At 51.4% G+C, this 70,224-nt stretch overlaps 1 protein-coding gene and 1 non-coding gene across 2 annotated transcripts; both read left to right on the top strand.

Annotated features, from left to right (window-relative positions):
• Nucleotides 1-20,661: 20,661 nt before the first annotated feature.
• On the top strand, nt 20,662-60,288 carry RPS6KA1 (ribosomal protein S6 kinase A1). The gene is made up of 22 exons (XM_004603474.2): nt 20,662-20,901; nt 28,690-28,734; nt 35,929-36,045; nt 36,303-36,384; nt 37,392-37,472; nt 37,830-37,909; nt 39,918-40,024; nt 40,979-41,016; nt 41,378-41,520; nt 42,074-42,144; nt 42,457-42,545; nt 43,435-43,499; nt 43,624-43,726; nt 45,123-45,253; nt 46,300-46,425; nt 47,103-47,192; nt 47,574-47,732; nt 57,387-57,548; nt 57,729-57,805; nt 57,963-58,080; nt 58,701-58,838; nt 59,300-60,288. The coding sequence occupies exons 1-22, from the start codon at nt 20,839-20,841 to the stop codon at nt 59,420-59,422; spliced, it is 2,208 nt and encodes a 735-aa protein (XP_004603531.1). The 5' UTR covers nt 20,662-20,838; the 3' UTR covers nt 59,423-60,288.
• On the top strand, nt 49,172-49,310 carry LOC129405404 (small nucleolar RNA SNORA29). The gene has a single exon (XR_008630556.1). It is a non-coding gene; the product is annotated as a small nucleolar RNA SNORA29 (small nucleolar RNA).
• Nucleotides 60,289-70,224: the final 9,936 nt, after the last annotated feature.

The raw sequence follows: 70,224 nt of genomic DNA, 5'->3' as shown, positions 1-70,224 counted from the left end.
GTAACAAGTCTCACAATGGAGACGTTGCTGGTGCCCGCTCGAGCAAATCAATGAATAATGGGAGGACAGTTCTACTATATATATCCCTCTGATTTTTTTTTTCCTTTTTGGGACACACCTGGCGATGCACAGGGGTTACTCCTGGCTCTGCACTCAGGAATGACTCCTGGCGGTGCTCAGGGGACCATATGGGATGCTGGGAATCGAACCCGGGTCGGCCGCGTGCAAGGCAAACGCCCTACCCGCTGTGCTATTGCTCCAGCCCCTATATCCCTCTGATTTTATGGAAAATGGGTAGGGAGTGTCTTATGATATGTTGCGCAGCACTATTTTCAACAAAAACTAGGCATAGGAAAATCAGTCAGAAAAGAGAATGGTGTGTACATTAAAAATCAAGTTTTACAAGTGGCATGAATGCAAAAAATCTGTGTCTTTTGGAATCAAGAGTTCAAATTAGGGGCTGGAGGGTAGAGCGTTTGCCTTGCACGCGGCTGACCCGGGTTCAATTCCCAGCATCCCATATGGTCCCCTGAGCACCGCCAGGAGTCATTCCTGAGTGCAGAACCAGGAGTAACCCCTGTGCAATGACAGGTGTGACCAAAAAAAAAAAAAAAGTTCAAATTATACAACCAAGGATTGGAAAAAATTGGGCCAACAACTTCCTTTTACAGTTGAGAGAATTAAAACGCAGAGACGTGAAGGCACCTGTCAGCAGGCATAAAGCTAGTTACCAGAAGAGCCAGGATCAGAACTCAGATCTAGTTCTCAGATCCCTGTTCTTTATGCCGAACCATCCTGAGCTTTAGACTCACTGGTTTTGTAGCCGGGCCTACCTGGAATAACTCAGCTGTAGGTGTCTCTCCCAGATTGTTAGGAAGCTCAGCTGTTTTTAACGCTCTTTTAATGCTTCTTGAAAAACTGGTTTCAAGGCTAATAATTCCCTCAACTGTTGTGTGTCCATGAAGCTCGGTATCATTCCTTCAAATCTGAATGAAATCTAGCTATACTGTATAGAGTATTCTTGGTGAGGTATTTATTTTGCTGTTTTTGTACTATGTCCTTCCATACTCTTCTGGCTCATAGAGTCTTATTTGATAGATCTGCTCTATGTCTGCTGGGCTTTCCTTTGTATCTAAGTTCCTTTTTTGATCTTGCTACGTTCAATATTCTTTCTCTGGATTCTTGTCATTTTGGTATTATGTGTCTTGAAGTTTTCCTACTTAGATCTATTTTTACTGGGACCCTTCAGGCATCTTGGATCTTGGTGCCTTGTAATCCTCAACTCTGGTATTTATTTATTGATAATTTCTTTAATATCTTCATCACATTTGCCTTCAGGGACACCAATGATTCTTATATTGTTCTTCTTCAACTCATCCCATAGTTCTCTGGTATACTTTTCTTTTCAGGCAATTTTCTTCTACTATTTCCTAGTGGTTTCTTTCTTTTCATCTTGGAGCTTGCTTTTTTTCTTCTTTCTCAGTTTCTGTTATTCTGCTGTTCAGAGTGTCTATTGACTTTTTTTTTAAATGTAGGAGTACTGCTATTTATTCAGCCACTGATTAAGCTGACTGAAGCAGGCATGAACTCCACACACTACTTTAAAAAAAATTTTTTTTAATTGAATATCCATGAGATAGACTATTACAAAGCTGTTCATGGTCAGATTTCAGTCATACAAAGATCCAACACCCATCCCTCCACCAGTGTACATTTCCCATCACCAATGTCCCCTCTTTCCCTCCCATAATTTCCCAAATACCCTACCTCCCACTCCCAGCCTCCTTCTATGGGAGGCACTTTTCTCCTTTTCCTTTTGTGCATTATGGCTTGCAATACAGGTACAAAGAGGTCATTATGTTTGTTCAGATCGTTCAGTAATTTTTTTTCTTTTTGGGTCACATCCAGAGATGCTCCGGGGTTGCTCCTGGCTCTGTACTTTGGAATTACTACCGGAGGTTCCTGGGGGACCGTATGGGATGCTGGAGATTGAACCCAGGTCAGCTGCATGCAAGGCAAACACCCTACCTGCTGTACTATCTCTCCAGCTCCCAATGTTCAGTATTTTTTATTGAGATAGTAAGGCTGGAGTAGCTTTTTAATAGGGTGGCAGCTTTGGAATGTGGATATGACTGAAAAAGCTATGAACATAGAATGAACATTATTTTCTCTGTAAAAAAATGAGGAATACCTCATTTTAAATTTTTTAAATTAAAAAATTTTTTTTTTGCTTTTTGGGTCAAACCCAGTGATACTCAGGGGTTACTCCTGGCTCTACACTCAAGAGTTACTCCTGGCGGTACTCAGGGGACCATACAGGATGCTGGGAATCGAACCCAGGTTGGACCGCGTGCAAGGCAAACGCCCTACTCGCTGTACTATCACTCAAGCCTGATACCTCATTTTTTAATGGGTTCTTAGTATTCCAGAATATGGTGCCCTTTTTAGTTCATTTAGTCCTCTACTTATAATAGTTTATGCCTATATTTGTAAGACTCTATCGGTTTTTTAAACATTTTTTTGAAGTAAAAATATCAGGTTTTATTTGGAAGTTACAAAGAAGAGAACAAGAACACAGGCTTCTCCAGAGTGGAGAGGAAGACCCAGTACACATCACAGCATTAAAATATGAAGGTATAAAAGTGCATATCTCAAGAAGGGAGACAGATGTACTTGGGCACCACTGTGCATTCTGCAGCAACAGATGGGCACAGGGAGCACATTGGTTCAGGCAGTATATGCACCGGTATTTTAATTTTATTTAATTTGTTTTGCCTTTTGGGTCACACCTAGCAATGCTCAGGGTTACTCCTGGGTCTACACTCAGGAATCACTCCTGGTGGTGCTCTGGCACAATATGGGATGCTGGGGATGGAAATTGGGTCGCCTGTGTGCAAGACAACTGCCCAACCTGCTGTATCATTGCTTCGGTCCCTTTTTAATTTAATGTATTTTTAATTTAATGTTATAAACAGTATGTGTATTTTGTTTAGTTTTGTGGCCACATGAAGCAGTGCTCAGGGCAGACTTCTGACTTTTATACCCAGGGATCACTCCTGGTATGTCTTGGGGGACCTTATGTGGTGCTGGGGATCGAAACTGGGTCAGCTGCATGCAAGTGCCCTGCCCACTGTACTGTTGGTCTGCCTCAAGTGGTACGTGTTTATTGTTAAAATTTTAAAAATAAGATATTGACCAAGGCAAAATAAAGTTTCTGTTTGGGATTGGAGAGAGAATTCAAAGGGCTGAGCTCTGTTTTTTTATGCTAGAGGACTGGATTCAAACTTTGGCACTGCATGGAGTGACCCCAGAGCATGACAGGTGTGGCTCAAACCCTTGGACAAAAAAAAAAAAAATTAACTTTATTCATACTACTAGCTAAAGATTGCACCTTTATTTTATAAACTATGTTTCATGGAATGCGTAATGTATGTCATATATTATGCTAAGTAATTCAAAGAACAGCAATCTGAGGTTTGTAGAAATCTTTTCAGTAAGGTTTTCCCAAGGTTACACAGCTCAAAAGCTGCAGGACCAGGACCTAGTCTTTCTCTGATGCCAAGGGCTCTGCTGGCCTCTTACTGTTAACATTAGAGAGTATTTTCTTCCAGTCTTTTTTTTTTTTTTCCTATGCAACAGGACAAAAACTCCCATGTGAATTTTTATGGGCATGCCTCCACCCCACACTTGATTCTAAGGAGTCTTTGTATTGAGGGTAGAGGGAAGGAAATCGATCTAAGTAAATGTGTGGTGGGACCCAGAGGAAATTCCTCCCAGGCCCACTCAGAAAAGCTACCCCTAGGGAGAGGGAGAGGCGTGAGCTAACAGATTGATTTGGGGTGGTGAGGAATTTTGGGAAAAAAGAGAAAGAAGCCAGGGATGTGGCTCCGTGGTGAAATATATGCCTCACATGTGTGAGATCCTTGGTTCAATGCCTGCATCACAAAGTGAGAAAGAGAGGGAGAGAGGTTTGGGGAGTTTTGAGGAAGAGAAAATTTAGGAGAATTTTGGTATAATGTTCTGCAACCATGAGGTGAGCTGTATGGACCTTTGGTAGGGGCCTCCACCAGACCTTTGGAAATACTTGTTTTGGGGGTCTGGAGAGTTAGGAAGCTGTTAAGACACTGGCATCCCAATTTGAATCCCTGGCACCACATGTGGTTCTCTAGCACCTCCAGAAAGGACCTCTGAACACAAAACCAGAAGTAAGTCCTGAGCACAACCGGGTATAAGCCCCAAACAAAAACAAAAAAGGCTTGTTTCCTATCAGTGCATTTTGAAGCTGAATCAATTCTTTTGGATGTGTAGGATTGTTAAAAAAAAAAAAAAAGACCAGCTTGTTTTAGGTTCGTATAATTTTTAAAATATTTGTATCAGAATCATATAATAATAGTTTTTCTTCTGGGAGAATAGAATCATTCTCTGCCCAACTCACTAGGTTCTCCTCCATCTTGAATACATTTTCCCACTTTCTTCATGCCCCCATCTCTGAGTTCCACCACTTCTTTTGGCCCCTACTCTTGGCTAGAGCTAGATTAGAGCCCAGATCAGAACAGGGGACCTAGTAGGCCATATTTCAATTTGATTTTTTTTTCTTTTTGGGTCACACCCGGCAATGCACAGGGGTCACTCCTGGCTCTGCACTCAGGAATTACCCCTGGTGGCGCTCAGAGGACCATATGGGATGCTGGGAATTGAACCCGGGTCAGCCGCGTGCAAGGCAAATGCCCTATCCTCTGTGTTATCGCTCCAGCCCCTCAATTTGAATTTTGTACTCCAAGAATCTATTTGATTCAAGAAACTGCAGGTTTGTTGGTTTTATAAATCTCTTGGAGTCAGAGCACTGTGCACTAGTGATCAATCCCAAAGGAGGGGAGAAGCATGCACCAATTACTGGACCCAGGGGAAGACATGAAATCCTTCTCCCCACTGCAGAATCTGAGTCACCCAGGAAAATATTGTAAACCCAACAATGTTTAGCTCGTATACCAAAGACCTAGCAGATCAGTATCAGTTATCGGTAGAGGTCTCTGGGCATGACCCCATAATTCTCTTAGTGACTGCCTTAGGGCCTTTCTACTCTGCTTACTCTCCTTGTGTACCAGTGGAAAGACCCCATTTCCTCTGGGAGCCAGCAGTTGACTTGGCCGGAGGCCATATGACACACACTTTCTGCAGAGACAAAAGAGGCCTCTTTGGACTTGAAACAAGGGAAGCATTGGCAGACAAGGTGACCAGCCCAGACCTTGGAGTTCTTTATCTCTTTATCTCTAGGTCAGGAAGTGGTACAGGCCTGGGGCCACTCTTGTTTGTTAGAAAGGGTCAGACACAGGCTTGAGACTGCCGTCTTAAATACTTAGATACATAACTGTTGTTGTTTGGGGGCTAAACTGGGTGGTAGGTAGTGCTGGCCTTCCCCAGCTCTGTGCTGAGTGGTCACTCCTAGATGCTCTCAGGAGACGAAGCAGTTCTGGGAATCCAACCAGAGTTGGTCTCAAAGCAAGTACCCTGTCCTCTGTCTTATTTTTCCGGCCCCAGCTCTCATAACTTATATCCCTCTTTTCTTTGCTAAGAAACTTAGACCTTCCTATTTTTTGAACTATTTCCTCCTTGTTTCAATTTTCTAAATTTCCCAGCTGCATAATTTTGGTTTTAAAATTCTCATGGGGCCAAAGAGAGAGAGTACAGACGCTTGTCTTATATTCTGCCCACCCAAATTTGATCCTCTACACCACATATAGTCCTCCAACACTGCCAGGAGTGATCCCTGAGCACTGCTGGGTTTGATCTACAAACCAAACAGATAACTTTATATTATGGGAAATTTCAAACATACCTAAGAATAAAGACAATGTAATAAATTGCTTGAGAATTGTCAACATATGCCAGTCTTGTTTCATTTACCTCCCCACTTTCTCTCTTTGAAACAGAGGTTCACAAACTTATTTAGCTTATTTCCCCCTATTCAGAAAAAAAAATCACTCAGCATTCCTTGAAAATCTACCTTCTCCTCCTCCTCCTCTTCTTTTTTTTTTAGCTTTTGGACTAGATCCCATGAGAAATTCCTGCGTGCTCAGGACCTCCCGCAGCTGGAAGGGGTGGTCACTCTTGATGCTGCTGGGGGGTGCTGTGATCAAACCAGGGACTCCTACATGCCAAGCATGCACTCAGCCTGTGGAGCCACCTCACAGGCCTGAAATCCACCTTCTTTGTGCAAACAGAATATAAACCCTCCAATAATACTTGTGGCTAATATCACCTGCCTGGATTCCTGTCCCCCAGTGGTCAGGGCCACTCGGGAAACACTTGAAGTCTGGATGATTAGAAAGGATGTAATTTCAGCACACAACTTTTTAAAAAATGCTTTATTAAGGCACAATGATTTACAAAGTTATTCATAATAGAGTTGTTTCAGGCATACAGTTTTCCAACACCAATCCCACCACCGTCTCCCTTCCTCCACCAATGTCCCTAGCTTCTCCCCCACTTCCCAGTTTACCCCTTGGCAAGCATATAACAAATTTATTTCATATTACTTGCTCCAATAAAACTTGAAGAAATAGTAACTGGAATTATCAGAAAAATAAATCAATTAAAGTCAGTTTGTGGGGCCAGAGCAATAGCAGAGTGAATAGGGCCTTTTCCTTGCATGTGACCAACTCGGGTTCTATCTCTAGCATCTCATTTGGTTCCCTGAGCACTGCCAGGAGTAATTACTGAGTGCAGAGCCAGTGATTGATTACTAAGTGATTTAACCAATATAAACAAGATGTTAATTTATTGTTGAAAATCTACAAAATCCCTTAGCAAGCTAGTAGTAAACATAACATATCTTAATCTAGTAACAAGCAACCATATACACCATTAGAGAATGTCATACTCAGTGCCACATGTTGGGAAGCTTGTCCTGTCCTTTACAGAAGCTCTTTTTTGTGGGGGGAGGGGGCACACCCAACAGTGCTGAGGGATTACTCCTGGCTATGTATGTGCTCAAGGATCACTCCTGGTGGGCTTGGGGGACCATATGCTGTGCTGAGGATCAAACTGGTCGCTGACTGTAACGCAAGTGCCCTACCTGCTGTACAAGCTCCAATTCAGCTCATATGTTTTTGTGTTTTGCTTATGACCATTGCTAGTTCTTCTTTGAACTCACTGAACACTCTCATCACGGTGTCACTGCAAACATTATCTGAGCGTTTACAAGTACTTGTTTTGTGTCTTCGGTAATTTTGTTTTCACTCATTGAGCTTAGTGAACTTCTACATGTTTTCCCTATCGGTTTTCTAGTGTTCTTGCTGTGCTGGTGGTGAGTAATTGTTGTTAAACCCCCTGGAAGATGCTGAGGGATTAGGCTGGGGTTGTTCTCTTTCTTCTCTACCCGGCTTCACCACATGACAGGAAGAATGACTGTGAGCAGCGTGTTATCTATTGAGTAGATCTGTCATGCTGCTGCATCAGTGGTGGCCTTGTGCTTCAGGAGCTGTGGTGTGGGTTCGTTTTCATGGTGCAGGTCAGGTGTGGAGGCTACTGGGACCTAGCCAGTAGGGAGGGGCTCTGCCTTCCGTTCTAGATTAGGCCTAGTGATGTCAGCTGACGGCAGCCTCATCTGGAATGGAGGAGCAACAAGCAGAAGGAACAAGTGAAATACAGAGTTATTAGTTATTTGAAAAGGGATGTTGAACTACATCCAGCAATGCTCAGGAACTATTCCTGGTTTTGTGCTTAGGAGTGACCTTTGGTGGTGCTCAGGAAACCGTAGGTGGTGCTGAGAATTTAAACCAAGGTTGGCTGCATGCAAGGCAAGTGCCTCACTTCCAGTACTGTCTCTCCAGCCCTATTATTTATATATTTTATTCTTTTTCAAACAGAACCACAACAGTTTGTTTTTGTTTGTTTGATTTTTGGGCCATACTTGGTGTGCTCAGGGCTTACTCTTGGCTCTGTGCTCAAGGACCTCTCCTGTTGAAGCTCAGGTGACCATATGGGATAGCAGGGATCAAACCTGGATCAGCCATGTTCAAGGCAAGCTCCCTCCCTACAAGCTGTATTATCTCTCTAGTACTCAGAATCACAATTGTACCTAACACAAAATTCATGCAACTTTCCTAAAATCTAGTTCATATTTAGTTTCCTTTAATCATTAGTTTGTTTAAATCAGGATGCATGTAAGGTGACACTTTCATTTGGTTGATAGGACTCATTAATATTTAGGGGCGGGGAGCTTCTTCATGCTCTGAGGAGCCCTTAGGGACCACTTCTGGTGATACTAGGTCAATAGACCAGACAGTTCAGTTCTTAGCCCAGAGATGTGGTATTGCCTGGCCCAGCAGACTGGAGGCCACCCAGTGGTGCTCAGAGGTCTTGAGTAAGTTTATCTTGAACAGTTGCACTTTCCTTTCTTTTTTTTTTTTTTTGGTTTTTGGGTCACACCTGGCTCTGCACAGGGGTTACTCCTGGCTCTGCACTCAGGAATTACCCCTGGCGGTGCTCAGGGGACCATATGGGATGCTGGGATTCGAACTCGGGTCGGCCGCGTGCAAGGCAAAGGCCCTACCCGCTGTGCTATCGCTCCAGCCCCGCACTTTCCTTTCTTTTTCTGTTATTTATTCTAAATGAAACTATTTGTTCTATAAAATTCCTGCATCCCAGATTTGACTGTTTTTCTAGGTATGTAGCTTAACTCAGTGGCCATCAGCCATGTGTCTACATAGTGACACTGGTCCACAGGTTGAGGAAGGGTGAAAAACACTGTTCTTGGGTCAGAGCAATAATATAGTGGATAGGGCCCTTGCCTTATTCTCAGAACCCAATATGGTCCTCTGAGCACTGACAGGAGTGATCCATGAGCACAGAGCCAGGAGTAAGGCCTGAGCACATTGGGGTGGCACAAAAAACAAAGCGGAAAAAAGGGGGGGGTATGAGAGAGAGAGAGAGAGTAGTAAGAGAGAGAGAAAGAGAAAGAGAACAGGGAACACTGGTGTATGGCCTTGGTTATAACTGCTGGTCATTGTGCAGGACAGGTGACAGTCCATAGAGTAAAAAGGTTGAAGAATGGTGATTTCTCTTTCTCTCTGTTTCCAGTATCTTGAGGCTTGCTTTGAGTCAGGTTCAGCATTTTTGGAGGAATTCCTTCCTGGCAGTGGTGCTGGGTACTAATTTATAGGTCACATCTGCAGCTTATAGCATTGAGTTGTGACATTTTCATTGGTTCACCTAAGAGTTCAGGGCTCTTGGTCCTCTCTCCTCACTATAAAATTCCCTGTTGACCTTTTATCTATTGGCTTTAGCATCCACTATGATCCATTGTTTTATTAGATGTCACAAAAACAATGACTTTGTAATTCTTTCATTGTGTTTGCATTCATTAGCTGCAGTTTTTCCACATAGAACTTTTCCTCATTTGCAACTTGATTTTCCTAGAATATGGTTTACACGGGAAAGACAGGGGAAATGCTTAATTTGGCTTATATTATTGTTTTTGGTGGTCTTAGGGGTTGAACCCAGGGCTACATGCATCTGTGACATGTGCTTCTACCACCGAGTTGTGTCCCTGGTCCTCTTTAATATATTGTTTATAATTTATTCCTTCCTGGAACAAAGTCTTAAAATAAATAAAGAGGGGGCGGAGTGATAATACAGCAGATAGTGCACTTGCCTGGTACACAGCTACTTCTGGTTCAATCCCCAGCACCCATACTGTCCCCACAGCCTCACCAGGAGTGATCCCTGAGTGCAGTGCCAGGAATAAACTTTGAGCATAGTCAGGTGTGGCTCTCAAACTAAAAAAAAAAATAAATTAAAATTTTGCAGACTGAGCAGTAGAAAGCAAAGACCATTCATAGGTCTTGGACTCAGAATCCTTACTCTGCATTAGCTGTGTGATCTGGTGGGATCCTCCTGACCTTCCTTAACTGCAAACTGAGGTTACTGATGCCCAGCTTCCCCAATTTCAAGGAGTTCCTCCAATAGGAAGTTGTGGGGCATCTGAAGAATGCAGATATGTGCAAAGAAGAGAATCCAAGCCTTTTGAAAAGCACCTAATGCAAGGCTGGCATGGAGCAGGTATTTCTGACAACCTGAGCTCAGCTCTTGGGGAGCCTGAGGTCAGCATTACCCTTAATGAAAATGATTTTAGGGCTGGAGCAATAGTTCGATAAGCCAAGTGCTTACTTAGCATTCAGGGGGTCTGGGTTCCACCCCTGGCACACTGTGTAGTTCCCCAAGCACCACACGAAGTAACTTGGGATCATGAATTGGGAGTAGCATCTTTGCCTCCCCGCCCCCCTTATAACATAGATGAATTTAACCAGGGACAACTCTGGCCTCACCCCAAGCAAGTTCCAAGTAGTGAGTGAGTGAGGGGCTCTAGGGAGGAAGAAGAGCTGGCTGGACTTCTCTGCTCTCAGGTCAGGAGAGGTGAACTGAAGTTAGACACACCTGCCAAGTGAACGACATCAGTTCCCAAGCCCCAGCTTCTCAGCTGGAAGATGGAGTTCTCAAGGCTCTTGGGAGGACCATAAGAGCCAGGAACGTGGACATATCCACTGTCTGATCTATCATCAAGAGGTGTTTAGGAAGTGAGAAGGAGTTTAGGACTGTATCTGGGGACTCCCTGAATTCTTATTAGAAGTAAGGTCATGCCCAATTGTCCTTATTGGTGAGGGGATTTTTGAGGCTTGGTTTGCAACCTGGCTTTTTTACAAAGGGGCCATGTGGTTTTATTTTATTTTATTTTATTTTTTTGTGGGAGGTGGGGTGATTTGGGCCACATGCAGTAGTTCTTGGGGGTTATTCCTGACTCTGCTCAGGGATCACTCCTGGCAGGGCTCTGGGGAACCAATGAGGTGCTAAATGTCCAACCCAGGCCATCTACCTGCAAAGGGGCCCCATAGACTGGGTAAGGGTCCCTCTTTGGGACTTCAAAGTAGTCAAATGAGAGGTCCAAATGGAATGCCCTAGTGGACAGGGAGTGAGATGGGCAAGAAGTTTAATAATAGAGGATGTTGGGGACTGTGGTCAGCTCTACCACTTAATAACTACACTTAATAACTGTTCAAATAAAACATTTAGTCTCTCTGTACTTACAATTTTTTTTTCTTTTTGGATCACACCTGGCAATGCACAGGGGTTATTCCTGGCTCTGCCCTCAGGAATTACTCCTGGCAGTGCTCAGGGAACCATATGGGATGCTGGGAATCAAACCCGGGTCAGCCGTGTGCAAGGCAAACTCCCTACCCTCTGTGCTATCAGGCTCCAGCCCCTGTACTTACAAATTTTTTGAAGGGTGAGGGATTTGGACCAGACCCAGCAGTGTCCAGGGCTTATTCCTGGTTCTGTGCTAAGAAATCACTCCTGAAAAAAACACTCCTGGAGGTTCTCAGGGGAGCATATGTGGTGCTAGGGATTGAACCTGGGTCAGCTGCCTGCAAAGCAGGCACCTTTCTCACAGTACTTTCTCTCTAGTCTCTGTGCTTTATTACTAAAGTATTAAGGACTACACCCAGCAGTGCCCAGCAGTGACAGGGGATTCAGGGCTATACCAGCAAGTACTCTGGGTGCTATATGGTGCCTGGGACCAAACATAGGGTCTTATACATGGCAGGCATGTGCCCTACTGTTTGTGCTATCATTCTGATTATGTGCTTACTTTTCTTATCTGTGAAATGGGGGTAATTATTGCACTTAACTGTTGTACTTAATTATTGCAATTAACTTATAAGAGTTAAATGAGTGAGGACGGCACCAGATGTTAACAAAGGATTGTTTTCAGTGTGTAAAAGGGGCACCAAAAATCACAAGATAATTTTTTTTTTTGGTGCTGAGGATTGAACACCGAGTCTTATATATGTAAAGCAGGTGGTGATATTTTTTATGTGTAATTTCAAAAAGTTGCTAAAATATTTAGGATGAAACACAATGTCAGTAGTTTTTATTTATTAAAAATATTTATCCATTGTAGTGGGTAGGGCATTTGCCTTGCATGTGATTGATCCAGGTTTGATCCCCAGCATCCCATATGGTACCCCGAGTAAGTCAGGAGTAACTCAGTACAGAGGGAGGTGTAACCCCTGAGTATCACTAGGTATGATCCAAAAATACAAAGAAAAAATTTACCCAGTGGGCTGGAGCAATAATAAAGTGGGTAGGGTGTTGGCTTACATATGTCTGAATCAAGTTTGATTCCTAACACCCCAATGCTCACCAGGTGTGATCCCTGAGCACCACTGGGTATGACCCACAAACAAACAAAAATATTTATTCAAAAAAGATTTGGTCTTTTGAGCACTGCCAGGGGTCATTCCTGGGCACAGAGCCCCCAAACCTTTTTTTGTCTTTTTGGAATTGAACCAGGATTAGTCAAAGGGGCCTCATGTAGGGCAAGTACCCTCCCTTATCCTGGCTCTGTGCTTGGATTCTGTGGACCCGGAGGCAGGGGCTGGTCTTAATGCTCTTCTCATCTCTGTTGCTCTTTGCCTGCTTCAAGGAGCATCCCACCCTTCCCCCAGCTGGGGAAAATGACTGAGGCAGGAGCAGGGTGTGAGGACATGTGACACGCCAGCTGGCTTCTGTCCTCAGAAGCACCCTGAAGGCACCTTCCCTGCTTGTTAACCTCCCCCAAAGAGAATGTCAGCCCTCTCAAGTCAGGATTGACAAACATTTCCCCTAAAAAGCCAGCAAGCAGGGCCAGAGAAGTGGCTTAGTGGTAGAGCACATGCGCCCTACGTGTGAGGCCCAGGGTTGGATCCCCTGCACCAACAGGGAAAAAGAAAAGCAAACAGAGTCAGCTAGGAAATATTTTAGGCTTGGCGGGCCATATGGTCTCTTGTTGTACCGCCTCAATTCGGCTGTCGGAGTGCGAAAGCAGTCCTAGCTAGACCATACGTAAACGGAGTGTGGCTGTATTCCAATAAAACTTTATTTATGGATACAGAAATGTGAATCCCATATTTTCATATGTCATAAAATAGTCTTTTGAGTTTTTTCAATTAATCAAACATGAAAACCATTCTCAGCATCCCCAGAGCACAGGAGCTAATTTGTCTTACAGGCTGCAGTTCTCCTTCCTTACCCTAGAGGGCAGAATCTCTCTCTCTCTCTCTCTCTCTCTCTCTCTCTCTCTCTCTCTCTCTCTCTCTCTCTCCCTCTCTCTCTCTCTCTCTCTCTCTTTCTCTTTCTCTCTCTCTCCCCTCCTCCTCCTCCTCTCCCTCTTCCTCCTTCCCTCCCTCCCTCTCTCCTTCTCTCCTTCCCTCTCCCCTCCCTCCCTCCGTGCCTCCCTCCCTCCCCCACCCCCCTCTCTCTCTTGTCACCTGCCTGCCAGCCTCCAGGTTCATGGAAGACCCCAATTCTCTGGCATCCCATACACTGTCACCTGCACATTCCTGCTCCTCTTCTCTCAGACCACATCCTCAGAAGCCCTTGTTCTTTTCCAGCACTGGTTGGATCACATGACCACACGCAGGAGTGCTCTGGGGGCTCTGCAGGGCCAGGGATTGAACTGAGAGCCTTGAATGTGCTCTACCACTCGACAGTTGAACTATTCCCTGGACCTTCTTTGGCCTCACTCTTACAGTTTTTGTTTTGGGGTCACACCCAGTGCTGCCCAGGGGACTGTGCAGTGCTGGGGATCAAACCTGGGCCTCTGGCATGCAAAGCACCTGTCAGCTCTTTGAGCTATCTCTCCAGTTCTGGCCTCATTCTTTGCTGGCCTTGTGATCACTCTCATGGGAGTTCCTTGAAACCACAACCTCTTCACACATCTCACACCAATGGAAAGTCACCACTGACTGCTTTTCCCAGCTGTCTCCTGTCCACCCCCTCCTTGACAAGAGGAAGAGTGTGGAAGGAAGAGTTTATGATTGTTGCTGCTGATTTTACTGAACACGTATCATGTACTAAGTTTTATTGTCTGATCTCACTTAATGCTCTTTTTGTTGTTGTTTTATGCTTATTGTTTAACATTTTTTTTAATTGAATCACTGTGAGATACGCAGTTACAAAGTTGTTCATGATTGGGTTTCAGTCATATAATGTTCCAACACCCATCCCTTCACCAGTGTACATTTTCCAACACCAATGTCCCCAGTTTCCCTCTGTCCCCCCCCCATCTCCCCCCCTTTCCTTTTGGGTTGATGCTTGTTTTGTTGATTTGTTTTGGAGCCACACCCAGTGGTGCTTAGGAGCTTGAGGGTCACTCCTATCAATGTTTGGGGGACTATATGGTGCCAGGATTTGAACCCATACCTCCTGAATGAAAAGTGTGCATTCCAGGTTATTGAGCTATCTCTCTGGCCCCCCGTTTAATCCTAATCACCTCTTATTTATGGATGTGTAAACTGAGGCTCAGTGTTAACTGAAATGCTCTTCTAGAAGCAGCAGAGCTGAGAATGGAGCCCAGGCTGCTGCGTTTCCATTCACAAGCATATCTTAGGGTTCTGAAATAGGTCAGATGTGTCCATGTCTGTGTGCAGGAGCACAAAAACCTATCATGGAACTTTGTCCCAGTCAAGAAACAAATAGGGGTCAGAGCAATAGTACAGCGGTTAGAGCATTTTCCTTGCACAAGGCCAACCTGGGTTCAATCCCTGGCATCTCATATGTCTCCTGAGCACTACTAGAAGTAATTCCTGAGTGCAGAGCCAGGAATAACCCCTGAGCATCACCAGGTATAAAAAAAAATAAAAAAAGGAAAAGAAACAATAGGGGGAGAGAGAGTACAATGAGTAAGGTGCTTACCTGACATGCAGCTGATCTGAGTTCAATTCCCAGCACCCCCTAAGGTTCCCTTTGAGCCCTTCCAGGAGTGATCCCTGAGTCCAGAGTCAGGAGTAAACCCTGAGCATAGCCAGGCATAGCACCAAAACAAAACAAAAAGAGTCCATAGGTAACTGCATTGAGGGGGAACTCTTTTAGATAGGGACAGTTCTTTCCAAGAGGTGGATTTGTTTGAGCAGAGGTGTGTTGGTTGCCCTTACCCTGTTCCATACATTACCTGGAGATATATGTGCCAAGGCCCTCTCCTACTGAAAATCCAAGAAAGAATGACAGACTCTCTGGGGGCAAAGACAGTAGAGGGGTGATGTTGGACAAATTGCTTAGTCTTTTTGTGTACCCATTCTGTGCCAGGCAGGGATCAGTTTCCAGGAAGACAGTGAAGAGACAAGATCCAGCTGCTGCCTTTTCAGAGCTTACTATCTAACTAAAGAACATGTTTATTTATGTTCGTCAGTCACATAAACTGGTAAAGATAACCTTGAGAGGCGCACGGAGGTGCATATACAGTATGAGCATATATAATACGAGGTAAAGGAAAGTGTCCCGGAGGAAGTAATTATGGAGATTCGCTGACCTGAGGGAGAGGGAAGACAGACCATAGCATGTGCAAAGAAGGACCTTGGCTGAAGAACTGGAGGAAACCTGGCATGGCAGGATTTTAGAGAGAAAAGGAAAAGCCTCCCCTCCGGTAGTACTCAGTGCTTTACACTCCAGGATCACTCCTTCCAGACTCAGAGGATCATAGGTAGTACGGGGAAGACTGTGTGTAAGGTAAGAGCCCTACCTGCTGTACTATAGCTCCTGCCCAAGAAAGGGAAAAAGCTTTGAGCTGATGCTGCAGCAGCAGCAGACAGAATTTTATTTTATTTTATTTTATTTTAAGGGGGTCACACCCAGTGGTGCTCAGTGTTAACTCCTAGCTCTGCATTCAGGGTTCATTCTTGGCAGGATTTGGGGAATAATATGTGGTGCTGGGGATCAAATCACGGTCAGCTGAGTGCAAGTCAAGTGCCCTAAGTGATAGTACAATAGTACTAGTACAATAGTACTAGTACAATAGTACAATTAGTACAAATACTAATAGTACAATAGTTCAAATAGTAATAGTACAATAGTACAATAGTACTATTACTCTGACCTCTCAGAATTTTGAAGGCTGTGGTGTGTTGTCTAAATCTCTCTGTTGAATAACTGCTATCCTAGACTGACAGGCAAGCTGACCGCCCACGTCCTGTCTCCCTCCACATCCCCACCCAGTTCCTTGTACCCTTTTCTAGCATGACCCACTGCCATTCTAATGTTCCAGGGAGAGAGGATACAGGAAGTGAGGCATTCACAGGACAGCACAATCACTACTCAGTCCTTCGGTTCAGATGATGCACTTCAGAGGGAATCCTTTCCTGTCTGAGCGGAAGGAAGAGGACAAGGGGCCCTGGGAAAGGGGCAGGCTGAAGGCCAACTCACTCCTGAGTTCTCCTCACCTCCTGTGCCCCACACCCCCGCCCCTCCACTTCCCTCCTGGGTTCTTTGCTTTCATTCTCTACATTCTCTGGGTCTCAGAGTCCCTTCCTAAATCTGACTTCAGTCTGGCTTGCAGCCAGATATTTATTAATGTGTAATGTTTTTTCAGCTTGAGTGGGATTAATTAGCAAATCAAACCATAACATACCAGGGGTCAGGCCAGAGAGATAGTGCTTGCCTGTGGCTGATCCTTTCCTCTATACCACACACGGTCCCCTGAGCACCACCAGGAGTGAACACTGGACACAGAGCCAGGAGTAAGTCCTGAGCATAGGTGGGTGTGGCCTAAATGCAGCATTCCCAGTTAAATGGTGGTGTAGGGGGTGGGGGTGGGGGGCGATGCTTCTCAAGCAGTTTCAAGGGACCCCTCCAAGCCAATTCTCAGGCTAGTCAGTGTAAAGCCTCAACGATGTGCTGCTGCTCAGGCCTGGTGGTGTCAAGGATTACCCGGGCAACCTCAGCGATGCTTAATGAGCTCCATGGTCACACACAGTGATGTTTGGAAGCCTCCAGTGCTTTGCCCAGCCATTCTCAAAGGAATATGTAGTGCAGGGATTGAACTGGTGTCAGCCATATGGAAAGCATGCACGCTAACCTCTGTACTATTTTTCTGGTCCCCTAGTTATTTTGTGGATTTGGGGTGACTCCCAGGCTGGCTTAGTGGGTGCTTGTAGTACTAGGGATGAGACCCTGGCCTCATACAAAGCATGTGTTCCAGTCCATGGGCTATCGTTCTGGCTCCCCGTCACTGTATCACTGTCATCCCGTTGCTCATCAATTTGCTCGAGTGGCACCAGTAACGTCTACATTTTGAGACTTGTTGTTACTGTTTTTGGCATATCAAATACGGGTAACTTGCCAGGCTCTGCCGTGCAGGCAGGATACTCGTGGTAGCTTGCCGGGCTCTCTAAGAGGGATGGAGGAATTGAACCCAGGTTGGCCGCGTGCAAGGCAAACACCCTACTGGCTGTCCTATCGCTCCAGCCCTTATAACTGAATTTCAGAGAAAGATTTTTTTTTTCTAGTCTCTGTCCACATAAATAATAGCCCTCACCTCCATTTATGTAGACACCACAGACTGGTTCTAGGCGACTAAAGTGGGATATTCTAATGCTGATCTTAATACAGGCTGTCAATTCCATTCAAAGATGCCTTGGGTTTAGCCCTCACCAGAGAAGGGCAGATTAGATCAGGTTTTCAACATTTTTACACTGGGTTAGGTATAAAATCTGGGCCTGACTGTGAAGGTTGTCTTTCAGCTCTGCCACTTTCTAGCTGTGACCCTCAAGGAACCTAGAGAATGTGATGCTTAACTTCTCAGACCTTGGTCTCCTCATCTGTGCACTGCAGCTAACTGTACCTACATCTTCAGCTGGTATGAGGATGAAGTAAGATGATGCAGGTAACTCATTTGTGGGATATAAAACAACAACAACATATGAGAATAATACTCAGAGACAATAAAAATGAGGGCCAGGAGGATTGGCCCAAGATAGGAAGCTTGTCACAAGTGAGGGAAGAAGGGGCTGGAGCAATAGCACAGCATGTAGGACGTTTGCCTTGCACGCAGCCGACCCGGGTTCGATTCCCAGCATCCCACATGGTCCCCTGAGCACTGCTAGGAATAATTCCTGAGTGCAGAGCCAGGAGTAACCCCTGTGCATCGCCGGGTGTGATCCAAAAAGAAAAAAAAAAAAACAAGTGAGGGGAGAAGGGAGTGCAGTTGACAGAGAAGGGACCACTATGACAATGAAAGTTGAAAATGGTCATTCTGGACAAGAACTGGTTGCTGAAAGGAAGTGATATGCATGATAACCCTTCAGTAACAATATTGCAAACCACAGTGCCTAAGAGGAAAAAAAGGAGGGAGGGAAGGAGGGGGGCTGGGAGAGGGGGGGGAGAGGGGGAGAGAGAGTGAGAGAGATCACCATAGAGGCATAGAGGCTCGGGTGGGAGTAGGGGATGGGAGAGAAACTGGGGACCTTGGTGGGAAATGTACACTGGTGTTGGAACATTGTATGCTTGAAACCCAATCATGAACAACTTTGTAATTGTATGTCTTAAGGTGATTCAGTTAAAAAAAAAAAGATAATATAGGTAAAGTGCCTAGCACAGTACCTGGCCCCCAGTGTTAGGTTAGTTTTCAATCACTTAATCACATCAAACTCCACATGGGCAGGAGCTTTATTCTGTTGCTGTATTCTCTATATTTAAAGTCTGATTTATAGTACATATTTAGGAAGAGAACCTGGCATGTAATAGCTAGCCAAACTTTGTTTTTCTTTCAGCCTTTTGGGTCACACCTGGCAATGCTCAAGGGTTACTCCTGGCTCTGCATTTAGGAATTACTCCTGGCAGTGCTCAGGGAACTATATGAGATGCCGGGATTGAACTCTGGTTGGCCATGTGCAAGGCAAGCACCCTATCCACTTTACTTTCACTCCAGCCCCCTGACATTTATTGAGTTAAAATGAATTTAGTCCTTGGCATAAACCTGAGTTATCAGATTGTAATTCCTTTTGTAGGGGAATTAGAGTAGTGTGAGAGTGAGAGCTACTCCTGGCCCAGTGCTGGGCTATCCTCCTGGTGGTCCTCTGGGGTTCATGCTGTGCCAGGGATTCAAAATAGAGGCTCCTGGGAAAGATGGCTTAGTCCATTGTGCTATCTCAGATCCTGTAATTCTTTTACTGATAAGAAAACTGAGGTTTAGAGACTTTACATGAATTTCCAAATATTATGGAAGTGGCATTGCTTCTATTTCTATTTAAATCCAGATTTGCTGGCTTCACAGTCTTTACTATTCAAAGCACAATCCATTTCTTCAGCTGCAGTGCTACCCTGGAAAATCATAGAACAAGGGGATCACTTAACTTTAGGAGAATGCTCATCCACTGTTTTTCTCCCTTTGGTTTTGGCTGTGTTCAGGGCTTACTCATTGCTCTGCACTCAGGGATCACTCCTGGTGGGCTCAGGGAAGCATATGGGGTGCTGGGGATTGAACCTGGGTTGACCACATGCAAGGCAAGTGCCTTACCCAGTGTACTATCTCTCCAGCTCCGCACTGTGATTTTTAATTTTATTTATTGTTTGTATTTTTGAACCATACCGGGCAATACTCAGGGGTTACTCCTGGCTTTGCATCCAGGAATTATGCCTGGCGCTGCTCCGGGGACCATATGGGATGCTGGAGATTGAACCCTGGTCAGCCAGGTGCAAAGTAAACACCCTGCCTGCTGTACTAGCTCTCTCCAGCCCCTTAACCTTTTTTTCCTGTTTTGGCGCCACACCCTGTGCTGCTCAAGGCTAACTCCTAGCTCTGCTCTCTGGGATTACTCCTGGCAGGCTTGAAACACCTTACGTGGTTCTTGGGATTGAAACCAAGTTGCCTGTGTGCAGGGCAAACACCCGACCAGCTGTACTACCAGCCCAGTCCCTCTTGAAGCTGTTTTATGATTTGTAAACAAATTGGTGGTGATTCAGGGAAATCAGTTATTGATGGAGCAGAGACCTTGCCTTAAGAACAGCTTTGCAAATAACTGGCCATTCTTCCCCACCCATGAAACTCACAGTCCATCTTTCCCCTCCTCCATGTGTGAATAAATCTCACCACACCTGAGTCTCCTAAAGCCTCTTTAGATGGAGGCTAAATCTCAGGTAGTGGGTAGGAAGAGCCTCTCTAGTGGGCTTTTACTTCAAGTGCAGCCCAAGTTTTGGCCATCCTGGAAATCTGGCTCAGAGGGGGACGCAACCCCCAACTGAGCCTATAGCTGAGATTTCGCTTAAACGGACAGACAGCAAAAACTTGGTATTAGGACATCACTGGGGATGGGGTGCCTGGGGTAGCCCAGATCGTACCTGGGGTCTTATGATGGGATTGAGGCACTGAGATCTCCAAGGGAATCCCTGTGTTCACTCCCCTAGGGGAGATCCCTCGGTCCTGGAGAGGTGAGGGCCCAAGGAGAGTGAGGCCCAGGCTCCTTTCAAGCCTTGGATTGGGTCAGGCAGGCCCTGGGCAGCCTGTGTATGGTTGAGGGTGGATGGGGGAATGGAGGTTGGGGAGTGGATAGAGGGAACCGGGGGCTACCCTCCCACTGGCGGTAGAAGGAAGGTCTGGTCAGGATTTTCTCCCGAGTGGGAGAGAAGAGTGGTTCTGGCGTGATCCGTAGTCCGGGACCAGCACTGGGAGAAGCAGCCCAGAGGACTTCTGCGCGGAGCGAGAGGTGGGGCCAGGGTTTCGCAGCGGAGGCGGCGCCTGCGCTCCCCGCACCGCGGGGCCGGGGGTCCGCGCCGGGAATGCCGCGCCGCGGGGGCTGGGGCGGGGCCTAGGCGGGTCCGCCCCCGCGCAGGTAGCCAATGGGCGCGGCGGCGCCGGGTGACGGAGGGAGCCGGAGTGCTAGTGCCGCGGCGGCGGCGGACGGCCCAGCCCGAGCCCGAGGGTCTGGGGGCGGCGTGGGGGCGCGGCGACGCGGAGCCGGGGACCCCGGGATCTGCGAGGCGGCGCGGCCCGGGCCGCCGGAGCAGTACGGGCGGCCCGGCGGCGGCGCGATGCCTCTCGCCCAGCTCAACGAGCCCTGGCCGCTCATGGAGCTGGTGCCACTGGACCCGGAGGTGAGTGAGCGGGGCGGGGGCCGGGCGCCGGAGAGCCCGGGTGCCCACCGGCGCGGGGCGGGGCGGCCGCGGGGCTGCGGTAGCCGGGGCGGGCGCCCTCCAGGGCGCAAGTGTCCTCCGATCTCTCGCCCCGTCTCCGGCTCCACCCCCCTCTGCCCGGGTGTGTGTGCGCGAGGGACAGTTCCGCCGGGCGTCCAGAATCCCCCCGCCCTTGGCTGGCAGAGGGGGTCCCGCGGGGCGCTCAGATCTGGCCTCCTCAGCCTATCCGCCTAGGACCCTTGCCGGCGGTGGTCAGATCTTCCTCCATTAGCGCAGACGGGCAGAGCTGGGGTGCCAGCTCCTGGGACTCTACGGGAGACTGGATCCCGGGATCCTGGGATCCCACTTCTCCATGATGTCTAGCAGTGCCCAACCTCAGCAACTCTCCTCTTGCCGCGGACCCTAGAAGGACTGACCCTCTCGCCTTTTAGCAGTTGTGGAATGCGGGGTGACACCTCCCAGTCTGGATTGGAAGCTCTTGGTTTTCTTTGGCCTGAGGCTAGGGTCAGAGGAAACCTGCGTCCTTGGTTTGAAGAGCGAGTAGGGAGAAGCTCCTTGGATTTGGGGAAGAGAATTACTCCCGGGGAGGGAAGACCGGGAAGGACCTCTTTGCTGTCTCCCTTCTGTACACGGTCCCATAGGAAGGACTGGAGGCCCCTGCGGAGTTTGGCCTCTGCCAGCCTTGTGGCTCCCAGAGCAGCGCCTGACCTCCTGAGGATTTCTGTGGCGCCCAGTCCTTAGTTAGCTTACAGTAGACCAGCCCTTCTTGTGCCCTTTGATCCCCAGGGTCAAGGTCAGGTCCCAGAACCCTTAGGTTGCAAACTTTCCCTTTCAGTTCATGCTTTTAAGAAAGGAGGCAGGTAATACCCGCACAGGGGCGTGTGTGCTGCAGGGGGGAGGTATTCAGGGAGGTTATTCAGGAAGGCTCTCAGTCTGCCTGGGGGCCAGGGTGCTTTTCCCCAGACTTGGCCCCCAGCTCCTGCCTAGGTCCCCTCCTTTACCTTCTCTTACCTGGGCAGTCATCTGGGTCCTGCCTCCCAGGCCACAGGTTGAGCTATTAGAGAACCTGGGTCCCTGGCAGCCAGGTCATGCTTCCCCTTTAAAGGATTGGTCCTGGCCCGTGCTGGCTATTGGAGGGTGGGCGCGGCAGGATTAGGTAACCAACCTGAAGGCACAATTTGGAGTAAATTGCTCTGGGATCCCTGCCATGGGGTTTTTACAGGCCCTGCTCAGCTTGGAGGTTCTCTCGCTGACTCACCCTGGAGGTGAGGAACACTGCCCCCTGCAGCCCCAGCCCTCCCCCCCTCCCCAAGAATGGGGGCACTAGGCTGGAGTGAGCAAGCTAGGAGGTGGAGTTCTTGCCCTTCCACGCCCCTACCACTTCCACCTCCACTTGACTCAACCTTACCTTGGGTTGGGTTAGTGGGGAGAGCAGAGCAGACGCTTGGTGCCCAGTCCAAGGCATGCTACCGTTTCCTGCTTCCCTTTGGGCCACCCTGAGGCCAGGGCCTGTTTAACCAGAGGCTCTGGGACAGGAAAACCTCAGCTGGTTTGGTGTGCTGTGCACCTGAGCTTCGAGGGGAGAATGCTGGCTTCTCTAAGACGGGGGTGGGGGGCTGGATTTCTCTAGGCGCTTCTTCTGGGAAGCCCTGTGTGACTCTCAGTCAGCCCTCAGCCTCTCTGATTCTGTTTCTCCAGTGACCAGGACTAGGTTCTAGCTTCCTGGGCCTGGGTACTGCAGCCCATACTCCTCTTCTCCGTGAGGGTGCCAGGCGACTTGGTGTTATTGTTTGGGTAACAGGAGCCACGGGGCAGCCGGGGCGCCTGTTGGGCTGTTCTCACCGGAGAACAGGGCCTCGCTGTTCTTAGCCCAGGTGACATGTAAGTGATACAGCAGCCTGACCTGCAGGTACAGGCACTGCCGCCGGCTCCTGGTTGGGCAGGAGGCAGGCCAGAGGTTGCTAGGGACATTTGGCAGAGACCTGGGATCTGGACTGCCCTGTCCTCCCTGTGACACCCCTGAAAATGAACTGCTGGGAGGCAGGGCCCGGCCTGGCCCAGGGTGGGGCCAGGTAGAGTAAACCCGTTGGGACTGTGGGAAAGACAGGGTTCTGCAGTGGACCTTCCTTGGCACTGCTAGAGCATAATCTTGTGCCAGGCCCACCCCTCCGGGTATAGTACTTTATTCTGTGCCAGCCACCTTGCTTCACCTGTGGCACCATATCAGAATAAAATTCTCCAGTTTCTTAAAGGAGGAATCATGACCCCCATTTTTAGCGGGACAGGCTTATTTCAGAAAGAGCTGACCCATGATGTAACTCCAGGATGGGGACCAGATTACTTCCTAAGAGTCTTCCACTAAGAGAGAAGGAGGAGGCTGGGTCAGATGGGCCCTGGTGGAAGGTAGGCTCCGGATATTGGCACTCTCCTCAGCCCTCAGGGCCCCTGTCCAGCCGTTGCTGAGGGCTGGTGGTGCCAACCGACACTGGCACCTGTCCCCAGCCTCCAGCAGCGTGGCGCTGCCAATGCTGGGCTCCGAACCCAGCTCCTGGGGCTGCTTCCTGCCTTCAGGGCATGTGTCATCTTGTCCATCTGCGGCCCTTCCTGGGACAGAGCTGCTTGGGTGGGAAGGCAGGTCGCCTGTTAGAACCGAACGCTGACCTCTGAGTGACAGACACAGAGGTCCCTGTCTGGGGGCAGCGAGGGGGCTGTGGTCCTTCCATCATCATTATGTAGGAGCATCAGTGTCCTCTTTTGTTCATTCACTTCTTAGCTAACATTTATAGTGCATGTACCCTGTGGTAAGTACAGTTCCCAGCAACAGGGTGCAGCTGTGAACGAGACAGACCTTATGATACCCAGGAGAAAAACTGAGCGTCAGAGGGGATGTGGCAGACCCAGGTCTGAATGAGTGACTGAAGAGTGAAAGTGAAGTCTTTTGTCACGGCTCCACAGCTCCTGGCCTGCTGCATGTGCCCCAGGCAGGCTTGAGCAGGGCCTCTTAGACTTTTCCTACTCACCACTTTTTTTGTGCGGAAAAATTTTAATGCAATCTGAGGTATATACAATAGGTATATAGAGGCCAGAGAGATAGCACAGTAGGTAAGGTGACTGACCTGGGTTTGATCCTTGGCACCAGGTATGGTCGTCTAGTACTGCTAGGAGTGATCGCTGAGCACCACTGGGTATGGTCCAACCCCCTTCCTTCCAAAAAAGAAAAAAAAAATAGGTATACAGGTCCAGGGAGATCACTCAACAATTTGGAGCACATGATTTGATGCAAGAGCCTGGGTTTAATCCCCACACATGGCCTCCTGAGTACCACCAGGAGCAGCCCCAACACCACTAAGTGCGTAGCCCCCAAAAAGTATGCAAATTAAACTTTAACAAAATTCATACTTTTATCTCATTTTTTTGCTGCTGTTTGGGTTTTAAGCTATATCTAGGCCATACTCCTGGCTCTGTGAACTTCTGGCTGTGCCTGGGAAACCCTGTGCCAGGGATCAGGGTAATTTATTTTATTAAGAAATTAAAAATTCTGGGGCTCGAGCGATAGTACAGTGAGTAGGGCATTTGCCTTGTATGTGGCTGACCCAGGTTTGAACCCTGCCATATCCCATATGATCCCCTGAATACTGCCAGAAGTAATTCCTGAGTTCAGAACCAGGAGTAAACCCTGAGCATTGCCAGGTGTCACCCCAAAACAAAACAAAACAAAAAAACAAGCAAAAAAAGAAATGAAAAATTCTCTGGCTGGAGTGATAGTTCAGCGGGTAGGGTACTTGCCTCACATGCAGCCAACCTGGGTTCAGTCCTTGGCATCCCATATGGTTCTCCAAGCATGTCAGGAGTGATCCCTGAGCACAGCCAGGAATAAACCCTAAGCATTGCTAGGTGTGGCCCTCAAACAAAACAAGAAATTAAAAAAAATTGTTTTATTAAAAATTTTCCCGTACATTTATTTGCAAGCATATTATTTGCAACTCCCACATTCAATTATTGAACCCCATATGGGTCATGACCCCATTCTTAAAGAAGCTAGGAGCTAAAGGGCAGACAGTCCAGTCTCTCCATACTTAATTGTTCTTTTTTTGTTGTTGTTTGGCTCACATCCAGCAGTGCTCAGGGCTTACTCCTGGATCAGTGCTCAGGGCTTACTCCTGGCAGGGATTAGGGGCTGTATGTGGTGCCAGGGATTGAACCCAGATCTGCATTCAAGACAAGCGTCCTATATGTTGTGCTATTTCTCTAGCCTGTAACTCTGGAGGGGGCACTCTGCAGTGTTTGTGCATTCCAGACCTTTCTCCAGGGTTCCTCTGCACTTTAGAGACCTGCTGCATCAGTTCTTAAGAGGTGTGGGCTTCTGGGAGGATGACACCCAAGCTGGAGCCCTGGGACTGGAAGTAGCCAGACGGTCCTGTAGGGTCGCTGTGAATTATCCAGTCTCTTCCCCAGTATACGCCCCTCTCAGTGATTGCTGAGGGCAGAACAAGAGTGCTCTGCTGCTCACCTCTGCTCCTTAGGCATTTAAGCTTGAAGGCTTTTGACTTGCGGGTGATGGCACATGTCTGTCATCTGCTTACTGAGGGACCTCAGGTATCTCTTAACTCCCAGAGCCTCACCTGAACATCTGAAATGATAAGACCTCCTCTGCTCTGGCATCCCTGATCTTTGCTGGGTTGAACTTTCTTTTGCAAAACTGTCTGTAGAGCCCTGAGCTGTGTCCCAAGGACGTGATGAAGAACAAATTACGGCCTGTGGTTGGCTCAGTGCTGTGGGGACCAGGAGGAAGGAATAGACTTGAGACTGTTTGGATGAAGGAGGGAACATTTGGGATTGGGTCCTGCAAGAAGACTGAGAGTTTGCCAGAGGACCAAGGCCAAAAGGTCTTTCTGGATTTAAAGACAATGCACATGTCTGGGAATAGGAACAAGTCTCTGTTCAGGGTCTCTGTAGGAACTCAAGAATAGGACCTGAGGACCAGAGAGATAGTATTGTAGGCATATAGGGGGATCCTAGTTAGATCCCCAGTTCTGCATATGGCTCCCTGAGTAACTCCAGGGTACTATATAGTGCAGGAATAGGCCTTGAGCACTCTTCCTCCCAGAAGAATAGAAACAATAATGACCATTGTTTGTGGATCAGTTATGTGTGGGGCAGAGCTTTGTAACTGTGTTTCTCACGGTGATTCAATTTAAAAAACTTAAGTGCAGGTATCAATTTTTATTTTTTTCTTTTGGGGTCACACCTGGTGGTGCACAGGGGTTACTCCTGGCTCTGCACTCAGGAATTAGTCCTGGCGGTGCTCGGGGGACCATATGGGATGCTGGGATCGAACCTGGGTTGGCTGCGTGCAAGGCAAACACCCTACCCGCTGTGCTATCGCTCCAGCCCCTCAATTTTTATTTTCTACTTATATTTTGATTTTGTTTTTATTATGTCATTTGGTTTGGGGCCACCCTAGAGGTTCTCAGGCCTTATCCTGGCTCTGTGCTCAACTCCTGATGGGGTTGGGCACCCATATGTGGTTCCTAGAATCAAATACAGGTTGAACTTGCGTGCAGATTAATTGCCCTACCCACTGTACTATCACTCCAGCCCTTATTTTATTATTCTTTAAAAGTTTACTTATTGGGGTCAGAGAGATAGCACAGAGGGTAAGGTGCTTACATGTGGCTGATTTGGGTTCAGTCCCCAGCACCTCATTTTGTTCCCCTGAGCTTGCTTGAGTGATCTTGGGTGCAGAGCCAGGAGTAAGCCCTAAAACAAACAAGTTTATTTACATATTTATTTATTTGGAATCTAGGACTTCACCTTCAGGGCTTACTCCTGGCTCTGTGCCTACGGTCACTCCTGGTGGGGCTTGGGGACCATATTTGGGGATTCTACCAGGGCTAGCCACATGCAAGTCAAGCACCTTAACCCTGGTACTACCTTTCCAGCCCCTGACTCTATATTTTTTAGAGCTCTTATTTTATTTGTTTCTTGGAACCTTCTCCAGAGTTGCGTTGCTTTTACGCATCTCACAGTGAGGAAACTGAGACTCAGGAATGAAGTCACCTTCTCGGGATCATGTGGTGGTAGAAGCCAGAATCAGAAGCTACAAGGTCAGGTTCCAGAAGCCTCATTCTTCATCATCTGGGCAGAGGGAAGTGGCAGTCTTGTGTGCGGTGCCCAGGTTCTGGGTTCTGCAGTGGGAAGCCATGGCTATATCTGGGGTCTGAGACCTAGAAAGTTCTCATGGAGGAGCATAAGAGTCAGTTACTCAAGTGCCAGGATCACAGTTGAGAGTCTAGAATGGGGCTGGAGCAATAGTATAGTGAGTAAGGCATTTACCTTGCATGTGGCTGACCTGGGTTCCATCCCAGGCACTCTATATGGTCCCCTGAGCACCTCCAGGAGTAATCGCTGAGGGCAGAACAAATAAGCCTTGAGCACAGCTGGGTGTGGTCCAAATACAAAAGAAAAAAAGAGGGTCTGGAATGCTGGAGGTGGACCTCAAATCTACAGATGCAGTGCTCCCCAGCTTACCCCAACTTACCTCCAGGCCTGATCCTCTTGGCCCTGACTGATGTGTGTGCCCACAGAACACTGGCCCTGGTGCAGGATTAGGGGCATTAAAGGGGGCAGGATGTCCTGGGGACATGTCCAGGGGCAGGGAGGTTATGTAATGGACAGAGCACAGCTGTGCCTGCTGCTGCCAGCAAAGCCACAGCTGCCCTGTGGACCCAGTGCCGGCTCCAAAGTTCAGCCCTGCCCTAGGTCTGCTCTTCCTGCTCATTGCAAACCTGCTATGTGCCTCACACACCCCTGCTTCAGTTTCCCCAGGCCCAGTTTGGGTGCCTTCTGTTACCCTGGAAGGCCCGGAGCTGGGGGGAATATACTCCAGTGCCCACTGGAGGGTGCACTCTGGAGCTGGAGAGAGCAGGATGCCCAGAGGTGGGTCCGGAGCCATCTCTCCCTTTGCACACAGTTGGGTGTGGGTCTCTCAGCTGTCTTTGGGAGCATCTCCTGGGTATCACATACCAGAATTTGAATCTCTGATATCAGTTGCATGACCTTAGGGGCCATGGACACAGCCCCTCTGACCTTCAGTTTCCTTCTCAGCCAGTGGGGCCGGAGCTTACCTTCTGGCTCAGGAGGGCTTAGTGGGTCCATGAGTGTGAGTCACTGATGCCAGCACTTGGCATGTGGCAAGGGCTCAGGGGAGAACACCTGCTAGCTCCAGCCCTAAGCTCTGTCCTCCTGTGCTCCCCATTGAGGAAGGACAGGCCCATTTGGAAATGTCCTGCGAAGGTGACTTGTGGCTCTGTGAAAGAGAGCAGTGATTCTGCATAGCATGGGTAAGGGAGGGTCCCAGAGAGGGCAGGGCAGGGCAAGAGACTTCCTTGGACCTGGTCTCCTTCCACCCATGCAGCAGCTCTGGGAGGTGAGTGCAGCCTCCCATTTTACGGATCAGTATACTGAGGCCTCCTGCAGATTGTCGAGCAGATTGTTCAGTCCTTCACCCTGGGAGGAAGCAGGCATTTGAGCTGACTCTTTGGAGAGGACGCGCTTGGCCACAGAGAGGGGCGGGAGGGCTGGGAGTTGCTGCTGCAGGAGGTCGAGGGGACACACCTAACCTTCCCTGCCTCCAGGGCCTCCCTACTGCTGGCTGCAGCCATGACTAGGTTCCCAGGGGGTTGTCTTTGCTCCGATTCATGCTGGTGAGTTCTGACAGTGCTCCTCGACCCCTCTTCTCTTTTCCAGAATGGACAGGCCTCAGGAGAAGAGGCTGGACTTCAGCCAGACAAGGTGAGGAGCTGGACCAACTGCCAGGGTTGGGGCTGTTTGCCCAGCCCTGAAGGAGGGAGGCATGACCTTGTCTGCACACGAGGGCCCTGGCCTCCCGCCCCTTTGCCCAGCCTAGCCTTCCTCCTCTCCTCATCGGTGAGGCAGCCCTGCCTAGAGGCAGCTTGTTCCTGTCTTCCTGTGTTTTGTTTGCTTGTGGTGCCGGTGATCAATCCCAGGGCCTCACCTGTGCCAGGAGTGCGCTCTATTGTGAACCTCCTGCTGGGCTCCAGCCTTCCTGTTTCTTAGTTGTGAAAATGATAGCGACCTCCCATCCCCGAATGGGAATTCTGTCACCCGTCACCCAGGCCAGGTCACTTCCCTGTGCTCTTTTTGTTTATTTTGGGGTCACATGTGGCGGCGCTCACAGCGTACTCCTGATTCTGTGCTCAGGGAATCATGTCTGGTGGGGCCCTGGGACCATATGGGATGCCAAGGATCGAACCTGGGTTGGCCACGTGCAGGGCAAACGCTCTGCCACTGTACTTTTTGTCCACCCCCACCCCCCCCCCCCCCGCCACCATCACACACTTTCCTGTTCTTGCCGCCTGACTGTGGGGCCAGTGTAAGGAGGCTGGTGGCATGAGGGAATTCAGGCCTTCCCTGCTGCTTCCCCTGCAGACCTGGGCTGAGGGCCTAGGAGCACGTGTGCACACAACTCCAGGGAGCACCTGGGGGCTTCTCAGGTCTAAGCAGGGCCCTGTGCACACTGGGATCCGCCGGCTGCTCCCTGTCCTCCCATCTCTGCTCCCCTGGGGCTCCTCCAGGCAGCCCCTCAGCTCCTTGCCCGTGGTGTGTGCTGACTGACTGACTGTATGTGCCCCTGGGCAAGTCCTTGTCTCCTCTGGGCCTGGGCTTTGTCATGTTTGGGATTAGGAGACCACACCCCATCCTTTGTGTGAACTTGGGGGACAGAGTTACTGGCAGTAGCTGAGAGCCAGCTGGTTCTGTCCTGCATGTCTCGGCTCTCGGGGTATGTCCTTTGCTGGCAGGGAGGCGGCCTCTGTGGAGCCACTGTGACGTACCAAGGAAGCTGCCGCAGCTTGGCATGGAGTTTGCAGCACAGAGACACGAACTGCATGGCGCCACTTCCAGCAGGGGCCTCCCCCAGGCCTGGGCCCACCTGGTCCCAAGCAGCCATCAGTGTGACCTTTGAGACAGACCCAGACTGCTCCGCTGGGTGTCTTGACTCCACCTTGGGAGATAAGGGTGGGAGTTGCTCCTGCCCCTTCTCTCCCAGGACTCTGGTGCCTGGTGGGTGTCCTGTCCTGTGACTGGAGACTCTCTCTCCCCAAGCCTCTGCCCTGAGTTGCCTAGTTAACAATGTGTGTGTGTGTGTGTGTGTGTGTATGGGTGGATGAGTGGGTAGGTGCCTCTTGGCAATTTCTCGGGGAAGCCATGTATTGGGATCGTACTGGGCACCCCGACCTCTGTACTCTCCCCGTACCCTCCCAATCCTCAGTTGCCTCAAAATGTGAGGAAGAGCTGTAGGTCCCCAAAGAAGAACAGGTGCTTCAGACCATGGGGCTGAGGTTCTGGGGGACAGGATGGTGAGTGCAGCCTCCCCTGGGCAGGACCTGAGGTAGGAGCTTACTCCACAGTGGGAAGAGCTGGCAGGGGGGGCATTTAGCCTCTGCCATGTCAGACTCTTGGTGTGCCCTGTTGTGGCACCAGGGGACCCCAGAATGATCCACACCAACCATGTCTCCAAAGAGCTTCCAGACTTGGGGGAGGCTGGGAACTAGAGAGCTGCGTGGGGGCACTGTGACCGGGAGGACAGGATCGTGGGCACAGAAAGCCTCATCTGTTCCACGATGGGCAAATCCCTCCCTCCAGGTGCCTGGGCACATCCCTCCCCCGGGTGCCCGTCTTTCTCCGCAGCAGAAGGCGTGCACCCTGGGACTAGAGGCCCCTGAATTCTGAGAACACTCCCAGGGTCACCACTGTGCGGTTGCAGTGGGCTGCGGCGAGAAATGGGGTGGTAGGAAGGAAGGGGAGTGGGAGCTGGGAGGCTTTATCCTTGTTGGCCATGTCATTGTGTGCCCTGGACCTGATTCTCCGCCGTGCACGGAGACTAGGTGCCTCCAGCAGCGGGCCCAGGGCGTGTGAAGCCTCACAGTGCAAGGCTCCCGACAGGGTTCAAAGTACAGTGTTGGCTCCTGAGGCTTGTTTGCTTCATTCATTTCAGGCTGAAAGTGGGCTTGGGTTCAGCAACCTTAACGCAGGCATCCCGTTGAGGGGAAGAGCTCCCTGGAGCTCACTTGGTATCCCCAGGACTGGGGCGCTGCCCCGCCACCTCTCAGGGACTGGGCAGCCAGGCCCCCTCCTCCGGCTGTCTCCGGAGCTGGACCCCTTTGAAGCTCCTGCAGGTCTATTTTGAGAGCTGAGCGTCTCCCCCCTCCCCTCCTCTCTTCCTGTTTATGAAACCCTGATCCCTCCCGGATCCCTCATGCTCCCCTGGCTGGGGCTCAGGCAGGATGTGACTGTGGACTTTGGGGAGCCTTGGGCAGCCTCAGGTGTTAGGGGGAGCTTCCCTCAGATTGGCCAGCACAGGCCAACCCATCCTTCTAGCTCCAGGAACCCCCTAGGCCCCCTGAGCAGGGGAGACCCAGTAAGGAGCAGCCCTGCTCCTGATGTCCCCGCCATGCGACCCTTTGACCCCCAGAAGCCTTTCCAGGGTGGGGCATCTGGTTGGAACCTGTTTCACAGGGAGGAAGCGGAGGCTCTGCCCAGGATGGCATTTGGTCTGGGAGCATGCAGCTAGTAAGTCGATGCTTCTTCACTTCCCGCCAGGAACTCCAACCTTAGGCCTCTTGCTCCCACTGATTTGTCCCCAGACCAAGTCTTTGCCTCCTTTCCACTAGGCCAGTTTCCACTCATCCTCAGGGTTCAGCTGGACAACTCCCCTCTTTCTCTTGCTGGAAGATTTTCCCTGACACACGCCAGCAGGGGAGTCCTCCCCTCTGGGCAGCTGCACCGTCTTGATTGTCATAACAGTTGTGCTTGGGAGGTGGTGAGGTGCTGCTCCTGTTTTGGTGCTCAAGGTTTGCTCCTGGCAGTGCTCGGGGAAACATATACTATGCCAGGGATTGAACCCAGGGCCCCAGGTTTCAGAGCACGTCTCCCTGGCCTGGGCAGTTGGATTTGGTTAGCACCTATTTCTTTTTAGGAAGACCAGGCCACGGTCTGCATTACATGGGCACCTCCTAGTGTCTGGCTCATGTAGGGGGACAAAGCCAGGCCAGTCACTGTGAAGGATGTCCAAAGGGCCTGCAGGAAATGAGGGAAGGAGTTTTAGACTCCAGCAGTCTGTGATTTTGCTCCTTGCTTCGTCCTTTCTAGCCATATGCCCCAGGCAAGTCACTTTCCTGAGTCTAGTTTCCTCCTCAGTAAAAATTGGATCTTCCCTTCCTAGGAGCAAAGTCCCTGAGACCACCACGCTATGGTTGGAGGAGGAGAGCCTGGCTCTCAGCTGGAGGCACTGCCTCATCCCTCCGTATCGGCCCTGCTCGGTGCTCCCTCTCAGGTTGCCTGTGAACTGGGGCCCCCTCCTCTGCGCCCAGCACTGAGAGAGGCTTCTGGATACCCCTGTTCCATGAGCAGGCAGTGCCTGGGAGGTCTGCAGATGCCAAGGGAGGGGAAATTGGAGTCCTTGAGGGCCCAGGGTGGGCAGTGGGCTTGTCCTGCAGCTTGGGGAGGAAAACCCAGGGTGGGGAGGCCAGTGATGAGTCTAAGGGAACTCTGGGTTTCTCTCTCAGTTGCCCTGTGGGAGGAAGTAAATAAAGAGGAAGTATCTATGTGGGGGATGGGGCAGGGATGAAGGGATGTGGGCTGCTGCCTGGCCTTCCCCCCTATTGCCACCAGAGGCCTCCAGGCCCTCCACATACCCTTCCACAAAGACACTTCTAAGCGTTTCCTTCCTGTTGTCCCTTCCTGTACCCCTGCCTGCATGGTCTTCCTGTGCTCCTGTGGGACTCAAGGGTTGAGGGGTGGAGCCGGCACTGGACCTAAGGGCTCTGGGCTTCCAGGGCTCCCCAGCCCCAAAGTCTAAGGAGGCCTTTCTCACAATCACTGGGGGCCACGGCCAGGCTGATTCGCAGGCCCTGTACGGACTGGAGGAGGAAGTCTGTGTGCTGGGGGCGTGTTTCCACATCAGGCATGTCTGTGGAAACTGTTTCCGATGGTCTGCTTGCTTGTGTCTGAATGCGGGTCACTTCCTGTGGTGGCGCTGGGGTGAGCACTAGCCAGGGCCATGTGCAAGGGGCTGTGGGGCATCAGCCTCTCTGCCCGGCCTTTAGGAGGGCCTCCCAGGACCTCGGGCCCCCTCTTCCCTCCGGGCGCCAGTGGGCAGAGTCCTCAGGGCTGCAGGGTGCCAGCTCCCAAGGCTGCCGTATCGGATGTTGCAGGGGAGGGAGAGTTGCCTCTGGGCTGGGACGGCTAGAGATGCTCCCAGTGTCCTGAAGGGACGCTTGTAGTTGCTGGGTGTCCCCTTGTGACTTGTCTAGCTCCCCTCTCTCCTTGTGAGGGTCTGGGGAGATGAAGGTGACATCTCCCTTCATTCTGCTCCCTGAATTATGATCTTGGGGTCCAGCATAGCCCATCTCTGTCCTTCCGCCCTGCAGAGGGGAAGTGAAAAGGAGGGGGGGGTCAGAGACCCTGCCCTCTGGGCCAGGAAGGCTGAAAAAGCAGAAGTTAGGGGAACAGCACGGCCCACTGACTACCAGCTCGAGCCCCACCATGCAGACCCCGGCAGATTTCCCTGGGGGTGTGAGAGACTCGGTTCCTTGTCCCAGAAAGGTGAGCAGAGAGTGGGGCCTGCCACCAGCAGGACTCACCACCTCTGTGCAAGGCATGGGCTGGGGGCGGTGCCATCCCTCGGGCTTTCTGTGATGACCTCTGTCCCCAAGAGTGTCCTTGTCAGGGGCAGACACACAGGTGGGGCTCAGACCTGGGCTGGGACGGGGAGCTCAGCTGTGGTCCCCCTTAGAGGCAGACTTTTGGCCTGTTCTCCCAGAGATAACATGCAGGGTCCTGATTGGCCTGTGGCTTTGGGGCCTGTTACACCCACTGCCCAGTTAGGAGGGTTCCCTGAAGGTGGGGTGAGGCCTGGATTGTGCCTCCCACTGAGGGAGGCTTGGTGGATGGCAGGAAATGGCTCAGGCAGCTCAGGCCTGCCCCCACTTCTTGGTGCTCTGGTGCTGACCCCAGTCAGGCAGTGACCAGAGTTTTGAGTCATCTCAACCGTGGGCTTGCTTGGAGCCTGGTAATTCCCATTTCTGGGAATAGGGAGCTCTGGGGGCATTGGGATCCACATCAGCCTTCGGATTATACCTGGGCGCCGTCCCCTCAGCCTGCCACCCTCTGACCCAAGACCAGGAGATGGTTGGCCACCATGTGTCAACACTGCACGGCCCTCCCAGGGCCGGGGTGCAGGTGGTGTCTTCCCCCTTCATCCCCAGAACTCTGCCCTGCATCTGGGCCCGACCTTGCGCCTGCCCTGGGCCCCGTTGCTGCTTGGGCTCCTCTGGGCGGGAGGGGCTGTGCTTGTCTTCACCTGTTGGGGTGTGTTCTCCAGCTCCGCCTGTTGAGAACTTCCCATCTGCCTGACTGTTGGGTGCCCATATATCCGCTTGTGTTCCTGCCTGCTGGCTCCAGGTCCCTCCATCTCTGCCTGTGGATGTGTTCCCTGGCCTCAGTGTTGGGTGTGTCTCAGGCCTGCTCTGTCTGCGAGTGCTCCGCTGGGTACCTCCCACCTTTGTCTCCCCTCTTTGTGGGTGTGGTGCCTACCTGTATCTGCCTGTGGGGTGCCCCGCTTTCTCTGTCCTCACCTGCCGTGGGGCAGGGGTGGGCTTCGGCCTGCTGGTGGTCAGGCACTGTTGCTCTTGGTACCTGTCAACTCCTCGGCAGCTGGATTGTGCGGGGCTTTCCCTTGGCTGCCCACAGGGAGGATGGGGGAGGGCCCCAGGGCGTCCTCAGGCAATGGGGTGGGGGGAGAGAGAGAGGAAGGGAACATGGCGAGGGTGTCAGCCTGGAGCTGGGAAACCACAGGCCCTGAGTGATTGGCGGGCCTGGGCTGGGCCCAGCCCCCGCCCTCAGCCTGCACATCCGCCTTAGGCCTGGCCACCTCCGCACAGCCCCTGAGCCGCTGCTCCTGCCATGGTGCCTCGGCGCTGGCGGGCCGATGGAGCAGGATCCCAAGCCGCCCCGTCTGTGGTTCTGGGCTCTGCTCCCCTGGCTGCCCAGGAAGCAGCGGCCCAGGATCAGCCAGACCTCTGTGCCTGCCCCTGGCCCTGGCCCTGGCCCCAGGCGGGGCTCGGTGAGTGTCCCAGCTGTCGGGGGCCCTGGGAACAGGTGCCTAGGGAGCTAGTTGGCCTAGGCCAGCTGGGGGCTGTTCGGGCCCAGCCCTGGCCATCCTGGGTGACTGACCTTGGCTCAGCCTTGCTTCCTGGGGCATAAGAACCTCCAGTCCTCCAGGGCGATAGTGGCAGGCTGCGGGTAGGGCAGAGGGGTCCGTCCTAAAATGGCTTGGGTCTGGCCAGGGGCTTTATGTAGACTTGTAGGAGGGAACTTCCGGTGGATGGAGTATAGGTTTTCTGACCTGAACTCCTAGCCACCCCAGGCTGGCACTTACTAGGTTGGTAGGGGAATCCCAGGTGATTCTTGTGTCCCTGTGCAACTCAGCCCCGTCCTGTTGGCCAGAGAGATCCTGTCCTCACCCTGATCAGGAACAGAAGACCAGCTTTGCTGTTCAGTATAAGAATAAACCCTACTTCCTATTGTGGCAAAACCAAACCTTTTGCAGTGGGGGTGGGGAGCCCCACCAGGCAAGGTTCAGAGAGGTTCACCACCTTCCTGGGATAGGTCTGTGGGCCCGAGCCAGAGTTTGGGACTGGTCTGGCCTGGCCTGCTTGTGCCTGTGCCTCACTGGGACTGGTCGGGCTGGGGCAGGAGGAGCGGCAGGAGCAGGACCTTATCCTCCCAGCCCCCTACCCCGCACACTGTGCTCCTCCTGGCCTTGGAGGCCCTTTTGGTGTCTGCGGATTGGAGGCAGGTCTGGTCAGGGGTGCTCTCTGGCTGGACCTGGGGGCAAAGGCTGTTTGTGGAGGTTCAGTGTGGAGGGCCCCGACCCCATCCCCTTCATCTCTCTCTCCCCCTCAGGATGAGGGCGTCCTCAAGGAGATCTCCATCACTCACCATGTCAAGGCTGGCTCCGAGAAGGCCGACCCATCCCAGTTTGAGCTCCTCAAGGTTCTGGGCCAGGGATCCTTCGGCAAAGTGAGTCCTAAGCCCATAGCAGGAGGGCAGCGCTGGGTATATCAGAGGTGGAGGTTGGGGGTCACCTTGGGGCTCCAAGATCAGCCAGTAAGAGTGGGAGGGTCTGGAGGGAGGATGAGAAGTCAGCTGGTGCCTTAGAAGGGAACAAGGTTCACTTGGGGCTCAGGGGAAAGAGAGGTGGAGCCTGGGGCTTGGAGGGTGGGTCCCAGATTCAGCCTTGCCAACTCTCCCTCGTGTCCCTACTGCGGCCTTCCCAGGTGTTCCTGGTGCGGAAAGTCACCCGGCCAGACAATGGACACCTGTATGCCATGAAGGTACTCAAGAAGGCGACACTGAAAGGTTAGTGGGGGCCGCTCCTATGCAGGGCCCAGCTGGACCGGAACTGCTCGCGGGGGTCTTAGGACTGAGTTGGGTGGCAGTGTATGTCCGGGGCGCATGGTCTGAAGAGAGAGCCTAACCCCTTGCCTGGACCCTACATTTGGAAGAAAAGACAGAGCGGGTGGGCTGTGGCTCAGAGAGTTGGGTCTCACATAAGGAGGAGCCATTTGGGCTATTTTGTGAAGCATGAGTAGGGGAGGTTATTGGAAGGAAGAACAGTTCGCCAGGCAAACGTGTGGGGGTGGTTTGCAGATATTAGGGGTATTTGGGAACTCATGATCCAGATAGTTCACTGCAGCAGGGCCTCATCATGGAGGGAAGCAGAAAATTAAAGCCAAGAGTAAAAGGCACTCTGAAGGGGGAAGCACCCAAACTATGGAGGTGCAGAGGGGCTACCCAGGTTAGCCGTTAAGGGAGACTTCCTGAAGGAGGTGAGTCCTGGACTGAGTCAAGGAAGAACCTGCTGATGATCAGCATTGCCCAGGGATTTTTAAAAATTCTTTAAAGTTGAAGTGTCATGACTTGCTGTAGGATTAATATTAATGTCCTAGGCACATACCCACGGCAGAGTGTTGGCAGTCCTGTGTCCTTGCCCCCAGGGTTGTGTGTGTGTGTGTGTGTGTGTGTGTGTGTGTGCGCGCGCGCGCGTGCGCACTGCTCAGATGTATGTGTGTGAATTATGGCCTCAGGATCTGGCTTTCCAGACAGCTTCCCTGGGCCCAGGCAGGTGAAGAGGGTGATCGGGGTACACAGGGCCAAGGCTGAGGGTCATAGAAGGGTAGGTTGGTCAGACTGATTGCTCATTGGGACATGGTAGGAAGTTACTCTGAGGGGTGTCAGGGTTGCCAGGGGTCCAGCGCAGACATTGCTGTGAGAGGGGAAGAGACAGGGAAGGCGAACTCTTCTTAGTCAGGCCTGGGCCGCCTGCTCGCCACGACACCAGTGGTGACTGCCTTTCTCCTGGCCAGTGCGCGATCGTGTTCGGACCAAGATGGAAAGAGACATCCTGGCCGATGTAAACCATCCCTTTGTGGTGAAGCTACACTATGGTGAGACAGCAACCCTCTCCATGTTCCCACTCCCACCCTGCTTTTTTTATTTGTGTGTTTGTTTTTGGGCCACACCCAGATGTCCTCATGGCTTACTACTGCCTCTTCACTCAGGGATCACTTCTGGCGGGCTGGGGGACTTTGTGAGGTGCTGGGGATCAAACCCAGGTCAACCATGTGCAAGGCCCGCCCCCTTCCCACTGTACTATGTTCCAGCCCCCTCCCACCCTATCTGCCAGCCTGGCCCGGCCTGTGGGCTGCAACTCCACTTCTTACCTGATTGGTGAAGGTTGCTGGGGCCAGAGGGACAGGGCTGATGACCCAGCTAACTCCTGGCCTTGTCTCCTCCCCCCCCAGCCTTCCAGACAGAGGGCAAACTCTACCTGATCCTGGATTTCCTGCGTGGCGGGGACCTCTTCACACGGCTCTCTAAAGAGGTGAGCTACACCTTACTGCAGAGGGCCCCAGGAAGGAGCTGGGGCCACAAGACCTCTCCTCAAAGGGCCAGGGATGGGGCGGGAAGGGTGTCACTGGACTTGGTGTCTAGGCCTACTGAGAGGTTCCTGACCCAGAACCACCTCCTACCCCCCAAAAAACCCTCAGAGATCCCCCAAGATGGACTGAGGAGGACGACACTCTGGATCTGGTGTCACCTTAATTTTAGGGAGCTAAGGTTGGCTCCCACTTCCAAATCCATCCAGAAAGCTTGATACTTTTTTTTTTTTTTGGCTATACCTGGCTGTGTTCAGGACTGATTCCTGGCTCTGTTCCAGGGATCACTCCGGGTGGGCTCAGGGAACGATAAGGGGTACCAGGAATTGAACCCAGGTCGCATGCATGGCAAGAGCCCTACCTGTCATACTACTATCATATCAGCCTAGAAGTTTGATACTTTGGCATCTAGTGCCAACACTGGCTGTTGAATTGGTATAAGGGTTAACAGTCCCATGTGCCAGGTCAGCACATGGGACTGTTAATATATCCTGACTTTGGAAGAGAGGCAAACTTATTTCTATTGTTGTAGGGCCACACCTGGCAATGTTCAGAGGCTATTCCTGGTCTTGTGCTCAGGAGTGATCCCTAGTGGTGCTTGGGGGGGCATTTGTGGTGCTGGGGATTTGAATGGGGATAAATACATAAAAGCAGAACTTTTATATATTTATTTTGGTTTGGGGGCCACACTCGGCATTGTTCAGGGCTTATTCCTAGCTTAATGTTCAAGCATCATTCCTGATGGTCTGGGTAACCATATGTGATGCTGGAGATTGAACTCAAGTCTGCTGTATGCAAGGCATGCTCTGAATCCACTGTACTACTCTAGCCCAGAAATTAAATTAAATTAATTAATTTATTTCAATTTTTTTCCATATCCATTTTTTTTATTTTATTCTTTAACCATATCCATTTTTTAATACTCAGGGGTTACTCCTGGCTCTACACTTAGGAATCACTCTTTGCAGTGCTCAAGGGACTATATGGAATGCCAGCGATCTAACCTTGGTCTGCCACATGCAGGACCCATTGTATTATCTCTCTAGCCCCTCAATTTTACTTTTTAAATGTTTGACTAGATCATATATTCATATGATTAAAAGAAAAAAAACCAACATATGCATTGAGCAGTCTCCTTCCCACTCCTTGTCTAGATAAACATTTTTACTCATTTCTTATTTAAGCTTTCCATTCATTTATAAATAGAAGTCAGTCCAATTAGTGGTCTGAATCTTTTCTTTTTTTTTTTTTTTTTTTGCTTTTTGGGTCACACCTGGCGATGCACAGGGGTTACTCCTGGCTCTGCACTCAGGAATTACCCCTGGCGGTGCTCAGGGGACCATCTGGGATGCTGGGAATCGAACCCAGGTCGGCCTTGTGCAAGGCAAACGCCCTACCCGCTGTGCTATTGCTCCAGCCCCAGTGGTCTGAATCTTGTTTCATACTTGCTTATGTTAAAATGTATAATCCGGTATGGCTTGTTCTGGACTTTACTTTTTTAGTATATCCTTGCTTGTGCCCACCCTGCATTTGATCTGATCTTCAGCACAGTGTTTCGTCCCTGAGCTTCACCAGGAGTGATCCCCCAGCACAGAAGCAAGAGTATGGCATGAGCACCACTGTGTGTGGCCCCCCTCACCTAAAAAATCTTTTCTCCTGGAGTCTGGAGAAAGTTTGTGTTTCATTTTACTGTGGAGCATTGATTAGCAGGCAAATATCCTTATCTTTGTCTTCTGCTGCTGCTGCCGGACCATCCTGATGGTGGCATTTTCTCATGTTTTGCTGTTTCTGAGCACTGCTGTGTAATGTGGACTTTCTGCACGTCAGACTCCTGTATAAAGAGAAGCGTGTTGGACATGGGTGTCTACAGGTCTGCCCAGGAAGCTGCTGACACCCAGTGGCCCAGCTCCTGGGGGAGAGGCTCCCCAGCTGACCTTGCCTACTCTGCTGCAGGTTATGTTCACAGAAGAGGATGTAAAGTTTTACTTAGCCGAGCTGGCTTTGGGCCTGGACCACCTCCACAGCTTGGGCATCATTTATAGAGACCTGAAGCCTGAAAAGTGAGTGAAAACCCCTGCCTACCTCCCCAGAGAGCAGAGGTAGACCCTGAGGACCCCCTGGACTCTCCATCCACCCACTCTCATGGATATGGTTGTAGCACTACCTGAGAAAGCCCCCCTCTCTTGGACTGCCCCAGGGTGGGGGGAACTGAATAGTGGGGTAGCAGGCAGTAGGTGGGGAACTGATGATGCACTAGTATGGCCCTAAGTAAAGTCCAAGCCCCACCCGTCCCAGGCCCAAGACTTTGCCTACCTTTCTTGCTAATCCAGTGTGCCTCTCGAGAAGTTGCCAGTAAAAACTGTTCCTTGATATGGCCTCAAATTTTCTAGAATTTTCTTTAGCATCTCCATATCCTTGGTTGGTACCTTAGAAGCCAGTGTGGCACCAAGTGGAATGAGATCTGCTTTTAAAATTAGACAGACCCGGGGCTGGAGTGATAGCACAGCGGGTAGGGCATTTGCCTTACATGTGGCCGACCCGGGTTTGATTCTCAGCATCCCATATGGTCCCTTGAGCACTGCCAGGAGTAATTCCTGTGTACAGAGCCAGGAGTAACAATTGAGCATTGCTGGGTGTGACCCAAAAAACAAAAAAATAAAAAAATAAAAAATAAAATTAGACAGACCCAATTCAAATCTTACCTTCCCACCTACTAGCTTTCATTGTGAGGGGGGTATTAATCTCCCTGAGCCTTGGTTTCCCACTGTTAAAATCGTCCCATTTAGCATACCTCTATGCATTTCAGAGGTATCAAGCTCTCAGTTTTCTCAGGATTAGCAAAGAAGGTAGGCAACACACCTTTGAGGCATTGCCCCCCACCTAAGATTCCCCCTATTAGGTGGACCGGAGTGAAATACCTTCTCTGGGCTGGGGTAACCCCCATCCCCTTTAGTGCTACCACAACCCATGGAGGGGCCACAGCTGAAGGATGCTGACCCATCTCTTCCTTACAGCATCCTTCTGGATGAGGAGGGCCATATCAAGCTCACTGGTGAGTGGGGATCCCTGCCCCTTCTAGCCCTGTCTCCACCACTCACTAGCTGTGATCATGGATGGGGCTGGTGATGGGTCTGGGCTGAGCGCTTGGGGCTCCTTCTTTCCATGCCTGTACCAGACCCTGGAAGGACTGCAAAGCCTTGGCTCCAGACCCAGAATTGCCTGGATTAGAATCACTGCTCCCCTCTTGTGGCTTTGGGAAAGTTACTGCACTTTTCTGGGCCTTAGCTTCCTCTGGGTGATGGGGGTCATCCCTGAGAGCCTTGGCTGTAGTGAGGGGACAGACTGGGGTACAAGGTGGCGGTGGGGCAGGCAGGACTTCCTGAAGATGTGTCCTCTTATGCTTCCGGCTGTAGACTTTGGCCTGAGCAAGGAGGCCATTGACCACGAGAAGAAGGCCTACTCCTTCTGTGGGACGGTGGAGTACATGGCCCCTGAGGTCGTCAGCCGCCAGGGCCACACCCACAGTGCTGACTGGTGGTCCTATGGGGTGCTGATGGTGAGTGCTCAGGCAGGGCTGAAGCTGCCAACCCAGTGTGGGCCTTAGTTTCCCCATTTGTACATGGGGATTGATGGTCTGTGTGGCTTTCCTTTCTCTGAGCCTAGCTGAACACACCTTTCACCCAAGCTTCATTTCATTTCCTTCTTTTTTTTGCCCCCCCCTTCTATTTTGCCACACGCTGTGGTGCTCAGGAACTACTCCTGGCACTGTGCTCAGGGACCCTTCCTGGTGCTGCTGATAGGGCCATACATGGTGCGGGAGATTGAACTGATGCGCCTTACTATCTCTTTAGCCTCCCTTCCTTAGAAGGGTCCCAGGCTTGGCCTTATTCGGGAACCCACCCCCTAGACATGGTTGGGGCCACCCCCTGTTTCTGGCTCCTAGATCTGTCCCCGGGGGTCTAGATGACAGTGGGGTGAGGGGCTGATAGTCTGGACCCAGGTGGACTCGGACCTCTACAGGTCAAGTCTGCCAGAGTCCTGGGACTGAAGCTGAGTGGCCTGGGCAGGAGAGCCCAGGACAGAGCTGACTGAACCCTTGTTCTCTGCAGTTCGAGATGCTGACAGGCTCCCTGCCCTTCCAGGGGAAGGACCGGAAGGAGACCATGACACTGATTCTGAAGTATGCACCCACCCCACCCTGACACCTTTGGGTCCCTCCCACTCGCAATCCCCCCACTTTGGGGGTCAGAGGAATACCCTGTGACTGCCTCAGGCTCCCCCACGCGTGAGCAGGCCCTCTGGGGTGAGCAGTGTGCTTCCCAGGGCCTCCCTTTTTTTCCCTGGGGCTGCAGGAGGGGTCCCCGAAACCCTCAGGATGTGAGTTAGTAGGTGGCTTGTCTGGACTGAGCTGGAAACCAGACCTGGCCAGGGGGAGGAGGGGAGACAGGTCTGGGGCGGGGCTCCTCCTGATGACACCCGGGGGCTGTTTCAGGGCGAAGCTAGGCATGCCCCAGTTTCTGAGCACAGAAGCCCAGAGCCTCCTGCGGGCTCTCTTCAAGCGGAATCCTGCCAACCGGCTTGGTAAGCAGCTCCGGCCGCAGAGGGAGAGGGGTAGAGCCGCAGCGGGCCACGGGGCCACATCTGGGGTTGAAAGGGTCTGTTGTCCTTTGTGTGGGCAGACAATGCCGCCAGCCCCCCTCCTTTCTGGCTCTGTGTGTGGCATTTGGGAGGGGGGACCCGTGTGTGGGGGTAGGCAGGAACTGAGTCATCCCCACCCCCTGGGACAAGGACAGAGGCCCCACACAGCTCACAGCCCAGGCTGCTGGCACAGGCGTGAGCACGTGAGTGCGTGAGCTCAGGCTCCTGTGTCAGGTCTTTGCTGCAAACTCACGGAGGCCATCCAGGAATGTTGGGTACAGGGATGAGGGCCTCATGGGTGCTAAGCAGCCCTGGACACTGGCCCTTGTCCCAGGGGTGGTGAGGTTCTGGCTAGATCCCCTGGCACTGGGGCAGGTGAGGCCTGTGGTCTCATACCGCGCGCGTGCCGCTTAGCACCCGGGTTCACCTAGATCTCGACCTGCTTTATAAGGCCAGGCCAGGCCCCAAAAGTGAATGGGGTGAGCCTGGCCCGTGGTGGACGTGGGCAATGGATAAGGACCCTAGGATGTGGGGTGGCAGTGGGATGGGGCCCTCTCTGCGGCTCTCAGAATGTGCCCCGCTTCTGATCCAACTCTGTAGCCTTGGGCGGGTCGCCTGGCCCCCCTGGGCCTTCCTTCTCATAAGGGGCTCCAGCAAATGGAATGTGCTGAGTGGACTCTGGGGTGATAGCTGCACAGATTGGGGGTAGCCTGAGTCCTTCCTCCAACTCTGCTCTCAGTGGACGGCTCCAGCCGCTGGTCCTAGATGGCAGGGGTGTGAGGGGGCTCCGGGGGGTCTGCTCAGGAGCTGACTATGTCTCGGGCTCTTCCAGGCTCTGGGCCTGATGGGGCAGAGGAGATCAAGCGGCATGTCTTCTACTCCACCATCGACTGGAACGTGAGTGTGCACCCACCCAGTGGGGAGTAGGGACACACCTGGGGAGGGGGCTCTGCCTTACCGTCTCCCCTGCTTGGGGGCTCCTGGGCTGGTTCAGGTCACCTCACTCTACTCCACCTTGCAGAAGCTGTACCGTCGCGAGATCAAACCCCCCTTTAAGCCAGCTGTGGCTCAGCCCGACGACACCTTCTACTTTGACACCGAGTTCACATCCCGCACCCCCAGGGGTATGTCCCTTGTCTGGATTGTTGGGGGCTGGCTGGGAGGGGAGCAGATTTCAGGGCATCTTGGGTCACTGGTGCTCAGAGACGGCAGTCACTGTGGACTGTCAGCTGGGGAATCTTTCACTCTGTCCTGCATCTCTGCAGTGTCTCTGTGTCAGGCTGAGGGTGGGGCCGTGGGAAGCTAAGGCCACATGGAGACATCAGGACCCTTGCCCAAGGCACTTTCCAGCCCAATGGCAACCCTAGACATCAGCTTCATGCTGGCGTCAGGGCTGAAAAATCGAACCCAGCAGAAAGGTGAGGTGGAGCCCGTGTGGCAGCAGAGCTGAGGTGACAGCAAGTGTGGGGATTGGCTTTGGCTATGTTGCCCTCCAGGTCTCAGGGTGTGCATGCGGCTCAGTCACAGACCTCCTGGGTCCCCAGGTTTTCTGTGAGAATTCAAAGTCCGGGAGGGAGCTTGATCAGTCCTAACCTCTGGCCAGGTGACTGCGAGGTGGCAGTACACCCACAGGGCCAGGTTTTGGCAGACAGGTGGTGTGGGGGCGTGCATTCTCACTGTGGCTTGCACATCTCTGAGCACATGGAACAGTCTGTCCTATTCGTGATTTTTTCTTTTTTCTTTTTGGCCACACATGGTGGTGCTCAGGGCTTCCTCCCGGCTCTGCACTCAGGAATTACTCCTGATGCTCAGGGGACAGTATGGGATGCTGGGAGCCAAACGTGGGTCAGCCACATGTAAAGCAATAGCCCTACCCGCTGTACTCTTGCTCTATCCCCGATTTCTGTTCTTTTACTGGGGACTACACCTGGCGCCCCATATGAAGATGGGGAGACCTAGGCACAGGCTTTCCGTGGGGAGAGACATGTGAGAACAGGCACCGAGTACAGTTTGACTAGTGGTGCCCACTAGCGCCAGGAGGCACACTTGGAGGGTGGGCAAGAAATAGATCACCTAGCTGGAGGGAACAGCCTAGAAGGTGGCTCAGAGACTAAGGCTTCAAGAAGTTTGGCAACAAGGAATGGGTGGGGAGAGAGTGGCTAAGGGGTGTTTTCATGTGGAAAGAAGGGAATAGCTGAATGACAAGCACAGGCAGTATAGCGGGTTGGTGGGGCAACTCTCTGACTGGCTGCTGCCCTGAGGGGGCAAACCAAGTCAGGGGGCCTGGGGAGAGGCATCTGGAAGGAATGAAGTGTTTGGTATGGACCAGACCCTGGATCTGGGGCTCTTCTGTTCCCACAAGGCTGGGCATGTCTAAACACATGCTGGTTTTGCTCAAACAGAGGCCTAGGACAGGTAGTCCCTCATGCTACTGCCTCGATGTCCTGCCTTTGTCTTTTGTGGGGCTACCTTGGGATCAGGGGTGCCACTCAGACTCATACCCTCTCTCTGCCCCTCCAGACTCCCCAGGCATCCCCCCCAGCGCGGGCGCCCATCAGCTATTCCGTGGCTTTAGCTTCGTGGCCACTGGCCTGATGGATGATGATGGCAAAGCTCGCTCCACGCAGGCACCACTGCACTCGGTGGTTCAGGTAAGGGGCAGAGCTGGGTGCTCAGTTACCCTTTACCACCTGATAGCCACACAGCAGGGCATGGGGATATGGGTTCTCACCCTGTGCCACCCTGGAGACCACTGGCCAGTCAACTTCTTTGGGCCCCATTTGTACAACAGAGATGACAGATACTTGTTCACTAGCGCAGAGCCCAGAAAGTGGGGTCTGTGTTGATGCAAGGACATGGTGGGGGTGGGCTGTGGGGGTGGTGATCCTGAAAGTGGCTCTCAGGTTCCCGACAGGGACGGGAGGTGACTCATGTCTGCCCCTTGTGTGCCATCTGTCCACCTTCCTGGCTCCCAAGCAAACTTATTCTGAAGCGAGAATGTCAACTTGAGCTGGTTGCCTGTGTCCCAGGGTCACAAGCTGAGGGGGAACCTGACCTCAGTTTCTCCATCTCTCAGGAGTGAGGGGTGAGAGAACCTTCCTCGCAGGGTCCTTGAGAGGATGACAGGAGCTAGCATTTGTGGAGTGAAGGTGATTGTGTCACTTCTCCAACTAGCTCTTCTGTGTCCAAGAGAGAGGCTGGACCAGAGGACTGCGGCAGTTGCTAGGGCCATCCCCGGCACATGAGATCTCCTGATGAAAGGAGAGATAAGGGTCTTCTGTGCCCAGCACCCCAAGAGGCATTCCTGCAATTAGTGTCTCAGACTCCGATAACCTGTGAGATGGGTCTGTCACCCAGAAAGGGAGGCAGCTTGTCAGCTCAGGGCTCCTGCACCCCCTGAGGCCTGCCAGTCCTCTCAGATCCCCTGCACCCCCCGAAGCCTGCCGGTCCTCTCAGGGTGCCTACTGAGACCTCCCGCGCAGGTTGCTGCTTTGTTTCCTGCTCCCTCCACGTCCCACATACTGCAGCCTGGCCGTCCAGAAACCTGCTGTGTACCCATCATGGAGAGTAGAAAACGGAGCCCCAAAGAGGGGCAGATTCCTGTCCAGCTCCCTGCCCTTGCCTGGTGTTATCTCTCTGAGCCCAGGACCCTGGTGTGAGACTGGCACATCAGCCCCACCGTTTGGTTTTCCTGCAGCAACTGCACGGGAAGAACCTGGTGTTCAGCGACGGCTATGTGGTAAAGGAAACCATCGGTGTGGGCTCCTACTCTGTGTGTAAGCGCTGTGTGCACAAGGCCACCAATACGGAGTATGCTGTCAAGGTGGGTCTCTGGCCTTGTCTTTTTTGGAGCGTCAGGGGACCCTCCCAAGGAATCCTCAGAGAGGCTCCCTCCTGGCAGTTCTTGGCCAGGGGGGAACCAAGAACTCCCCCTAGATGGTTCTTGGCTATCTAGATGGTCGCGTTCAGGTCCTGAGGATCTGGGGCTGCCCAGGCACAACCAGCAGTGCTTGCGGCCTCTGGGGCTAAACCTGGTGACACTTGGGTGCCTTGTAGTGCCAGAGATCAAATAGATCGGGCACATGCAAGACAAGCCTCATCACTCTTTTTGCTTTTTGTTTTTTTTTGGGTCATTCCAGGAGATGCACAGGGGTTATTCCTGGCTTTGCACTCAGGAATTGATCCTGGCAGTGCTTGGGGGACCGTATGGGATGCTGGGGATCGAACCTGGGTTGGCCATGTGCAAGGCAAATGCCCTACCCGCTGTACTATAGCTCCAGCCCGCCTCATCACTCTTTCCTGTCTCCTAATCCTAATCTGGCCCTGCCTGACCCCATTTTGACTGTGGGAGGCGTCCTTGTAGTTGTGGCTGGGTGGGGGAGAGGATTTCTGCTTAAGGCTCCAGATGGGAACAGGATGTTTGGGTGAAAGACAGGGGCCCTGCCCTGTGCCTCTGGAGCAGGGAGAGACCTAATACCACACATGTACCCCCTTCCTTAGGTCATTGACAAGAGCAAACGGGATCCCTCAGAAGAGATTGAGATTCTTCTGCGGTACGGGCAGCACCCCAACATCATCACACTCAAAGATGTGAGTGGGGGGTGCTTTGAGACTGTGGTGTGCACTGGGGCACTCTGTTCTTGGAGGGGCTCAGTGGGAGTGCCTGACCTTTGTCACTGAATCTCTCCACTGCTTATGGCGCGGGATGGAGGGGCCCTGATGCTTCCTGTCTGGCTACACCCCCAGGACTGTCCATTTCCAACCTGAAAGCTCTCCTGTCCACCAGGGGACATTCCCACGTTGTCCTATCTGGGGAGTACAGGGGTCCAAGGTGACAGCCCCTTTCAGGACCCCTAAAAGTCCTGGCAGTGTGTCCTGCACACATGTGCCTCTGTCCTGGCCAGCTGAGTGGGCAGGTCCCCAGGGCCCAGACTGGCATCCCGAAAGGGCCCACAGTGAAGTCTCTGGCAGGTGTATGATGACGGCAAACACGTGTACCTGGTGACTGAGCTGATGCGAGGTGGCGAGCTACTGGACAAGATCCTCAGGCAGAAATTCTTCTCGGAGCGGGAGGCTAGCTGCGTTCTATACACCATCAGCAAGACCGTGGAGTATCTGCACTCCCAGGGGGTATGTCTGAATGGGTGACCTCGAGGGGTTGAAGCTGCTGGGGGTCCTATTGCCACAGAGTATAGCACTGAGGCCTGGCTCAGAGCAGTGTCCAAGCAGCCAGGTGCAGGAAACTGGGTGAGTAGGAGAGGGAGGGAGAGCCGAGAACAGGTTGTGAAAATACATTTCTTCAGTGTCTACTAGATGCCAGGCATCACACTGAGTTCTTTCCTTACATGATCTCAGTTGATTTTTTGTTTTGTTTCTGTTTGGGGCCATAACTAGAGATGCCTAGCACGTTGGTCCTGGCTCCGAGCTCAGGAATTACTCCTGAGTAATTCAGAAGTAATTGGCTATCTAGATGGTTGCGTTCAGGTCCTGAGGATCTGGGGCTGCCCAGGCACAACCAGCAGTGCTGGGGAACTATATAGGATACCAGGGAATTGAACTGGGGCGGCTGTGTGCAGGGCAAATGCCCTGCCTGCTTTATTATTTGTCTGGCCCCTCAGTTGGTTTTTTAAAATTATTTTTAAAAATTGTTCACAATAATTTATTACATTTCAACACCAATCCCACCACCGTTACACCTTCCCACCACTATTATTTCAAATTTTCCCAGCCGCCACCCACGCCTGCCCCAATAGCAGGCCCTAAATAATTTATTTTGTATTGCTTGTTATGAATAATTTGCTAAGAATGATCCAGAAAAGTTTTTTTAGAAGAAAGTATATGAAGATTGTTGTATCTCACGCTGGAGCCATTAAGCCCCTGTATAAGAGATTACTAACCTGTTGTTACAGGCTGAGCCTTGTGTGCTAATATTTTTTTAATCGAGGTTGGTTGCCTTCTACTTTCCATCCCATCCAATGTGGTGTGCTACTCCTGTACATCAGTGGTGTAGAATATGAAATGTCATGCAGCCACATTGCAGCCGTGTGCAAGGCTGAGTTTTGCAACCACTCTATAGTAGGTGCTGTCGGGGGCCTCTTTTGCCGGGGAGAAGAGAAGGCTCAGAGCTGTGAGTTCAGAGCCTGTGGCAGTAGAGCCAGATTGTTGGATAGAGGCAGCTGGACACGATGGAGAGCGGTTTCCAACTCCGGAGGTGGCTGGTCATTGTGGGAAGCTGCCAGGGTCCATGATGGAGCTGGAGGAAGCACTGCTGGAGGCAAGGGGTGCGGGGAGGGCGGAGGCGTGGCTTGATCATTGCACAAGTTGGGGAGAAAAGTGCCTTCTGGCACATCGGAGCTGGAAAGAGCATGAGTTTCTCTCCCAAACAGGATGTTTGACGGTGCTTTCTATCCCAGGGTGGGGTGAAAGATGCATGCTCTGGAATCTGACTGGCTGTGTCTGAGTCCTGTGTGTTAGTGGGGAAAGCTGTCAGCTCAGAGCCTTTTCCCTGTCTGCAAACTCCTGAGCTGCTCCTCCAGGGCCTGTATGGGAGGAAGAAAGATGCCGGGTCTCTTCCCATCTCACTCCCATGTTCTCTACTACTAATAGATTTTACTGGCCATGCTTGTGGGATAGAGTAAAATTGCCATAATCAGGAGAGGGAGGATTTTTTTGTGTCCTTTTCTGATACGAAATGGTGAACATAAAAAGAAAGAGGACTGGAGCGATAGTAGAGTGGGTAAGGTGGGCATAGGTCTTGCATAGAGCTGAGCTAGGTTAGATCCTGGCACCACATGTGGTCCCCGGAGCACACCAGGAGTAAGACCTGAGGACCGCTAGGTGTGGCCCAAAGATCAGAAAGAATAAAGAACAGGTGGGGCTGGAGTGATAGCATAGCGGGTAGGGCGTTTGCCTTGCACACAGCCGACCCGGGTTCGAATCCCAGCATCCCATATGGTCCCCTGAGCACCGCCAGGAGTAATTCCTGAGTGCAGAGCCAGGAGTAACCCCTGTGCATTGCCAGGTGTGACCCAAAAACCAAAAAAAAAAAAAAAAAAAAAAAAGAACAGGAAAGAAAGTTGCTGGGCTGGGAAAGCGGCAGGAGGCAGAGCCAGCTCCTGGGAAAGCCACAGACACCCGGGGCAGAAGAAGGAGCTGGACTGTGGTGTGGACTCGTGTGTGCGTGATGTTGGGGCCAACCCGACCTCACACATGCAAGGCCTTTGCCCTACTGCTGAGTCATACCCCAGCCTATGTCCTTTTCTTTTTTCATTTTTGTCTTTCTGGGGCCACACCCAGTAATGCTCAGCGGTTACTCCTGATTCAGTGCTCAGGAATTACTCTTGGTAGTGCTTGGTGGACCATCTGGATGCCAGGGATTGAATCCAGGTTGGCCACATGCAAGGCAAATGTCCTACCTGCTGTGCTATCTCTCCAGCCTACCCCCATGTTGTTTTTTCTTTTTTTTTTTTTGCTTTTTGGGTCACACCCAGTGATGCACAGGGGTTACTTCTGGCTCTGCACTCAGGAATTACTCCTGGAGGTGCTCAGGGGACCATATGGGATGCTGGGAATCGAACCTGGGTCAGATTCGTGTGCAAGGCAAACACCCTACCTGCTGTGCTATTGCTCCAGCCCCGCCCCCACGCCTTTTAAAAAAAATTAAATTATTATAGTTTTGTTTGGTTTTGTTTTGAGGTCACATCTGTAATCTCAGGGCTTACTCTTGGCTCTGTGTTCAGGGATCACTCCTGGCAGGCTCAGGATGCTGGAGATCAGACCTGGGTCAGCCATTTGCAAGGCAAGTGCCCTACCCACTATACTATCTCTCTGACTCCTAAAAGGAACTTTTTGTTGTGAAAAACGTTGAGCAATCCCCATATACACATCATCCAGATTCAAGAATTGTTAAGATACTTTAAATTTTTAATTTAAAGTATTTGATTTTTGGGCCTCACCTGGCAGTGCTTAGGGCTTACTTCTAGCTTTGTGCTCAGGGATACTCCTGGAGGTGCTCAGGGGACCATTTGGGGTGCCAGGGATCGAACCCGGCTTGGCAGCTTCCTAAGCAAGAGCCATGCCTGCTGTATGCTCTGTGGCCTCAAGAATTAATATTTTTTAGCTGCCTCTCTCCTTTCTTTCAACCCTTTTTTTGTTGTTATGGATTTCCCAAAGCATTTTTTTTTTTAACTTTCTTAGTCACACCCTTGCTCAGAAGACTATATAGGACCATATGGAATGCCTGGGATCAAACCTGGGTTAGCCACGTGCAAGGCAAACACCCTACTTCACTCTGCTATCGCTGGCCCCCTTTCCATAGCTTTTTATTAAGGAAAATGTTCAAATATATAGAAAGCTCAAGGAATTAGTACAGTAAGACCAGTTTTCCTTTTAGCTTCACCAATTCCTAATGGTTTGCCACATTTGCCTTTTCTTTTATCTGTGTCTTTGTCTCTATCTTACTATATAAGTACATTTTTTATTATTGTTATATGAGCCACACTCAGCGGTTCTCAGGGCTCACCCCTGGCTCTGTGTGTAGGAATCATTCCTGGAGGTGCTCAGTGGGGCCATGTAGTTCTGGGGGTCAAACCCAGGTCAGCCACGTGCAAGACAGGCGCTCTGCATGCTGTACTTGTTTTTCTAGATCTTGATTGTTGTAAATTGTGCTACAATGAACATAATGCACATACATCTTTTTAAATTCGTGTTTTGTGTTCTTGGGATAGATACTAAGGAGTGGAATTCGTGTGTGTGTGCGTGTGTGTGTGTGTGTGTGTGTGTATACACGTGTGTTTTGCTGAGGATTGAACCCCACTTTCATATGTGCATGGCATGTACTTTGCCACTGAGCTACAGCCTGGTCCCATTATTCTCTGAATTATTTGAGAAATCTCCTTACTGTTTTTCATAAACACTTGACCTATTTACATTCCCACCAACAGTCAGTATATGAGGGTTACTTTTTCTCCAGAACCCTACTAACACCTTTTTCTGGGCATTTTCACAGGTGTGAGGTGATAATATCATTGTTTGGATTTGCATTTCCCTGAGATCAGTGAATAATAAGCACCTTGTCATATGCCTATTAGCCTTTATACAGTAGCTTTTTTTCCCCTTTATTTTGGTTTTTAGGCCACACCTGATGGTGGTGATCCAGTGTTGTTTGGAGGACCTGGTGGTGTCAGGGATCAAATCCAGGCCTCCCGGAAGCACAGGGAGATGGGAGAAGGGGACCCATTCCCACCTCCATGCAAGCCTGGAGATTTTAGTCACAAGTCGCGCATACTTGGCTTTTCCAGGGGATTCATTCTCATGCATGTGTGTGTGTGTTGATGGGGGGAGGTTGGCTGTGAGCATGACAACAATTCTGTTTTAATGTTGTCATCTTTTGTTTTGTTTTGTTTTATTTGGGGGCCACACCTCACACCTGGCAGTGCTCAGGGCTTCCTCCTGGCTCTGTGCCCAGTTATCACTCCTGGTGATGCTCGGGGGACCATATTTGTTACCAGGGATTGAACTGGGGTCAGCTGCATACAGGGTAAGTGCCCTAACTCCTGTACTCTGTCTTCAGCCCTTAGTGTTATCCTCTTATTAAAGGATTGCAGAGACCTAAACCATATTAAGTCCTGGGGTCAGGGAAGTGGCTCCAAGGGCTAGTGCTCTGCAAGTGGGAGGCCTGAGTTTGGTCACAGGCGCCACATGGTCTCCAAACACACTGCCTGAACACTGCTGGGTAAGACCCAAAACCTTCTAAAACAGTTGGGAAGTTGAGGCCAGAGCAACAGTGCACATGTTACAGTGAGGTTCCATCCCTGGCATCCCACATGGTCCCCCCAAACTTGAGTAATTCCTGAGGGCAGAGCCAGGAGTAAGTCCTGAGCATTGCCAGGTGTAGCCCCCAAGCAAGACAACACAATACAAAAATTAAAAATGGGGAGGGACAAGGAGTTTAGAACCATCCCCAGCGGTGCTCTCTGTGCTCAGGGATCCCTCCTAGCACTGCTGAGGGACTGTGTGTAGTGCTGGGAACCTAATGGGGGTGGACTATGTACAAGGCACGTGCCTTACCCCCTGTACTAGCTTTCCATCCCACCCTCCAGTTTTTCAAAACCCCATGCAGGTCTGTGAATCTTTAAAAAAACTAAATGCACCCATGAAATCACTTCTAATCAAGAAATGAAGCATTTCTAATTCCCTCAAAGTCCCCTCGTGCCCCGCCCAGCCCCTCTCCCCTCCCTAAGTTTACTAGTTCTAAACTAACTTCTCATGGCTGTGGACTGGTTTGGACTGGTTTGACCCCTCTTCGAATTCTCTGTATCAGCACTCATATCTGGCTTTTGATTCAGATTCATGTACGTTTTGGGGCGACTATCCTTCCTTCATCCTCTTGGCTTTATCCTTGTACTGTGTGATCAGACCATAGTGTCGTGGTCTGTCGCCCATTCACTCGTCACAGGTCTTAACTCTTAACAAGTTATGCCTCTTTGGCCCGGGATTGGCATCATTTGGTGACCATACCTTTTTAGCGTCGGTGTGTCCCTAGCTGTGGAGTGGTGTGGGTGCCTGTGTTCCTCCTTTGTGAATGCGGTCAAAGTTGTTTTTAACCAACTTACACTCACCGTAGAGTTGTGTGAGATTTGTCCCTGCCAGCCCCTGGTGTTTTCCACTTTTCAGTCATCGCCTCTAGCACATGTGGCATGTTCTTTCATGCTTTTCTCTTGGGTTGCCCTCAAACTCATGAGACTGCTTGTGGCCATTTGGATGTTTCAGTTATATTCAGATTTCTGGGCCAGAGAGGTGAAGTGGCATGCTCCTGCCTCACAGCTCTGCACTGCAGCGGAGGCAGGACTGAAATCACGACTCGGCCAGAGGCGGTGGCCTGTTGGCGCAGGGCTGTCTTGGACCTGCACACTTTGATCTGCGCGGTGTAGGGTGTTTTGGTTTTGCTTTTGAGGCTACACCGGTAAGTGCTCTGGGCTCACTTGCAGCAGTACTCAGAGGACCAAGTCTGCACTCTGGCCCTTTGAACCCTCTCTCCGTGGGTGTGTTTAGTTGGGGAGTTGGTGGCTGTGATACCACGTGGTGACTGTCGGCAGGGTGAGCTCAGCCCAGAGCTGTTCCTTTTCAGCCTTGCTCATGGCTTGCCCAGTTCAGGGCAATGCAAAGTGAGAACTTGCCCCTTGTCCCCCAGCACGTACACCTGGGGACAGGTAGCAGAAGCCTCAGAGGGCCCCTGCCTCAGTGGGCCACAGTTGCTTGTCATGTGTTCAGGTGAGATCTCGATGGGCCACTTCTGTCTCCCTAGTTCTCAGATCTCACAGCCACACTAAGACTGTGGAACTAAGGTCAGTGCTGGCTCCCACTCTCACCTCCGCTTCCGCTGTCACAGTCTGTGGATTCCTGCAGAGCCTCAGTTCCCTCTTCTGTAAAACAGAGCCCCTGCCCCGGCCTTCCTCGCTCACAGCGGGCAGCCTTTGTGAAAGGGAAAATCTTTACAGTGATACAGTGATCGGCCCCGTAACCAAGCAGAGCATCCCTGACCTCCGGGCAGCTTGACTGGGGCAGGGGAAGGAGACGAGGTGCCAGGCCCGGCTTGTCCTCTGGGCCTTGGGAAGGAGAGAGATATAGTACAGGCAGGCGCCTCCACCGGGCAACTACAGTGCTGTTCCTTGTCTCCTGTCTGCCTGCCCCTCTTCCCTCTGGGGAGGCCTGTCTGGGCCGCTGCTCTCCTGGGTCAGCCTGCCCCATGGGCTCAGCTGCAGGACTGATACTCTGACCCCGCCAGGCTGTGCGGGTTCAGGGTGTGATGTGCCCTTTGCACAGAACTCACTCAGCCTGCTCTGTGCCAGGCGCCATTTGGGAAGCTGAGGCAAACAGGTGCTCAGACAGGGACGGTCCTTTATGGCCAAAATCACCCAATCAGCTGGGGCTCTGGGCACTTGAGGGACTTTGCAGTGAATGGATAATAGGGTGAGGAAGTAACAAGTAGCAGGGAGTCACTGAAGGGCTTCACCTATGAGCCCAGGGGGGAACCAGGAGCTCCGGAGCAGGAGCAGTAGTCTGTGACTCTGGAACATAGAGACTACCATCCATCAGCAGCCCTAGGGCCTGATTCAGGAAGGTCAGGGTGAGTAGGGTTGGGGGCTGGAAGATATGAAGGAAGGTGATGATTGGAGCAGTGATAGCAAATGCTGAGACAGTAAGTGAGGTTGTTGGTTTGTTTTTTGGGGGTCACACCTGGCGATGCACAGGGGTTACTCCTGGCTCTGCACTCAGGAATTATTCCTGGCAGTGCTCAGGGGACCATATGGGATGCTGGGAATCAAACCCAGGTCTGCCGCGTGCAAGGCAAATGCCCTACCCACTGTGCTATCGCTACAGCCCCCGACAGTAGGTGAGGTTGAAAGCAAACTGTTCAGCAAATTCCCTTTGCTATGTGAGCAAAGGGAATTCAGAGGAACTCCATTTGCTTAAGGCCCACCAGGGTTAGCAATTCACTTATTTGACAGATATTTAATTATTTTGGGCTTGTGGGGGGGTCATACCCCATGCTGCTTGGATGCTACTTCTAGATCTGTGCTTGAGGATCACTTCTGGCTGAGCTTGGGGAACCAGGGCTCCCAGCCAGGTACAAAGCATGTATTCCATCCTGTTGAGCTGTCTTTCTGGGCTGATGGATATTTATGAATATCTACTATGTGCTGGCACCTTCTTTTCTCTTCTTTTTTTTTTTTTTTGGGCCACACCTGGCTGTGTTCAGAGGCTATTCCTGGCCCTGTGTTTAGGAGTGAGCCCTGGGCAGTGCTTGGGGTATCAAATGTGTTGCCAGGGATTCAAACCGGGGTTGACTGCTTGCAAGACAAGCACCTTCTACCCTGTATTATTTCTCCCACCCCACAGAACTTTTCTAAATGGGAAGACCCAGTTATGAGCAAAATAGTGGTGGAGCTTACATGCCAGGGGGCAGATTCAGAAAATAAAGAAGTGCATGTTATGTCAAATTGTTGTTAATGTTATGGATAAAAATCAAATAGGGTAAGGAGTCTGAGTAAGACAGGTTGTTGATTGCTGTATTACATAGAATAATCCAGGGGAAACCTCATTGATAAGGTGACTTTTAAACTGAGACCTGAAAAAAACAAGCAAAGGACTCAGGCGGTGTCAGAAAGTGGAAATAGCAAGTACAAAGGCCCTGAGGCAGAAATGTTTGGCCTGTTGAAGGACTAGCCAAGAGGCAGGTGTAGCTACAAGCCCATGGAAGACCGAGTCTTCCCTCTGGGGAGGCCTGTCTGGTCCGCTGCTCTCCTGGGTCAGCCTGCCCCATGGGCTCAGCTTCAGGGCTGATACTCTGACCCCGCCAGGCTGTGCGGGTTCAGGGTGTGATGTGCCCTTTGCACAGAACTCACTCAGCCTGCTCTGTGCTAGGCGCCATGCGGGAAGCTGAGGCAAGCAGGTGCTCAGACAGGGACGGTCCTTTATGGCCAAAATCACCCAATCAGCTGGGGCTCTGGGCACTTGAGGGACTTTGCAGTGAATGGATAATAGGGTGAGGAAGTAGCAAGTAGCAGGGAGTCACTGAAAGGCTTCACCTATGAGCCCAGGGGGGAACCAGGAGCTCCGGAGCAGGAGCAGTAGTCTGTGACTCTGGAACATAGAGACTACCATCCATCAGCAGCCCTAGGGCCTGACTCAGGAAGGTCTGTTCTGTAAAACAGGCAGGGGCTCTGTTTTACAGAAGAGGGAACTGAGGCTATGCAGGAATCCACAGACTGTGACAGCGGAAGCGGAGGTGAGAGTGGGAGCCAGCACTGACCTTAGTTCCACAGTCTTAGTGTGGCTGTGAGATCTGAGAACTAGGGAGACAGAAGTGGCCCATCGAGATCTCACCTGAACACATGACAAGCAACTGTGGCCCACTGAGGCAGGGGCCCTCTGAGGCTTCTGCTACCTGTCCCCAGGTGTACGTGCTGGGGGACAAGGGGCAAGTTCTCACTTTGCATTGCCCTGAACTGGGCAAGCCATGAGCAAGGCTGAAAAGGAACAGCTCTGGGCTGAGCTCACCCTGCCGACAGTCACCACGTGGTATCACAGCCACCAACTTCCCAACCAAACACACCCACGGAGAGAGGGTTCAAAGGGCCAGAGTGCAGACTTGGTCGTCTGAGTACTGCTGCAAGTGAGCCCAGAGCACTTACCGGTGTAGCCTCAAAAGCAAAACCAAAACACCCTACACCGCACAGATCAAAGTGTGCAGTGCCAGAAGTCCTGGAAGGACTAGAGACAGACTGAGGGTCAAGAGTGCAGTTGAGTAGGACCCTGTGGGCTCGTCCTCTTGTCTCCCACAAGCCAGGGGCTTTTCTGTCTGCTTTCCAAGCCCAGGGTTTCTCAGGCTCTGGGTTAGAACGAACTGGGAGGTGAGGGAAAGCAGGCAGAGTTAGGAGGTGGCTTCAGTAAGGCTGATGACCTGAGCTGGGATGAGAGCAGAACAGTAGCTGTACTCTGGAAACAGGTGTCAGCTGGGGGGAGAACCCTGCGGGAAACTGAGGCATGGGAGTGTCTCCGAAGAGTATGCAATAAGCAGTGGCAAGTCTGGCATTGCCTAGAGGGGTTCACGCCACAACACTAGTGGCACTCGGCCCAGTCCAGCCCCTTCCCCTCCTTGCAGGTTCTGGGCCCTTCTGTCCTTCTCTCTGGGCCTGTCTGTCCCTCTTCCCCTGCCGTGGCAGTTGCCCTGGGCCACGACAGCCTTCCACGGTGGCAGCTGAACCCTGCCCTCGCCTCCAGGTTGTGCACAGGGACCTGAAGCCCAGCAACATCCTGTACGTGGACGAGTCGGGGAACCCTGAGTGCCTGCGCATCTGTGACTTTGGCTTTGCCAAGCAGTTGCGGGCGGAGAATGGACTCCTCATGACCCCTTGCTACACCGCCAACTTCGTGGCCCCTGAGGTGAGTGGCCCGGCCTCCCTGACTGGCAGAGGAAGGAGACCTGGCAGAGGTGGCCTTGGCTCACTCCCAGAGCCTCCACCATGTCCAGGGCTCCCAGCGTGCCCCGGGGGAATCTTAACCTGTGGGGCGCTGGTTGCTGTCCCCTTACACTGTCCACTTTCCCCGCCTGCCTCCTGCCAGGTGCTGAAGCGCCAGGGCTACGATGAAGGCTGTGACATCTGGAGCCTGGGCATCCTGCTCTACACCATGCTGGCAGGGTGAGTGCCCGGGGGTCAGGCCAGGGTGTGCCACTGGAGGGGAGGCATGGCCCTGGCTTGGAAGCAGGAAGAAGAGGAGGAAGAAACTTCCCTCAGGAGACCCCAGTGGACAGGGGAGCCTCAGGGGTGGCCCTCGACTGGGGGGCTTTTTCTCCAGGTACACTCCATTTGCCAACGGGCCCAGCGACACTCCAGAGGAGATCCTGACCCGGATTGGCAGCGGGAAGTTCACCCTCTGTGGGGGGAATTGGAATACGATTTCAGAGACAGCCAAGGTGAGTGCGAGGCCTGGACTGGCCTGTTTGGGGGTGGAGAGGTGGGAACCCCTTCCAGGGTTCCCCGCTGCTTGGCTTCTTCCGCTCATGTCACAGAGGCCTGTGACTGTGGCAGCCTGCCCCCGGCTCTCAGGCCATTGGGCAACTCAGTGGTGCACTGTCCCTTCCTGTGTCCCGGGCCCTGAGGCAGACCAGAGCTGTAGGATTAGCACCCCTGCCTATGGGACTTCCTGGGCTGAGTCCCCCCAGTGAAGGTGACCACTTCACATTGGCTTCAAAAGACTGGTGTTATCTGCTTCTCAGAGGAGAAACTGAGGCTGAGCGTTGAAGTCACTTGCCCAGAGTAACTCAGCAGAAGAGAGAGGTTTTGAGTCAGAATCAGTACAGCTCCAACCTTATATTATTTTCACTGTCCTGTGTGGCTTCTAGAAGGTGAAGGGGAGAGGGAAAGGTGTTTGTGGAAGAAGCCAGAAAGGGCCCCTGGTGGGTTCTGGGCAGGCAGGGCAGGGTGGAGAAGGGCCACAGTGCTGTTGTGTGAGTTTAGGCGGCGCCTCGCCCTTTCCCCCTTAGCGGGACCCAGCTGTCTACTCCCTCAACCCCATTTCCTGCTTTGACCCCAGGACTTGGTGTCCAAGATGCTGCACGTGGACCCCCACCAGCGCCTCACAGCTAAGCAGGTTCTGCAACACCCGTGGATCACCCAGAAAGACAAGCTACCCCAGAGCCAGCTGTCTCACCAGGACCCGCAGCTGGTGAAGGTACAGCCACCTGGGGCCCAGGCCAGGGATCCAGGGGGAAGGACTTGGGATGGCAGAGCCAGGCCTGCCATGTTTGTGTGAAGACAGGGAGCCCCAGTCGCACATGTAGGTGTCAGCAGTTCACTCCAGGCCCCTGGGCCTCCGAAGCTGCGACTCCTGTTATTTTTGAGTTTTGTTTGAGCCACCCAGCTCTGTGCCTCGGGATCACGCCTAGCAGTGCACTGAGGCCCCCACATGCACAGCGCAGCGTGTACTCCAGCCCTTTGCACTCTCGCCCCTGCCCCTGATGCTTCCATTCTGCAGGAGGAGGCAGAACGTTGCCTGGTATAGACCATCAAGGCTGGATTCAGAGGGGTGTCGGTGGGCTGGGCGCATTGGGAAGGGCTGGCCTGGTCCTGTAGAGGTCCCCTCCCCTGGCTGCCTCCCCACCTTTGGTCACTAACTCCCCACCTTTTCTCCAGGGAGCCATGGCGGCCACCTACTCTGCTCTCAACAGCTCCAAGCCCACTCCCCAGCTGAAGCCCATTGAGTCTTCTATCCTGGCCCAGCGGCGGGTGAGGAAGCTGCCATCCACCACCCTGTGAGGGGCCGGGGCGCCCAGGCCGCAGGGCGGCGCTTGCTTGATGGAGAAAGCGCTTTCCCAGAGAGAGCGGGGCCTTGGCACAGGGCCGGGAGGAGCTGTCGCCCCTCTCCCCGAGGGGCCCCGGAGGCAGCCGGCCCAGACCACCCCTCTAAGGTGTGAGAAGTGCCTTCTTCCCCAGGATGGACTCTTCTCGGCTCAGGCTCTGCTGGTTGAAACCGAATCACTGTACAAACTCTTTTTTGTTGTTTTGTGTGTGTGTGTGTGTGTGTGTGTGTTTTGTCGTTGGTGGGGGGAGGGGTGTCACACCCGGCGGTGGTCAGGGGCCTACGGAAAAAAAAATGGCATCAACCTCCGCAGATTGTCAGAAGATCCATTTGCCTTTCTGGGAGCAGAAATACCCAGGAGGGGCAGTCAACGGGAGGATTCTCTGTGGCTGAGACTCTTTAAAATAGCTTTGTGGGGCTGCCCTGGGACCCCCACGATCAGCCGCCTGTAGCCATCTGCACACTCCAAGGCTGGCCAGCACCTTCCAGACTCGCGGCTGTTAAGAAGAACTTGCTCTACCCCTTGCCAGCTCCTTTTCCTGGCCATTCTGCTAGGGGGTCCGGAACCACTCCCTGCTAGAGGGGAGGACCAAGACCCCAGGGCTCCCCACTCCAGGCACCAGCATCCACACAGGCCCCCAGAGGCCCCGGAAAGCACTTTCTGGCCGACTTTGTGTTGGAGTCTGCCATAGGACCGAGCTCATGGAAGGCCGGGGCGGGCCAATGCGGACAGGGGCTTTTGTTCATTTCTTTCTTCAGCTGGTAACTCAGGGTTCATCTGTCCATGGCCTTTCTAATAAACTTACAGTTGAGTCGAAGCCTATTTGTCTCTACTTTGCCTCCTTGAATTTGTCCTTTCTCTTCTATCTGGCATTCGAGACCTTGGCAGCAACAAGAATTGGAGCAGGGCCAGTTATTCCAGCTGCTTGGAGCTCAGGTCATTTGGGGAGTAGATGGGAGTCCTGTGGTCCTGCCCTTGCATCCCTGCTGGGGGACCCCATCCTGTAGGTAACAGCAACGATATTATTGGTCACCATTGACTGCCAACACATCCTAGATTGGCACCTTCCTGTGGTGTCTCCCCTCTGGGCACTAGCATCAATTCAATCCCCCCCCCTTTTTTTTTTTGTGGGGCTGGGGGCATTCAAAAAGTGTTCAGGCAGTCTGGGGGCCACATGACAATTCTTGGACAATCAGCCCAGTTTATTCGGTGGTAGGTCCCAGAAATGTGCTACTGCTCACGCCCAGTCCTGGGGGCTAAAATGACACTCGCCTCCAGGGCTACTCCCTGCAGTACCCGGGGGCCATGTGGGGCTAGGGGATCACCCCAGGGCTCTGCATGTGCAGCACATGCTCCATCAGTCTCAAAACTGCTCTTAGCCCCCAGCCTGTTTCCAAGACGCCACCTTGCCAGGTCTTGCCTCCGTAGGCCTTCACTGCAGCCAGTGCCTCCTTAACCTCCACTCACCCTTTAGGAAAACTCAAATGACACCTCCAGGGAGCCAACTAAGGCATCTCCAGCGGGGTTTGCTGCCCTCCTTGGGGACTCCAGGCACTCTCCTGCTCCATTTCATTATACCTCCTGCTGTTTGGGAAGCAGCTAATGATGGGTGTTTCCCCACCCATCCGTGAACTCAAGCGTGTGGGTTGTGTTTGGCTCATTCTCTGTCACAGGAACCCGATACCTGCCCTGCCGTACAAGATTTTGGTCCTCAGCTTGTGCTCGTTAGCGGGTGAGCGATCCGTGAGGCAGGAGCAGAGGAGACCAGGTGCTGTGGGGAAGGAAGAAATTACACGGCAGACAGGAGGCAGGGGCTGGGTTTACTCAGGCTCAGGAGTTAAAAGTCTACTTTAAGGCGTCTGACTGAACATTCAAGAACCAGGAAATGGTCATGGGTGAGTAGGAGTCCATAGGTAACTTTCCCCACAACCAAAGCCCCAAAACCAAATATTTTCCCTCTCAGCCTCAGCTTCCCCCACTTGCACAATAGGCATCATAACATGTGATCACAAGTGTGTACAACAGCCAGGAGTGGGTGAGCTCCACGTCTAGAGTGTGGTCCTCCCCCTGCCGTACTTCCGGCAGCCACACCCAGGGCCCACCATGCTGCCATGTCAGCTCATCTGTCGGCCCTGCTCCAGAGGCTCATAATTCAACTTCTTTTGTTTGGGGGCCACAGCTGATAATGCTCAGGGTTACCCCTGGCTCTGCACTCAAGAATCACTCCTGATGATGCTCAGGGGACCATATGAGATGCCGAGGATCGAACCCTGGTAGGCTGTGGGCAAGGCAAATGCCTTATCAGCAGTACTATCACTCTGGCCCCAATTCAATCTTTTTTTGGGGGGTCACAGCTGGCGATGCACAGGGGTTACTCCTGGCTCTGCACTCAGGAATTACTCCTGGCGGTGCTCAGGGGACCATATGGGATGCTGGGAATCGAACCCAGGTCGGCCGCGTGCAAGGCCAACACCCTACCCGCTGTACTATCGCTCCAGCCCCCCAATTCAATCCTGAAAGAGAATAACTAGCTGCAAAAATTTCTCGGTTACACTGGTCCCTGACTGTGACCTCCAGGGTGACCTCGGGAAGGGGACAAGCCAAATTCCTGCTTTGCCAAAGCCCCAGCAGCCACACTCACACCCCAGTAGCTGCTGCCATACCTAGGGCTAGGCTTCACTGTGTTAGGTCTGAGTTCCATAGAGATGCCAAACTGCTGAAAATTTCAGATTCACCTTTTTTTGTTTATTTGTTTTTGGGCCACACCTGGTGATGCTCAGAGGTTACTCCTGGCTCTGCACTCAGGAATTACTCCTGGCAGTGCTCAGAGGACCATATGGAATCCAGAATAAACCCTCAGACAAGTACTTAATGTCCCCAGGGTAAGAGACAAGAATTTTCACAAATTTTCTTTGACTGAAGTAGTTTTTGATCATTCCATTAACAAATTAGTGGTAACAAGCAATATAAAATTTTGGGCCTGCTATCGGGGCAGGCTTGAGGAGTGGTTGGGAAAATGGGGACAATGGTGGAGGGAAGGTGACAGTGGTGGTGGGATTGGTGTTGGAATATTGAATGCCTACAGGCAAATGCATCATGAGCAACTTTGTAAAACCTCTTGTCTGAGGGTTTACTAAGCTGTTGTTGCTACTTGAGCCTTCTGTGTTAATGTTTTTGCTAATTGAGCTTAGTTGGCTTCTATGTTACAATGCCATCCATTGCCATCCATGGCTGTGTTTAAATAAAGTAAAAAAAAAAAAAGAGTGTGGTCCCAGATGTCCTTGTGCAAGCACTGACACAAATGTGTGACCCTCCACAATCAGTGTTCAAGACCACAACTAAGTGTGTTCACGAACCCACTAATTGCGACAACTAAAGGGAGAGGGAGGAATGAATAAATGAAAATAAATAGCCCAGTTTGGACAAACACATTTTTAATTCTGATGTCTCCAAGTGCCTGAGTCCCTTTTTGCTCTGATGAGCCATGGTCATCCCTGAGATCCCAGGACGAGGGCCTGTCCTCTGACTGCAGCTCCCATCAGTCCAGTGCACCGGAAACCCAGATGCCAAGGGCTCCCTGTACTTTTTTTCGTTTGGCCCTCATGTGAAGACAGTGTGACTCATTCCAATTCACACATGAGAAACCCGAGGCTTGGAAATGGAGCGATTTGCCCCAGCACACAGGGCAGCAGAAGGCAAATCAGACTTGGAGAGCACTCAGTGAGTAACTGCTTTGCATGTGGGAGCCCCGGGTTTGATCCTGGCACTGCATTGTGCTTCTGTACTGCCAGAGCAGCTGAACCCAGAGTATTCCCTCCCCCCAGTCCCAGGATGGTACGGGGTGGCCCCAAAAACCCCAAGCCCAAAGCCGAAACCAAATCAAACTCCATGATTCTATACACTCTGAGGCTTTTAACTAAAGACACTAATTCAGAATAGATTTTTTTCCTGCATTTTTTGGGAATAATTGTGAATTACAAAATTACAAATATGTTACGATTGTGTTTTAGGCACCAGTCCCTTCACTAGTGCCCAGTACCCTCCACCAATGTTCCCACTTTTGCACCCCCAACCGCCGCCCCCACCCCCTAACCTGCCTTGTGGCAGGTACTTTCCCCCATTGTCCTAGTATCCCTTTGTAACCTCAAAATGGATTATTTGTACCCTAGGTAGCATTATTCATAATAGCCAAAACATGGAATCAATGTTAATTTAATGCCCATCAGCCTTGCTATAGAAAGGAGGAAATTATGCCATTTGAGACAAAATGGAGGCAGCCTGAGAGATGCTTCTAAGTGAAATAAATAATGAAGTGGAATACAATTACCAGATGATTTCAGGTGGAATATAAATAACCAAAGCAAAAAAGAAATGGCAAAAAAATAAAGCAAATTATCTCCTAGTCTTGGTGAAAAATACAGTGGTTACTGGAGGGGAAAGGGTTGGGGGGATTGGGCAGAGGGGCCTTTTTGGTGGTGAGGTGGCACTGGGAATTTGGTGGAGGATGTGGTGAATCCTATAGACACAGAAGTGCTATGTTATATCCCTGAAATTCTGTAATATCGTAAACTCATGTCAAAGCAAGAAAAAGGAAAAGGTTCTGGAGAGAGTTCAGGAAGGAGGTTTGGCACTCACCTGGCACATGGCTGACTCGTTAACAGCACTGCATATAGTCCCCTAAGCACTGCCAGGAGTCCCTTTAAAAAAATTTTTTTTGAGTCATACCTGGCGATGCTTAGGGGTTATTCCTGGCTCATGCACTCAGAGATTACTCCTGGCAGTGCTCAGGGGACCATATGGGATGCCAGAGATTGAACCTAGATCTAGCATGTGCAAGATGTACTATCTCTATACTATCTCTCCAGCCCCAGAGGATTACGTCTCTCTCTCTTTTTTTTTCTTTTTGGGTCACACCCGGCAATGCACAGGGGTTACTCCTGGCTCATGCACTCAGAAATTACCCCTGTCAGTGCTCAGGGGACCATATGGGATGCTGGGATTCGAACCCGGGTCGGCCGCGTGCAAGGCAAAAGCCCTACCCACTGCACTATTGCTCTAGCCCCCCTCCCCCTCTCTCTACCAGAATAAAGCGTTTTATAGATCTATGTGCTCTGCAGAAGGCCATCTCCTGAGTCTTCCTCGACCAGGATTCCTTGAGTCAGACCTTTGGACTCAGCACCGGCCTCATGCTATTAGGGCCAGACCACAAACCTGTCCTTGAAGAAGCCCAGGTGGAGGGGACCCTCCCCCAGCTCCAGACCCGAGGGCCCCCAGCGAGGATCACTTCTGAGCATAGAGCAACACCCGAACAACACCAGATATGGCCCCTAACACCCTCAGCAAAAATGGAAAATGGGGGAAGGGTCGGTATGGTTCAGAAGTCACAGCCGCCCACTGTGCTGACCCAACTCACTGTTTTCTCCGCATCACGCTGTGCCACCTTTGTAGTCTGCGCCTGCTCCCATTAGAGGACAGAGTTGTTACAAAGTTCTGTTCCCGATGACAAATGGCAGAGAATAGGCCTGGAGCCGTGGGGGGTTTCCTGTGGGCAGAGGGAATGTGTTCTGTTCCTGTCACCAACACACGGCTGGAACTTGTCACATCTTTGAGGCATCGCTACCGGAGAGACCTGTTAGAGGCTCACACGGTCCTGTGTGAGTCAGATTCACATTCTCAATTGTTGGCACAGGCACCAACGTCCCTGAGCATTTCTGGCATTTTACCCACTTCAGCATCGTGTTTTCCAGGATTATTTCTGAAACAGGCACCCTCCGAGAAAAGGCTGGTTCCCTACATATGTTAACTATCCAAACATTTGGTGCTTCAGTTTACACATGGATTTCACTCTTTCACTTAGCCCAGCAAGCAAAGGCCACCGGAGATGCTGCCCGCCTGTGATATGGCATTGCCAAGGACACAACTGTCACATGATTCCAGCTTCATGAGGCTAATACTAAAGCAATCTCATGAGGTAGGTGATTTCTTCAGGAAGCTGAGGCTGACAGAAAAAAAGTTACCCACAGTCCCCCAGCTTGGAGGAAGCTGAGACAGGTTTTTTTCTTTTTTTTTTTTTCTTTTTGGGTCACACCCAGCGATGCTCAGGGGTTACTCCTGGCTTTGCACTCAGGAATTACTCCTGGCGGTGCTTGGGGGACCATATGGGATGCCGGGGATCGAACCCGGGTCGGCCGCATGCAAGGCGAACGCCCTACCCGCTGTGCTATCGCTCCGGCCCCTGAGACAGGTTTTTGAACCAAGGTCTGTGTGCCTCCACAACTCATTCGGTGCCACCCTGATACCCGGGTCACATTTTGTCTCACAGTTACTTGTCAAGTCTCACAGTCAGAGGCTCAGAAACCTCCACCTCATCTCCGCCCACAGCAGGAATCTCCCCTGGGTGCTTCCGGTTTCTGTTCAAATACCACGAAACCCTGGAGAATCCACCACATCACAAGGTCAGCCCCCACACAACTGGAAAGTTCTTCCACTTTGAATTGAGGTCTTCTGAGTAACTTCCATTTCTTGAAGGGGTTCCCACAAACTCCAGGGGTGTTGAAAGAAATGACTCCACAGTAGCAGGAGGGAACTCAAAATGAGGACACCCACCCCCGGTAAGGTCGCTGTGTGACGCCAAAGGGGCGGGAAGGAAGATCCTGTGCAGTGAGCCAGAGGCTGCACAGGCCATCGCCCCCGAGAGCCTCACAGAGGACCCGCCACATTCCTTCTCACGTTCCCCAGGCCCAGCTCATCTGTGAGGGCAGCAGGAGCGGGAATAATGCGAGGCATGGGGTGAGATGCCTGCCTCACTCCTCAGCCCCACACTGACCCCCGGTGTGACCCTGAGCGAGTCATTTCTCGACTATGACGCTTTAACTGCCAAAGGGCTCTTCTAAGTATGAAAGAGAAGGTGGGAGTGAGGCTGTCCTGTTCCGCTCTTTTCCTGGGCCAGTAAGGCAGCAGGCCTGCGTCAGAATCCATGCCCTTGTCCTTAGAATCTTGGCATGTCATTTAGCTTCTCTCCCTCAGTTTTCCCCCCTCCATCTTTAAATGGAGGTTCGTGGAGGGTCTGCTCTTGGATGAAGGTAAAACAAGGAGATGATTCAGAAGCACAAAGACAGGGATTGACATGCCTTTCCCACCTGGGAGCCTCTGCCCGTCTCCAGAGCTCGCTCCAGCCTCTCTCCCTCTCTCTCCCTGTGTCTCTCTGTCTCTCTGTCTCTGTCTCTGTCTGCCTCTCTCTCTCTCTCTCTCTCTTTCTCTCTCCTTCTCTCTCCCCCAACCCCACCCCACATAACCCAAGTTCTGGACCAAGACTGACTTTAGCCTCTTGAAGAGAGGCGGGGCCCAATCTTAGGGATCTTCTCTCCCTCCTACCAACATGAGTTTCAAACTCATGTTGGTGACTCAATCTGAAACATCTTTTTACCAGTAATTTCCTCTGTTTCTTCTCTCTTCTTCTGTTCCACACCCACACCCCACTGGGCTGGGGCTGAAGAGAGAAACTGAAGGGTAAATGCCCAGGTTTGAATTAGGACAAGACTGGAGTCAACTTCCCACCATGATCCTCATAGGTGGCCCCAGGGGGCTGGGGATCAAATCCCTTTGCAATAGGTGTGGGACTTGGCTGTCACTAGCCCCTCTCAGAGTGCATCTGAAGACGACCCACTGCAGCCCTGGGAGAATGAGTAGCGACTAGAATCAGAAGCTTCAGAGAGGTAGGGCGATTTAGCCAATCACACACAGCACTAGCAGTAAGGGAACCTACTGTTAAGAGTGGGCCTGGAATCTCCGCTGAGCTGGATCAATTCTGTGGCTTGGCCATGTCCTTTCTAGTTTACCAAGACCAGCTATCAACCAGGGATCAACAGTCCCTAACCCTGGGATTGGGGATGAAGGGGGAGAGAGAGAGAGAGAGAGAGAGAGAGAGAGAGAGAGAGAGAGAGAGAGAGAGAGAGAGAGAGAGAGAGAGAGAGAGAGAGAGAGAGAGAGAGAGAGAGAGAGAGAGTTCAGAACTTAAGGCCTTGCCTTGCATGCAGCCAACACGTTTGACAGCTGGATATGGCCCAAACCTCCACCCCACCAAAAGAGACCCTCGTGCCCCAGAGAGACACCTCTTCTGGCAACACTGCTAAAGTGCCTGCAGTTGGCTGTCCTGGGCTGGCTCAGAGCGGGGTCTGCCATCATCATCTCAAACACAGCTGACACCCAGGAAGGGGCGTCAGCTATACACTGTATAGTTGATACAGTGACATCAACTATATAGAGGCCGGATTTACACACAACAAAACGCAGAGACTTGAGAAATGGCCTTGGACAAGTTTTTGACAAAGGTTGGCACCCGTGATCTCCACGCTATTTTCAGACAGGGCACGTTTTCGTTTCCTGGAGCAGGCCTGTGTGTTCGTTCTTAAACGTGTCAGAGGTGACCACTATTCTACATCTGTCACCATAAATCAGTGTTGCCTGTTTTAGAACGTGTACAAATGAGATCTTACAGTGTGTACTCATCAGTGTCTGAGTTTTGTGTTTTTTTGGGGGGAGTAGGGGGAAGGGGCATACCCTGCAATGCTCAGAGTTTCTCCGAGCTGAGGGCTCTGCACTCAGCAATTATTCCTGGTGGTGCTCAGGGGACCATACGGGATCCCAGGGATTGAACCCAGGTCGGTCGTATGCAGAGCAAATGCCCTCCCCACTGTACTATTATTTTGGCCCTGAGTTTGCTTATTTTTGTTTTTGGTTTTGGGGTCACATCTGGTGATGTCTAGAGGTTACTCCTGGCTCTGCACTCAGAAATTACTTCCAGTGGTGCTTAGAGGACCATGTGGGGTGCTGAGGATTAAACAAGGCAGTGCAAGGCAAGTGCTCTACTGGATGTTCTATCACTCTGGTCCCTGTGTCTGAGTTATTAGCTCAGTAAAATGTCATGAGGCTTCATTCCCATCTTGCATGTATCAGAAGTTTATTTTTTTGTTATTGAGTGGGAGCCAATGGAGTGAATCTGCTCCAATTTGCTTCATCCATTCATCTATTGGTGGACTTGTGTGTGTGTGTGTGTGTGTGTGTGTGCGCGCGTGCCTGTGCATGTGCGTGTGCGTGACTATTATAAAGCTTTTTTTGTTTTTGTTTTTTGGGTCACACCTGGAGGTGCTCAGGACTTATTCCTGGATCTACACTCAGGAATCACTCCTGGTGGGATCTGAAGACCAAGTGGGGTGCTAAGGATCAAACCCAGACTGGATGCACACAAGGCAAACGCCTTACCCTTTTTACTGTCCCTCCAGCCTCTAACATGAACTTTTATGTAGGAATCAGATGAGAAGTGATTTTATTTCTCTTTGGAAAATATGTAAATGTGGCATTGCTCCATAATAGAGTGTGTGTCTAATTACATAAAGAATTATTGAAAAAAATGAGTCTTCATAACCTTGTCAATATTTGGCATTCTTGTCTTTTCTGTGAGTGTTGCAGGGGTGAAGGGTTTGGGGTCATACTCAGTGGTCCTCAGGGTACTTTCAGTTCTGTGCTCAAGGGTCATTCCCAGCAGTATGAGGGTGGGGTGAGGGGGGCATAACCTGCAGTGCTGGGAATCAAACTTGGGCTTCTAGCATGCAAAGCAAGGGCTCAGCCCTTTGAGCCACTTCTCTGCCCACTATTAATTTTTTTAGCCTTAGTAATTCTAGTGGTTTTCCTTTGTGGTTTAAATTTGCATTTCCCTAATGACTAATGGTACTAAACATCTCTTCATGTACTTATTGGTTTATATATACGTTTGTCTGTTCAAACCTTTTGCCCCATTATTTAAAGTCAGTCAATTATCTTATTGATCTGCCAGGCTACTCCTGGTTCAATGCTTGGGGATAACTCCCAGTGGTGCTTGGGGGCCATACAGAGCTGGGAGTGGAACTCTGAACATGCAGGCATGCAAAGCACTTGCTCCCGGGACCAGAGAGTTGGTACGGGAGGTTTGCCTTGCATGTGGCTTACCTCAGCTGCAACCCTAGTTTGAACTCACAGCACTATTTATGGTCCCCTCAGCACTGCCTAGTCACTCCTGAGCACAGGGCCAGGAATAACCCCTCAGCGCTTCTGGGTTGTGGCCCAAACTACCTCTCTCCCTCCTCAAAAAAGCATGTACTCCAAGTGGTTGAGCTATGTCTTTGGTACCAAAATAATTTTCTGTAGGGACCTGGGAGAGTTTAGTAGATTAGTATGCCTGCCTGGCAAGTATAAGGCCCTGGGTTCAGTCCTAGTGCAGCCATCGGTGTTGAACATGGCTGGATTGTTCAGTGGTTTGTGCTCTGTTGCCTCTGACCTCCTGCACCACAGACAATTTTTTTCTTTTCTTCTTTCCTTCTCTCTTTCCTTTTCTTTCTTTCTCTCTTTCCTCTTTCTTTCTTTCTTTCTTTCTTTCTTTCTTTCTTTCTTTCTTTCTTTCTTTCTTTCTTTCTTTCTTTCTTTCTTTCTTTCTTTCTTTCTTCCTTCCTTCCTTCCTTCCTTCCTTCCTTCCTTCCTTCCTTCCTTTCTCTCTTTCTCTCTTCCTTCCTTCCTTTCATCATTTCTCACTCTTTTTTTAACTCTTTCTTTCTACACCCAGCAGTGCTCAGGGCTTACTCTTGACTCTGCACTCAGATATCACTTCTGGTGGGTTTGGGGAACCATATGGAATGCCAGGGATCAAACCTGCCTGCTGTACTATAACTCACAGACAAAATAGTCCACAGATAATTTTCAGTCATACCCAAGCAGGGGTGTGCAAGC

The sequence above is a fragment of the Sorex araneus genome, chromosome 5 (genome assembly GCF_027595985.1).
Source record: "Sorex araneus isolate mSorAra2 chromosome 5, mSorAra2.pri, whole genome shotgun sequence".
NCBI lineage: Eukaryota > Metazoa > Chordata > Mammalia > Eulipotyphla > Soricidae > Sorex > Sorex araneus.
This window is presented reverse-complemented; position numbering and strand designations above follow the sequence as displayed.

Coding starts and splice junctions, on each gene's coding strand:
- RPS6KA1 (XM_004603474.2), top strand. CDS start 20,839: ATGCCTCTCGCCCAGCTCAACGAGCCCTGGCCGCTCATGGAGCTGGTG. Junction 28,735..35,928: donor CTGGACTTCAGCCAGACAAG/GTGAGGAGCTGG, acceptor TCTCCCCCTCAG/GATGAGGGCGTCCTCAAGGA. Junction 43,500..43,623: donor ACTCCACCATCGACTGGAAC/GTGAGTGTGCAC, acceptor TCCACCTTGCAG/AAGCTGTACCGTCGCGAGAT.